Source organism: Cetorhinus maximus, chromosome 4 (genome assembly GCF_964194155.1).
Source record: "Cetorhinus maximus chromosome 4, sCetMax3.hap1.1, whole genome shotgun sequence".
NCBI lineage: Eukaryota > Metazoa > Chordata > Chondrichthyes > Lamniformes > Cetorhinidae > Cetorhinus > Cetorhinus maximus.
The window spans coordinates 159,177,954-159,250,042 of record NC_135882.1 but is presented as its reverse complement, the minus strand read 5'-3'; the positions used below and the strand labels follow the sequence as shown (position 1 = coordinate 159,250,042).

General features: G+C 45.1%; 1 protein-coding gene and 1 pseudogene across 1 annotated transcript; one reads left to right on the top strand and one right to left on the bottom strand.

Annotated features, from left to right (window-relative positions):
* Nucleotides 1-15,204: 15,204 nt before the first annotated feature.
* On the bottom strand, nucleotides 15,205-68,974 carry twsg1a (twisted gastrulation BMP signaling modulator 1a). Its single transcript, XM_078541048.1, has 5 exons — nucleotides 68,788-68,974; nucleotides 64,502-64,668; nucleotides 48,666-48,765; nucleotides 29,433-29,699; nucleotides 15,205-15,748 (listed from the first exon to the last, which is right to left on the bottom strand). Exons 2-5 carry the CDS (start codon nucleotides 64,622-64,624, stop codon nucleotides 15,567-15,569), a joined length of 672 nt encoding a protein of 223 aa, XP_078397174.1. The 5' UTR covers nucleotides 64,625-64,668; nucleotides 68,788-68,974; the 3' UTR covers nucleotides 15,205-15,566.
* On the top strand, nucleotides 31,040-31,158 carry LOC144680129 (5S ribosomal RNA; annotated as a pseudogene).
* Nucleotides 68,975-72,089: the final 3,115 nt, after the last annotated feature.

Below are 72,089 nucleotides of genomic sequence, written 5' to 3'. Positions count from 1 at the left end.
TCCCCTGGTTCTAGAATTCTCCATCAAGGGAAACAATTTTATCCTGTCCACTCTATCTATTCCCCTCATAATTTTGTACACCTCAATCAAGTCACCTCTCAGCCTTCTTTGTTCTAAGGAAAATAACCCCAATCCATCCAATCTCTCTTCATAGCTACTCTTTTCTAACCCTGGCAACATTCTTGTAAACCTCCTCTGCACTCTCTCCAGAGCTATTACGTCCTTCCTGTAATGTGATGACCAGAACTGCACACAATACTCCAGTTGTGGCCTCACTAGTGTTTTATACAATTCCAACATTATATCCTTACTTTTATATTCTATACCTCTGCCAATGAAGGAGACCATTCCATATGCCTTCTTTACAACCTTGTCTACTTGAACTGCTGCCTTCAGGGTCCTATGTACTTGTACGCCAAGAACTCTCACTTCATCCACCCCTCTTAGTATATTCCCATTTATTTTGTATTCCCTGCAATTGTTTGACCTTCCTAAATGTATGACCTCAAACTTCTCTATGTTAAAATCCATCTGCCACTTTACCGCCCACTCCACCAACCCATCTATATCGTTTTGGAGATTATGGCTATCCTCTACACTATCCACTACTCGGCCAATGTTTGTGTCATCTGCAAATTTCCCAATCGTGCCCCCACATTCACGTCCAAATCGTCAATATATAACACAAACAGCAAGGGTCCCAACGCCAAGCCCTGTGGAACACCACTTGAGACAACTTTCCATTCGCAAGGGCATCCATCGACCATTCTCCTTTGTTTCCTGTTACAAAGCCAACCTTTTATCCAGTTTGCCACATTACCCTGAACGGCATGGGCTTTTACTTTCCTGACCAATTTGCCATGTGGGACCTTGTCAAATGCCTTGCTAAAATCCATGTACAAAACATCCACTGCACTACCTTCATCAACCCTTCTTGTCACTTCCACAAAGAATTCAATCAAATTTGTGAGGCAAGACCTTCCTTTAACAAATCCATGCTGACCATCCCTGACTAGTCCATGCCTTTCCACGTGATAGTTAATCCTATCTCTCAGGATTGATTCTACTAATTTCCTTACCACCGATGTAAGACTAACTGGCCTATAATTGTTTGGCATTTCCTTTGATCCCTTTTTAAACAATGGAGCTACGTTTGTATTTCTCCAGTCCTCCGGTACCTCCCCTGTATTTAGTGAAGATTGGAAAATCATCCTCAGAGCATCTGCTATCTCCTCCCTGACTTCCTTCAGCAGCTTCAGAAACAATCCATCTGGGCCTGGTGACTTTATCAACTTTCAAGGATTTCAACCCTTCGAGTACTCCTCTCTCTTTATGACTATCCCATCCAATATCTCGCAGTGTTCCTCCTGGACTACTATATCTACATCCTCCCTTCCCTTTGTAAACATGGAGACAAAATATTCATTCAAAACCCTTCCCACAGCCTCTGCATCTATACACAAGTTTCCATCTTCATCTCTGATAGGTCCCACTTTTTCCTTAACTAACCTTTTAGCATTAATGTATTGGTAAAACATCTTTGGGTTATCTTTAACTTTACTTGCTAATCTTTTTTCATGCCCTCTCTTTGATTTCCTTATTTCCTTTTTCACTTTGTCCCTGCACTTCCTATATTTGTCTAGGCTATCTGCAGTTCTTAGTTCTTTGTGTCCATCATACGCTTTCTTTTTCTGTTTGATCTTCCCCTGTGTTCCTCTAGACAACCAGGGAGGTCTAGATTTGGCAGTATCACTCTTATTTTTGTAGGGGACATGTCTACTTTGTACAATTAGGATCTCGCTTTTTAGTGCTTCCCACTGGTTTTCCACTGTTATACCTTCCAGCAGTGCTGTCCAGTCCACCTCAGCCAAGTCCCTTCTCATTTCCGCAAAATTTGCTTTCCCCCAGTTCAAGACTTTTACTCCTGCCTTATCTCTGTCCTTTTTCATGATAATGCTAAATCTAACTGAATTGTGATCACTGTCCTCGATATGGTCGCCAACTGTCACTTCACCTACTTGCCCTTCTTCATTCCCCAAGACTATGTCTAGAATTGTTTCTCCTCTCACTGGGTTTGACACTAATTGGTTGAAAAAATTTTCCTGGACACACTGCATGAATTTTTCTCCCTCAGTGCCCCTTATATTGTTTGAATCCCAGTTGATATTAGGATAGTTGAAGTCTCCTACTATTATTGCCCTCTTGTTCTTATAAGCAGAAATTTGCCAACATATTTGTTCTTCTATCTCCCTTTCACTATTTGGGGGTCTGTAGTATACTCCCAGTAGTGTGACTGCCCCTTTTTTATTTCTAAACTCAATCCATAAAGCCTCGTTTGTTGACCTATTTAGTATATTATCCCTTCTCACAATTGGAATTGATTCTTTAACCATTAGTGCTACCCCCCTTCCTTTTTTATTTCCTACTCTAACGTGTCTGAAGACTCTATAACCAGGGATATTTAGCTGTCAGTTTTGTCCCTCCTTTAGCCAGGTCTCCGTTATAGCAATGACATCCTGCTGCCATGTGTCTACCTGTGCCCTTAATTCATCTACCTTGTTTGTAATACTCCCTTGCGTTGAAATGTAAACAGTTCAGCCCCATCAATTTCCCTTGCTGGACACTTTTTAATGGATGGAGAAGAGAGTTCATGATCTAAAGTTGTTGAACTCAATATTCAGTCTGGAAGGCTGTAAAGTGCCTGTTCAGAAGATGAGGTGCTGTTCCTCCAGTTTGCGTTGAGCTTCACTGGAACATTGCAGCAGGCCACGGACGGACATGTGGGCATGAGAGCAGGGTGGTGTGTTGAAATGGCAAGCGACAGGGAGGTCTGGGTCATGCTTGCGGACAGACTGAAGGTGTTCCGCAAAGCGGTCACCCGGTCTGCGTTTGGTCTCTCCAATGTAGAGGAGACCGCATTGGGAACAGCGAATGCAGTAGACTAAATTGATGGAAATGCAAGTGAAATGCTGCTTCACTTGAAAGGAGTGTTTAGGCCCTTGGACGGTGAGGAGGGGGAAAGTGAAGGGGCAGGTGTTGCACCTTCTGCGGTTGCATGGGAAGGTGCCGTGGGAGGGGGTTGAGGTGTAGGGTCACCCTGGTCCACTCCTCCATCACCCCCTGCACCTCAACCCCCTCCCACGGCACCTTCCCATGCAACCGCAGAAGGTGCAACACCTGTCCTTTTACTTCCCCCCTCCTCACCGTCCAAGGGCCCAAACACTCCTTTCAAGTGAAGCAGCATTTCACTTGCACTTCCCTCAATTTAGTCTACTGCATTCGCTGCTCCCAATGCGCTCTCCTCTACATTGGAGAGACCAAACGCAGACTGGGTGACCGTTTTGCGGAACACCTTCAGTCTGTCCGCAAGCATGACCCAGACCTCCCTGTCGCTTGCCATTTCAACACACCACCCTGCTCTCATGCCCACATGTCCGTCCTTGGCCTGCTGCAATGTTCCAGTGAAGCTCAATGCAAACTGGAGGAACAACACCACATCTTCCGACTAGGCACTTTACAGCCTTCCAGACTGAATATTGAGTTCAACAGCTTTAGATCATGAACTTTCTCCTCCATCCCCACCCCCTTTCCGATCCCCCTTTTTCCAATAATTTACATATATTTTTCTTTTCCCACCTATTTCCATTATTTTTAAATGTATTTCCATCCATTGTTTTATCTCTACCTTTTAGCCTATTTCGATCCCTTCCCCCCACCCCACCCCCACTAGGGTATCGGTACCTTGCTCGTCCTGCTTTCTACCCTTAGTGTCACCATTAGCACATTTCTTAGCTAATATCACCACCGTCAACTCCTCTTTGACCTTTTGTCTATGACATCTTTTGGCAATCTCCACCTATCACTGGCCCTCTATCCAGCTCTACCTGTCCCACCCCACCCTTAAACCAGCTTATATTTCACCTCTTTTCTATTTTTCCTTAGTTCTGATGAAGAGTCGTTTGAACTCGAAACGTTAACTGTATCCCTCTCTGCAGATGCTGTCAGACCTGCCAAGTTTTGCCAGGTATTTTTATTTTTGTTTTGGATTTCCAGCATCCACAGTTTTTTGCTTTTACTCCTTAAAACCTACTGCTTTGCCTAAACTTCTGGTCACATGTCCTAATGGCACATTATGTAGCTCAGTGACAATTTTTTTTCCATAATGCTCCTTTGGGCATACTACTATGGTAAATATGCTAAATGAATGCAAAAGCAGAATACTGCAGGTGCTGGAAATCTTAAATAAAAATACTCAGGTCAGGCAGGTAACTTTGGAAAGAAACAGTTAACGTTTCAGGTCAATGATGATCATTGATCAGAACTGAGGAAAGATAGAAATGTAATAGGAATGCATGTTGCTGTTGCTTTTTGGAGTATCTGTAAATTATTTTAAAAAGTCGTCTTATCCCATTACTTGCTTCAAGTCTTTCTAGTTTGTGCAGCAGGTTCTGATTAAGAGTTTAGGAAGGCATCAGGTCTCTGACATCTGCCTCTCACTATGTAATGATGTGCAAATTCTACTCAGGGTGACTCATCCTCTGGCACTGTGTCACTCCCATTCGCAGTCAGTAAACGGCTGATTACCATTCCTTACCTCCCTCTGAGATTAACAACAACTTGTACTTATATGGTAACTTTTAACGTAATGAAACAAGCTACTTCATAGAAGTAAAGTTCGGAATTGAGCCACATAAGGAGATTACAGGGCAGATGGCCAAAGCTTGGATGAACAGGTAGGTTTTGAGGAGCATCTTAAAAGAGGAAAGAGAGGCAGAGAGGTTTAGGAAGGGAATTCCAGGGTTTAGTGAGGTTAAGGCAGCTGAAGGCATGAGCTCCAATGCTGGAGTGATTAAAATGGGGGATGCTAAGGAGGACAAAATTATGGGAATGTAGATATCGCAGAGGGTTGGAGGAGATTACAGGCAAAGAGAGGAGTGAGGACACAGAGAGATTTGGAAACAAGGATGAGAATTTTAAAATCGAGGTGGTGCTTGACAGGGTATCAGGTTAGGTCAGCAAGCACAGGAGTAATAGAGGAATAGCATTTGGTGTGAGTTCAGACACAGGCAGTAGAATGTTGGATGACCTCAAATTAGAATGTGGGAGGCAGGCCAGCAGTGTTTTGGAATAGTGAAGTCTGGAGCAAACAAAGACCTGGAATCAGGTGAGCTCAGGTAGGGGTGAAGTTAGGCAATGTTACAGAGCTGGAAATAGGCGGTCTTGTGATGGGGAGGAAGATCATCTCAGGGTCAAATATGACATCAAATTTACCAACAGCCTGATTCAGCCTAAGACAGTTGAAAGGGAGGCGGGGATGGAGTTGACAGCTAGCACTTGAAGCTTAGAGCAGGGAGTGAAAATGATGGCTTCAGCCTTCCCAATATTTAGTTGAATGAAATTTCTGCTTATCCATTATTGGATGTTTGCTAATTTAGAGATAATTGAGGAGTCGAGAGAGGTGGTGGTGAGGTAGAGCTGGGTGTCATTGGTGTACATGTGAAAATTGATGCTATGCTTTCGGACGATGCTGCCAAGGGACTGCATGAAAATGAGAAATAGGAGGAGACCAGGGAGAGCAGTCCCTCCCAGCTGGAGTGGAGGGGAGAGGCGTTGGAGGAGGATGGTGTGGTCAGCCGTGTCAAAGGCTGCAAAAGATGGAAAAGGACGAGGAGGGAAAATTTTGCCCCAGTCACAGTCTCGTAACACGTTGGGCAGAACTTTACGAGTTGGTGAGCGGGGGTGGGGCCCGCTCGCCGACACATAAAATGACGCACAGTGACGTTGGGAGTTCCCCCAGACGTCACCATGCCCCATTTAAATTTTCAGGAAGGCGGGAGCGTAACAAGATCAGCTGTGCGCCCGCTGACCTGTCAATGGCCAATTGAGGCCATTAACAGGGTCAATTAAGTCATTAAAGGACCTGCCCGTCCAACCTTAAGGTTGGCGGGCAGGCCAGGAGTCCCGGCGGCAACTATAAAAAAACATGAAACCTCATCCACGGGCGGGATGAGGTTTCATGTCGGCTTTAAAAAATTTTAATAAAGGTTTTGTACAAATTATCGATATGTCCCAACTCATGTGACATGTCACATGAGGGAACATGTAAGGGAAATTTTATTTTCTATTTTTATCATTTTTACATTTACAGCCGATCTCCCCGGGGCTGCACTTAGCCTCAGGGAGATGAGTGCGCTCTTTCGTGCGCATGCACGAAAGAGCGCACTCTCGATTTTGGGAATACCCCCGCCCGCACATGGAGCGCATAGCGCTTCCGTGCAGACGTCACACTGAGTGGGTCTTAATTGGCCCACCCACGTAAAATGGCGGCGTGCCTCTGATCAGGGGTGCCAATCAGAAGCGCACCTGTACACGCCTGCCCTTCAAATTCCCCCCCAATGGGGGGTGGGGGGGTGGGGGGCGGAATTCAGCCCGTTATCTGTGACTGTGGTGAGAGCCATTTCAGCACTGTGTTGGGGCAGAAACCAGCGAAGATGAGCATGGATTTAGGAAGTGACAACATATTCAAGGATTTTAAATAGGAAAGGGAGATTGCAGGACTGAGACCAAGAAATCAGGCAAGTTGAGGGCATGATCCCACATCCTTATCACAACTACAATGCTTCCAGAACAACAATCTCCTACATTACTGTACCTCCCATTAACTCAAGTTAGATGCTTTACAAGAGCAAATTGCTGCAGATGCTGGAAATCTGAAATACATACAGAAAATGCTGGAAATGCTGAACTGGTCTGGCAGCATCTGTGGAGAGAGAAACAGTTAATATTTCAAGTGGGCAACATCAGAACTGGGAGTGCTTATAGATTTGTAGTTTTTAAGAAAGGCACATTGCACAATGTTTCCTTTAACTTCACAAATTCTCCAGATAAAAGATGTTGCTCTTTGAACTTGTATGGGTCCGAGCTATGCCTGCCTCTCATGGTGATACGATCCTTGGCCAGACCCCAGGATGTGGGGGGAGATCCATTTAGGGACCAATAACATTTTGTCTAAAGCAGTTAAAGGTTGAGATTCAAGACATCTAATTTTGGAATAAAGCCACAAGATTCCATGGGTTTTGATCAAACAAAACCAAAATTTACAATGCAAGTTTGGAAAGTTGAAACAATTTACAATATGTAACCTATACTCTAACGTTCAGGCTAAGCATGAGGTACATGAGAATTAACAGACAAACTGTGGTCAAACACACCACACTACAGAATAAATGACAGACACAACCAAGACAGAGTCCATAGATTTCTCAAGAAATAACTCAGAAGATAGTCCTACTGTGAGCCAACCAATTTCACTGAAATCTCATCTTTCTTATGAGGGTTTACAATCTCCACATTTGGAGATGTTGCCTTGGAATTCTCTAAAAATGTCTCTCCACTTGGACAGCTTTAAAAATGGCCCACCTCGCAGGGTTTCAATCTCACCTTCTGAGATTCTTTCTCCCTGGATTCCCAAATGACTCAACACTAGCTCACAAGCACACTTTCAGACCTATGGCCATGCCAAGCAGAACACCTTTGCCCCAGTGGCCCACAGTACGGAGTCAGACTGCTACCTGCAGCACTTTCTTTAATTTGGAGCCTATTTTGTTGCTCCCTTCTTTTAACTTACTTAACATGGCTTATTCCTGTCGTGGTGTCACTTCTTGGCTAGCAGATTACCTCAAACTGACTGAAGAAGAGTTGTTCATTAATGCTTGAACTGATCTGGGGAACCTATCAAAATACTCCCAGAGGGTCCCACCCTTGTTACTAGGCAGGAACCACTGTAACAGCATAGGAACATCCTGTACCTTAAAAGTACATAGAATTTATCATAGCACACACAGACATAATAATACCATGACTACCAGAGTAGGTTAAAGATTGAGTTTATTTTTTTGGAGGGTGGTTCACCATCTGACAATCTAAAGTCTCCTATTAACTGTCAAGCATAAATTAGCTGTGTGAAGGAATTTAAGAAGGGAGGAAGGCATAAAACTGGAAACTATAGGTCAGTTAGCTTGATGTCTGTCGCGGTGAGGTATTAGAGTTGATCATTAAGGAGGTTAGATCAGGGCACTTAGAAAAGCCCAAGGTAATCGGGAAGAGTCAGCGTGGTTTTGTGAAAGGGAAATTATAGACGTGCTGTACTTGGATTTCCAGGAGGCATTTGATAAGGTGCCACAACAAAGGTTATTGCGGAAAATAAAAGCTCACGGTGTAGGGGGTAACAATATTAGCGTAGACAGGGCATTGGTGAGACCACATCTCGAATAGTGTGTGCAGTTTTGGTCTCCTTATTTAAGGAAGGATGTCAATGCATTGGAGGCAGGTAAGAGGAGATTAATTACTAGATTGATACCTGGAATGAGTGGGTTGTCTTATGAGAAAGGGTTGGACATACTGGGCTTGTTTCCACTGGAGTTTAGAAGAATGAGGGGTGACTTGATTGAAGTATATCAGATCATGAATGGTCTTGACAAGGTGGACATGGGAGGGATGTTTCCTTTTGTGGGAGAGCCTGCAACTAGGGGGCACTGATTTAAAATTAGGGGTCACCCTGTTAGGACAGAGATGAGGAGAATTTTTTTCTCTCAGAGGGTTGTGCGACTTTAGAACTCCCTGCCTCAGAAGGTGGTAGAGGTGGAGTCATTAAATATTTTTAAGGCAGAGGTAGATAGATTCTTGTTAACGTTTCAAATCCATATGGCTCTGAAAAAGAGTCATACGGACTCGAAATGTTGACTCTTGTCTTTCTCTCCACAGATGCTGTCAGATCTGCTGAGTTTTTCCAGCATTTTTTGTTCTTGTTTCAGATTTCCAGCATCTGCAGTATTTTGCCTTTAGATAGATTCTTGATAGGCAAGGGGATTAAAGGTTTTCGGGGCGGTGGGGGTAGATGGGAATGTGGAATTTGAAGCACAAACAGATCAGCTATGATCTTATTCAATGGCGGGGCAGGCTTGAGTAGCCAATTACCTATTTCTGCTCCTATTTCATATGTTCAAATGTTCGTATGAAGACCTTTTACCACAATGATTGCATTGGTTCAAGAAGGAATCCCACACCATCACATTCTTAAGGGCAACTAGGATTAAATAATGTTAGTCTCGACAACGATGCCTATATCCTGAGAATCAATAATAAACCAAAAAGCATCTAAATCAAGACTTACCTCCTCCCTTAAAAAATGTCAATGGTTATAAAAAGACATCACATATTTACATCAAACCTAGCCAGAATGCAGGCAAACTTTGAGGTGATACACTGAAGAGAGTGCTCTTATGTAGAGCCATGATGGAAAATTAAGCACAGCCAAACTCTCAATGATACGCACTGCATTATACTAAAAATGTAAATTTCACTAACTTCCACACGTGGTGGTATTCTTTAGTCATGGTGGATAATCCCTCAACCACTGCTTTAACTACATCCATTCCCAGCAATGTTTCATTTTCAGCTTGTTTTAAAACAATCATGGGCCAGAATCTTCCGTTCAGCATGTGGTGGTGGGCCCTGCACGCCGATGTGTAAAATGACGCGTGGTGACATCGGGTGTGTGCCCCGATGTCACCACGCGTCATTCCGATCTCCAGTTTGGCGGGTGAGCACTGGAGTTGGCTGCGTGCCCTCCGAACTGTCAAAGGCCTATTAAGGCCATTAATTATCTAATTGAACTGACTCTCTGGGCTGACCATCCAACCTTAAGGTCGGCGGGCAGGCGAAGAGCCCAGGCGGCCTTTACCTTTCTCATGAAACCTCATCCACGGGCGGGATGAGGTTTCATGAAAGCTTTATAAATTAAATAAAAAATTTTATTAAAATTCATAAACAAGTCCCAGCTCATGTGACACTGCCACATGAGGGCACACGTCTGAGTATTTTTTTTTCTTTTTTGCAATGTTTTATTTTAAATTAATCTCCCTGAGGCAGCTCCGTGCCTCAGGGAGATTTCAGCGCTCTTTTGCGCACGTGCGCGAAAGAGCGTAGGCCCCAACCCTTCCTCCTCCCCCTTCCAGCAATCAGAGAGAACTTTTTCACCTGCAAGCGCAGGGATGCCTTATTGATGTTCTTCAGCTGTGACCTTCACAGCACACACACACCAGAACAGAACACCAGGCTTGTATACAGAACTAGGGTTGCAGTTGGCTTTTTTAAACCCCTTTCCTTGTGTATTCCTGGAAGGGAAAAAACAAACATGTCTTTCGCCTAGATCTGATTTTTCAATTCAGTTCATGTTCACAGTCTGGGAAATAACTCAACAGGAGATGGTTTTGGCTGAGACAGTAATCTTTTTCCGTTATCTCTGTAACCACAGGAAATTACAGTTCAGTTTGCATTGTATCTTTTCCTTTGAGGTGCCTCTGTCTGAAGTAGGCCGTGTCACACCTTTAGGTGCGACATTCCGTTCTCTTTGAACTAGTGGTCAAGCAATCGACATAGGAATTTTCCAGCAGGTGGTTACTTTACAGTCTCAGCCAGCTTTTGCTTGCATGTCATTTTTAAAAAACACATGTCTTACTTAAAAGTTCAATATGCCCAAAAGTAATTCGGGGATAGGATCCATGGTCACGACAATACAATAGTCCAGAGACTTAGGCCGGGGTTTTCTGGCCCTGCCAACTGCTGGATCTTCTAGTCCCGCCGAAAGTCAATGGACTTTTGGCTGGCCCGCCCCATCCCCCTGCCATGGCAGGGCTGGAAAATCCCAACCTTAATAATCAGTTTTCAGTTTCACTACCATCCCTCCACAACAAATCATCTTCACAACAAGTCATCTTCCCCTCCGTCCATTGAATTGGATATTCCACATTTTTTAATGATCTGGTGACACTCCGTGCGCTAACAGCATCCCATGATTTAATGACAAAACCACACAAAACATCAAGCGGGGAAGCACACGTTTTCACTCTTTGTGAAGGTTTTTTTCTCCATCAGCCAGCCACCTATTCCATTCGGCACGAACATGATCCTCGAATGTCTTGTGGAGGGACATGTCCTAAGGTTGAACTACTGACTTTAGACCCCCTGGTATAACTGCAATTTGGGTGTTATTTCTTCGTAGGCATCTCTTGATCTCGTCAGTTTTATGGGATCCGAGCATGTCCCACACTAATAAGCTGCGTTCTTTGCATAGGCCACTGGGATGTCTGTTCCACAGATTAAATATTCACAACTTCACTCCATCCTCACCCAGCCAACTGTTGTCATGGAAACTAACAAAAACTCCTGCAGTGAACTTGATTTTTGGCCTGGTTTTATGCTGGAAAATTACCATACACTTCAATTTATTTCCACCGGCCATGCAGACTAGTATCAAGATGAATCTTATCGTCATGACCTGTGGTTTTTCACCAGAACTGTTTCCGCACCTTTCCACCCTACAGCTTGGTTGCTGGGTATATCGAAATTCACAGGCAGGTCATCGTGTTTTTGCAGCTGACTGATGAAGAATCGCTGGAAACTGGTAATTTTGACATTGAAGTCTTTTGGTCATCTCTGAGCTGTCGATCCCCTGGGAAAAATTTTCTCCCCGTCGGTGGGAGGGGGAAGTGCAGGAGTGGGCGCGGGCGGACGCACCTCCGATCGGCACCGCCAATTGGGGGCGCGCCGCCATTTTACATGGGCGGGCCAATTAAGGCCCGCCCAGCGTGATGTCCACCCAGAAGCGCTGTGCGTTCCCTGTGCAGGCGGGGGGGGGGGGATTCCCTCAGCTGGGAGTGCGCATGCGCGCAAAAGAACGCACAGATCTCCCTAAGGCTAAGTGCTGCCTCAGGGAGATCGGCTTGGAATTAAAATTTGTAACACAAATGATATAAAAAAAAATTCCCCTGACATGTCCCCTCATGTCACATGAGTTGGGACATGTCCATAACTTTTATTGAAACCTTTAATAAAAATTTAAATACCCTCATGAAGCCTCATCCCACCCATGGATGCTTTTTCCGAAGCCCAACCTTAAGGTTGGATGGGCAGGTCCATTAATGACCTTAATTAGTTTCTCAATGGCCTCAATTGGCCATTGACAGGTCGGCGGACGCACAGCTGACTTGGCTGCATCTCCACCGACCTGAAAATGGAAATGACACGGGGTGACGACAGGAGCTCCACCCGACATCACCCCACGTAATTTTACGCGTTGGCAAGTGGGCCCCACCCCCACTTGCCGACCGGAGGATCCTGCCCCCTATTAATCACATTGTTAAGGTTTAATGGCAATCACATTGTTAAACGGTTGATGGGTATTTGTACACCTGTAAACAGGTGTAGCTGGGACACTGGTGTGTTAGAATAATGTTGGCTGTGTACTAAGCCAATAAAAAAGCTGCTGTGTCTTAGTGTTAACTTCACTAAATGGCGTGGATTCAGATAACATGAGTGATCTTGGCCTTCTGCTGCAACACAAAACAATTTCATTCCATAAAACAGCTGTTGCTATGAAATCTTTGCTGGTCTCACGGTTTGATTTGGCCCATCAAAGTGCGTATATACGCATTTTATTTCCGGTGATGATGTAACCATTTTGATGATTTTTGAGGACTCATTTCAATGCATGCTTCTCAAGACCAGGCCAGTGGCCGCTCCCTGTTCTCATGGCACATTTGCTGTTGGGCATCTTCTTCAGAATGGGTTCCTGCTTCCGGTCTCGCTCAAGTTTTTCACCAAACTCTCTCGCTGCAGCGCAGTTATTTGACGTGTTAGTGAATATTACACCTTTTAGCTTGAAACCAGCTTCGTACTTTTTTTTTCCCCAGGAGGACCCATTTCTGTTTGTCAATCACCAGGTGCGATCTGCTCTGTGTGGGCGTGTCTTAAACTCCCATGCAGTTTCTTGGCGACACGGCCTTCATCACCTCCTTGATCCCATGCACCAACTTTTAAGAGTATAAACCTAATTTCTGAGCTGAAAAATTGAGCCGACTTCTGTTGCAAGTATAGCCAGTGAACGTGCATCTATTAGCTGAAAAATTGGTGGCGGGGGGCATTATATATGCTGAGGAAACATGCCTTTTGGCGCCAAAAAAATTGAGTCCTCTTATATGCTGGGTCTATTTATACGCCGCAATCTACAGTAATTCCAGTGAACAGCAGTGATTATTCAACTACAGGAAGTATCACAGCTGATTATAATCCTTGGCGTTGCCCAACATTAACAGTGCACTTTTCAGTATTTGTCCATGGGTAGCAATGCTGAGTGAGAACGTTACTTGGTGTGTGATTTAATCCATGGATTGTAAATGGCAGTTGCTTTTTGGAACTCAAGTGACCAGACCCAGCCATGAACAAAAAAGTGTGGAAGATTAGTTCAATACTGTCATGTTGTTTTAACCTAGAACAAGAGCTGGGGTGATTATCACTTGATGACACAAGGATATCTTTCATACTGTGTAAAGGCCTGAGACAAGGAGGGCATAGACCATCAGTTGACAAATTGAGCTCACTACCCTCACTTCAGTCTCCTTGTGAGAGGGGACACTGCGGTAATTAAAATTAATCCTGCAGAACATAGTTAATGATAAGGCAAGTACAAGCATTTGCAAAACAAATGTACATAACCAAGTTATAGCTGTTTAACCATTCAAATCACCAAAGAACCAAAGAAGGTTCTCACCCACCATCGCTATCCAGAGACACGTACTGAAAAGTGCACTGTTAATGTTGGTTGGCCCAAGAATTATAATCTAATCTTGGAGTCTAACATCACGTGTTCATGCTGCATATTTTAAAGGCAAGTTCAAATAGTGTCACAGTGATGATAGTTCTGTTAAATAGATGGAAAATATCTTAATCCAGTAAATGCGGAATGCAATCAACTGCACTTGACACATTGACAACAGAGGTCACAGAAAAACCACAGAGGAATGAATTTATTAGAAAATGGGACTCATTACCTGAGTATTGCTGGTGAAAAAAATTCTGACATCGCAAATCTACCAAATTAAATTTTAAGGAACTTTTTTTTTTAAAATTGCAAGCAGAGGAGGATTGCAACAGTCGTAGAAAACTGGGGTCACCAGCAGGAAAGATGAATCCAAATCCCAGGCACAGCCTCCAACTGAGCAAACCAGGGTCACTGGGATGTTTTCAGAGCTTTGAACAAAAGAGCCACCTCAGGGAGGGTGGCGAGGAGCAGGAGGAACTGGTCAGACCAGTCTTCCCCATGAACAAAAACACAGATTTGCCAGCTAAACAGAGCAGAAATCATTGCATTAAGGTCACGGCAGGAGTTCCAACTCAAGCCTGTCTTACTTCAACTTGGAGGCAAAGAAATGTGTGGGAGGAATCCAGTCTCGAGTGCAGAGAGATTTAACAAAAAATACTTCAGCAGAATAAGTTATCTTTTCTAAACTTGCCAGTACATTCCTCTTTGACCAAAATTATAAGACAGCCTCGAATTTTGCTCCAAGTTTGTCTGTCCAGAAATGCTGTAGTCACACAGGAAAATCCACTCTCCTCTTTTGGGCCCATATAGTCATTTGCTTTTCACTTGCTGTCAAGCACTGCCTGACCAGCAAGGGGAAGGAAACAAATTCTTGGGTGAGGGCATCAAGGAATAATGAGGACAAGAGACAGGAGAAGGAGTAGACCATACAGCCTGTGGAGCCTGCTCCGCCATTCAATACGATCAAGGCTGATTTTGAACTTCAACTCCATTTTCCTACCCACTCCCCATATTCCTCGATTCCCCGAGAGACTAAAAATCTGCCTATCCCGGCCTTAAATGTATTCAACGATGGAGCATCTCTGGATTAGAGAATTCCAAAGATTCATAAAACTTTAATGAAGAAATTTCTCCTCATCTCAGTCCTAAATGATCAGCTCCTTATCCTGAGACTGTAAATGGATCATATTTATATTATAAATATATAATATATGAATAAATTATATATTATATTCTAACATATTATAGCCATGGTATAATTAAACATGGAGCAGGCTCGAGAGGATGAGTGGCCCACTCACGTTCCTAGCATTCCTATATCACTGTGAGGCATAAAAGCAAAATTCTGTGGATGCTGGAATTCTAGAACAAAAACACCTGGAAAAACTCAGCAGGTCTGACAGCATCTGTGGAGAGGGGTACAGTTAACGTTTTGAGTCCGAATGACTCTTCATCAGAAAAATTAGTTAAAATCTGTACCCCAAAGCTGTTATTAATTAAAATACAAAGGTTAGATAGAAAAATAGCACCACCTACTACAAATAGCTCGTCACAACATGAGATCAGTTTATTCACACAATATATTTGTATAAGCAGGCATAATGCATAAGGAACAATACATCAAATGAAAGACTAGAAAAGCTACAACTGACTTATTCTGAATATCTACATATGTCAGTACAATGTTTAAATTACAAAACATCAGTAAAGTACACTGCAAAAAAATCTGCAGTTTCCAATTCCACGATCAAACATCCAATTTATGTCTACATTCTTAAGCATGGAGTGCAGAGAGATTTAACAATAAAAACAGTGAAACAAAATAAAACCTCGCTTAACAAGAAGGTAACCATCTTCAGCTCTATGGGTTATACGCACTGTCTTCACATCTTTATGGTTCTTGCCTTCAAAAGGTGCAATTCATGCATTTGACCACTTTGTTGCCATAATCGATACAGTCCGGGCCTATACATTCGCAGCAGGCATTGTGAAACCATCTGTATTTTGAAGCACCCATAGACTCACACGAGTTCTTACACTGATGGATAGACATGCAGTCATCAAAGTAGACCACTGTGCAGTGAGGTTCTGTAATTAAAAAAAATAGTCTTAACACATCATCACTTTCCACAGCACCTTAAATGTAGCATAAACAGCCCAAGGCACTTCAGGCGAGCGTTAAACAAAGAACTGACACCAAGCCACAAAGTGGGGGGGGGTGGGGGGTGTAATAGGACAATGGCCAAAAGCCCAGTCAAAGATGCAAGTTTTAAGGAGTGTCTTAAAGGAGAGATTTAGGGAGGGAATTCTACAGGCCATGCAGAAGATGCTAGAATTGGAGGACAGCAGAGACCTTGCAGAGTTGTAAAGTTGAAGGAGTTTATAGAGATAGCCGGTAAAGACCATGAAGGGGGATGAACACAAGGATGGGGATTTTAAAATTGTGGCATTGCCTACTGAGAGCCAACATAGGTCCACTACTCTGACAGGTGATGGGTAAACGAGACATGGTACAAGTTAGAATACAGGCATCAGAGTTTTGGATGATTTCAAGCTTACAGAGGGTGAATCAGGACAGGAGAGATGTATAGTCAGGTCTAGAATTAACAAAGGTATTGATGGGGGTTTCAGCAGCAGAGGAGTTGAGGTAAGGCAGAGATGGTTGATGTTATAGAGGTGGCAGCAGGTGGAAAGGATATATGGTCAGAAAGTTCATCTCAGGGTCAAATATAACACCAAGGTTGTGAACAGCCCGCTTCAGCTTTGGACAGGTGCCAGGGAAAGGCATAATATTGGTTGTTAGGGAATCAGAGTTTCTGGCAGATACCAAAGATAATGGCTTCGGTCTTTCTGATATTTAATTGAAGGAAATTTCTGTTCATCCAATACTAAATGTTGAACAAGCAGCATAACAAACCAGAGGCAGTGAAAGGGCTGAGGGGGCTGAGGTAAAGCTGGGTGCTAGTGTACACAAGGAACCTGATGTTTTTTGGGTGATGTCACCAAGATGCAGTAGGTAGATAGGGTCCAAGGAGAGATCCCTGGGGGACTCTAGAGGTAACAGTGTAATGTGTAATATTATATACTGGCAAGTCTTTGAAGAATGATTCATTTTTGGTGAGAATAACTTATTTTATTGGCAAATAAAGAAAATGTTTCTAATAACCACGGGAATACAGAGAAAAGACAGGACAGTGGCACAAGATGAATTGTTCCTTCAGAAGGCCAGCACAGACACGATGGGCTGAACAGCCTCCTTCTGTGCTGTAACCATTCTGTATGATTCTAAAATAACATATTTCCTCTTTAACCAAAAATATACTTTACTCATATCAGCTGTAAAAGTACATTCCAAAACATTTCAAATTGGACATTTATGGGAAGTGCAATAAAATTCTCCACTGCACATGTTGCACTCTGAGGTGCCTCAATATAATTGCAATTATGTGATATTTACTATAAACATAAAATGTCAAGCACACAGCCCAAGGGGTTGTACAAAGTTACCAGCCCCTCAGGGTACAATGGCTGAAAGGCTGGACTGTGGCCTTTTCCCCCTTACGTATTTGCGGCATCTGCCCCAAGCTTTAGTGTGTCCTTCAGGACGTAACCCTGGACCTTGGAATCTATGATTCTAACACAACGTATGCACAGCATCAGGCATGTGGAAACTATGTACAAGCTGAAACTGAGTCATGAGCAAGAATTGGGTCCTTAGCAGCCAACATTCTCCAGATTAAAGTTAGGACGAACTAGGCATTTCACTTTAAAGATAGATAAATAAACAGATTACTGTGGGAAGTTTATGACTGGAAACAATGCATTTATACAAGTATTAAGAATAGGAGTTCTTCCAAAAATACAGGCCCTTAAATCAGGTCAGTGTTTCTGCTCCTAATCATCATCAAATATATCCTGCAGGAAAGAACAGGATTAAAGTTGACTGCCTGCACTCCCCCTGCAAACTGGGTATCAGATGTGGACCAAAACCATCACCAGCATTTAAGAATACTCAAAATAAGTCCCCAAATATCTAACAAAAAAAAAAATCACACCTGAAATTTCTGTTTGTCAGATAATGTTTCACATTTTTGGAAGTATTATGAAGCAAGGCAATATAAACTTAATGGTACAATTATAAAAGGGCAGAAGGATCTGGGGATTCACACACAAATCGCTGAAGGTGGCAAGACAAGTTGATAAAGCTGCTAAGCAGCAGAATAAGGGGTCCTTGGCTTTATATGTAGAAGCAGAGTACAAGAGCAAGAAATTATGTGCTGACCCTTTATATAATCACTGGATAGGAAAGGGAAAGGAAAAGGGGAAAATGTGCTTATAGGGAAAGATTGAGGGAGTGGGGATAATTGCAAAGCTCCTTCAAAGAGCCGGCACTGCCACAATGGGCCAAATCGCTTCCTTCTGCACTATATCGACTGCACACCTTTTCCACATTGGGGTGCATACAACTTGTCCCGAAAGTTTCAAAGTTTCGGGACAAGTTGTATGCACCCCAATGTGGAAAAAGGTGTGCAGTGGCACTCCCTAGACTTCTTTTTGGAGTGATAAATGTTGGCAAAACACAGGAAGGGCTCCCCTGCTCCTCTTTGAAAAATGCCATGGGATCGTTTATATCCACATAAGAAAACAAAGGTAATTAGCCTTAGTCCGTAAACCATAAGAAAGCAAAAGGGACCTAGATTTAACATCTCATCCAAAAAGACAGCATCTCCTATGTTGGCCGTTCTGCACTGAAGTGTCAGCTTAGGTGATGTTCTCCAATCTCTGGATTGGTCATGAGCCTACAATAGAGGCAAGAATCCATCCACTAAGGCAAAACTGTTGGAAGTTTCCTTTCTGGCCTTCCTGGCCCCATCCATGAAAACACAATTGTCTGGGCCTAGTCCCTACCGCTGACATGTGGTACTGGGGCAGGATATTCAGCTCTATCACAGGTGAGCTTGATCCTCTTCTCAGCCAATGCACACGTGAGCCTGTGGGACAGGGGGGAGGGGCGGGAAAAAGGGGCATGGGGGTCCCTGGATAATCTCCCACTTAACGTTTTGAGATCTCTAGTCAGGCCAAGGCCAGGGGCCACGTCTTCAGCACTGGACACAAAGTATTAACTAGTCTACGTGTAAACACAATAAAATTGGCATCTAATTCGAAATGCACCATTAACTTATTGTTCTCTTGTAAATTTTCTTACACTTATCTTTCTATCCAAAAAATTCTGTTCTCAAAGAAACCGAGACAAAACTTGCAATGTAACCTGATCTGCCCTTTTTGTTTAAACTATGGTGACTCTGGAGCTGGAACAGCTAAGAATTGCAGGCTCCAATCCAAGGCATTAACTGTGTTTTTTTTTTAAATGTAAAATCAATATTATGTACACAGCACTGAGCTGAATGATCAGTTAAATGATTTCTGCTGGTATTGATTAAATGCTGGCCAGGGGAATTCCTTCCTCTCCTTCAAAAATTACCATGTGAACCTTAAAGTGAAAACGTAACTGGAATCTCACCCACACGTCACATCCAAAGGACAGTACCTCTGATAACAGGGCTTTCCCTGCACGGGAATCAGTCTAGGGTAAGGTGGTTCAAGCTTTTCTTCACGTACCACAACCCGTGGTTACATTAAAGCTGAAGCCAATGTTCTCATTAATTTGCAAACAACTAAAGTTGTGTTACAGATAAATCTTGGCATTCTGATTTATCACTTATCTGCCAATGGGCTACCAGTTCTAAGAACTGCCCTTTCCAAATTTCCAGGCTGTTGAAATTCAACCAAGGTGAGCCACCAAATAAAAGTACAAGTGCAAAAGAGCTGAGTTGTTTGAGCTTTGGTGACCAAAACGTCATAGCTTATAGTCAAATCGCCCATCAACTGTATTTTAAGCAGCCTTGACTTAAAATAGAGTTATAAAGACACGTGGTTTAAAATAAATGGCAGCTGATATTCTAAATTGTTAGATTACACTGCCTATACGATACGAGTTATTGCACTTCAGCAGTGATTCAGTGTGTGAAGTGCTTTGAAACATTTGATGACAATATCTAAGGCTTACATCCTGGAAAATACTTCTCTCTTCCTCCAGCAACTCCCTAAATGCCTTTAGTTTATTCTGAATCAAAAGCAAACTTACTTTAGCCCTTTTGAGTATTATCATATTTAGTGCAATATGAGTATAAGTAACACCAGTTAATTGTACCAATGCATTATCCCACCTTCCTGCAATACAGAGATTTAAATTTTTCATTAAAAATATCTTACTGAAAAATCATTACCCCCCCCCGCCCCCACCATCAATAACAACTAACAAAGCAGTTCCTGAGTCATACAATGTAATTAAGCAGCAGGGAATTATAAAACAGGCTGTTATAGAAAACAGTAATGCAAAAACGATGGTTTCAATTACTGATGCCAAAATGAGATATAATCTTAAACAATCTATCCACTGAATCTTTTCTATTTACTGAAGTTGCATCTCAGCTCATAGGAAAAGGACATTCAATCGCTGGCTCCCTGTGAAAATGTGAATTCATAATCCTGCTGTCGTGGTGGGGGGCATTTTAGCAAATCAAACATGGGAACAGCAGCCTTTGCTATGACCAAAACTACAGACACGCTAAATGTGGGAGTACATGAGAACACACCACATTCAGATGGTGCTTATATAAGGTTGGATATTTTCTGCAGTTGGTGCAGCTATATTGGTGAATTAGAATGTACTGAGTTCTCCAAAAGCTTTTCTTTTATTCATTTTCCATCTCCATTCTCCTCAAGGTTTATCAAGCTTACACTGGTAATGAAGTAGCAGAGGCAATACGTTCTGACAGAATTGTCAACTGAGAACCGACTTGGAAGTTAGAATGAATACGAGACTTAGCTAAGCTGTCATCTCATTTCCTATTTCCTTTCCCCCTCTCCCTCAAGGTCCTTCCAAACAGAGATCTTAATTGCCTGTGAGGGAATTTATGCAGCGTTAGTATGGGCCAACTATTTCACTATATAGTCCAACAGGACACGGACCGTTCTGGAATTCCATTGCAGGCTTTGGGCTTCTGTTAGATCATCAACTTTTGGATTCTGAAAGGCGAGTTGTTGCCTCTAACATTTATCGACTGTGGAAAACCTTGCAAAAAAAGTAAAATTCAAATCGTGCAAAAGGAAATTTGACACAAACCCACACAGAGATCACAGACTCAACCATGACTTTTCATTATAGCTACTATCTCATTGCTAATTAGTGAAGAGCAACTGGTGTCAAGGAACCAAAGGTCCAAAAAATTAGAATCATACAAAAAATGAAAATGGATCTTGCGTATTTTGAAGTGGCCAATATTCTTAAATGGTAATCTGATACTTAATTCTATGATGATGTCCGTGTCATTATTATGCCTGGGCAACATCAAGGCATTGATTAATAAAAGAATTCTTAACTGAGCGCCGAAAAGACTAAAGCTGTAATTTTTTAGCCCACACCATAAAGCTCCATTCAAATGGGTGTTTGGTAGGTCAGAACTTGAGTATTGCTGAAAGAAAGAGACATGTCAAAGTTTTTTGTCCTGCGCTCATCAGGACACCTTGCAAGAATACCAGTATAAGGGGAAAAACAACAATTTATACTGTATGAGAAGAGAGTGCCAACCAACACTCTCTTCGCACTCACTCACTTTTCCACAACTACTTCATCCTATGCAGGGATGTGAGGAGCTGGAGCCTATCCCGACAGGCAGTGGGCACTAGGCGGGGTACACCCAGGATGGGAGGCCAGTCCATCGCAGCACGCACGCACGCACGCGCGCGCACGCACGCACGCACGCACACACACAGACGCACGCACACACACGCACACACACACACACACACACACACACACACACACACACACACACAGGACAATTCATAGTCTATCCACCGAAACAGCACGTCTTTGGACAGTGGGAAGAAACTGAAGCACCTGGCAGAAACCCAAGCAGACATGAGGAGAACATGCAAACTCCACACAGGCAGCTGCCCCAGGTCAGGATCAAACCTGGGTCCCTGGAGCTGTGAGGCAGCAGCGTTAACCACTGCGCCATCCCACTCTCTTCTTATACAATATAAATTGTTGTTTTTCCCCTTATATTGCCATTCTTGAGAAATGTCCTGATGAGTGCAAGACGAAAAGCTTTGACATGTCTCTCTTTTCAGCAATACTAAAGTTCCATTCCTTTACCGCTAACCCTCTTATCCCATCCAGTCACCCATACATACAAGCAAAACCAGGTGTTTTGTTCACCCTTGAAGTCAACTTCAAAATCCCACATTGTGTACAGTACGCCGTATCATCCCAAATCCATTGCATTAATTATGCATTCCCGGGAAACACGCTGTTTCCATGGTGGCGGGCTCTCATTTGCCTACCACACCATCACCACAATCGTTTGCAATATTGCCCACTTTTACCTCAGCAAGACGCTCATGTATGGTTTTATCACCTCTAGACAATTTCTTCAATACCCTCCAGGCAGCCTTCTATCTTCCACCCATTAAATTGAGAATGGAAACCCAGCTCTCAGTATCCTAATCACACTCAACAACAGCATCTTGCTTTTATATAGTACCTTAAGCTTAAGACAGTGCCCCAAGGAGCTAATTTTCATTAGATGAAAATTCATAGTCATCCAAAAAGAAGAGATATTAGGATAAGTGAAACTTGATCAAAGAACTAGGTTTTAAAGGCAAAGAGGTGTGGGGTGAAAAAAAGTTAAGGAAATTCCAGAGTTCAGGGCCAAGGTGGTAACGGAAAAGCCAGTGCAACTAGGGATGGGGCAATAAATGCTGGCCCAGCCAGCGAAGCCCACATCCCGAGAATGATTAAAAAAAGTGATGTGCAACTGGACAGAGCTGGAGAAATGCAGAAGTTTTCAAGAGGAGGAGGGGTGAGGCAATGGACGGATTTGAACACAAGGATGAGAACTTTAGTCGAGGGACTGGTGGACTGGGAGCCATTGTAGGTCAGTGAGCATGGGGGTGAATGGAAATTGGTGCGGGTTGGAGTAAGGGCAGCAGAATTTTAAGTTCAAGTCGATGTTAGTGATTATCCTGGGGTGTTATACAGATTTGCCATCACTTTATTTTTGTTTTAAATGATCCTAAATTCCAGAATTCCATTCTGCACTATTTACTTGTTGATGACCGATCAGCCTCCGTGGGTCATTTATAGAACCTGGAGGGAGCAAATCTTTACCGGCTACCACCCCTCAACCCCGCCCAGCCCCAGATAAATTTGCAAAATATGGGTATGATGGTCATAGTTTGGCAAGAAACAAGGAGACTATCCATGCCACATGCTAATACGTTGCACAGTTTTACTTGGTTTAAGGCTGGAAATACTCTTAAGCACAGCTTAGGATCCTAAGCATACTGCACCTAAGGTTTATGCAAGTGGTGTTAGTCCCTGTGGGAAGAGAAGATCCACACTACAGAATAGAAACTTGATTTATTGCATCTCTCAGCAGCTTGGTTTAGAGATTAATCATGGCCAAGTGTTTCTACATAAGACAACTACCTGACTAACCAAAACTAAGGCAGTCTCCCATTGACCCATCCATTTTGGAGATTTAGCCCTGGAGGCAAATACCACGTCTACCTCTCTGCTTTATATTTTGGTTCTATTCTGCTTCTTATATTGTCCGGAACTACCAGATTCTATACTCTCAAGTCTTATTTTTCCTCCTATTCAGAAGGCAATTCGTCTCATAAGGAGTTATCCATTGCTTGAAATGTAGGTACAACACATTGCATCCTGACTTGGAAACATATTTCCGTTCCTCCACTGCTGCTGGGCCAAAATCCTGGAACTCTCTCTTTAACAGCACAGTGGGTGTACCTTCACCAGATGGACTGTAGCAGCTCAAGAAGGTGGCTCACTACCACCTTCTCAAGGGCAACAAATGCTGACTTTGCCATTGACACTCACACCCCAAGAGCAAATTTTTAAAAATATCATTGTCCACTGAGATGCTGGATTCTTTCATCCACACGTATAAAAATTGGACTAAACCTGGTTGTTTGGAAATAATTACCATAGGCAGGGAATGGTTTGGGCGTTACCTTGAATCATTTTTATATTCGTACCTGGTACTTTTGAGAAGAATTCAGCAGGCTATCCACCTGCTGCAGAGTTACACATCATTGAGCTGTTAAGAATATATATTGGGTGGATCTGCACTAAGCATGGTAGCGGGCGGGTAAAACGTCGTTTGACCAGCCGGCTGCAATGGTGGCTTTTCAGGCTGTATCGTCCCAAACCCACAGCATTAATTATGCATTCCCGGGAAACATGCCCTTTCCATGGCGGGCGGGGTCTCATTTGCCCACCACTCCATCACCTCGCTGCTCCATCACACTGGGCGCCATATTTAATGTGCAACTGTGCACACACCTCTCAGTGCTTTTAGCCCACGACTGCTGCACGGAAGACATGGCCCCGAAAGGCAAAAAGACTGCAGCCCCCAGGTTCAATGATGTGTCCCCCGGGCGTCTTTTGGATGCCGTGGAGGCCTGTTGTAATGTCCTCTAACCCTGCTCTAGCTGCAGGATGGGCAGCAACATCACTAGTCCGGCTTGGGAGGCAGTGGCAGTGATGGTCAGTGCCAATGCCCTGCAAGAGAGGACAGCCACCCGATGCCACAAGAGGATGAATGATTAGCTCCATTCCGCCAGGGTAAGTCACTCTTCTCATCACTCTCAACTCACACACTCACAAACTAATCTCACATCCACAGGACCCTTACTCACTGCCAGTTCAAGGGATATCACCATTCACACTTTCACACACCGTCATTGTCCTCATCCCATCCATGGGGCCACTCACCACCCACACATGCCAGGCATACTTATCATCTGGCCTAGTTGGCATCCTGCTTACATTCTCTCCATCTTTATTCATGCAGGACAAGCTGGGACACAACAACACGGAGAGGTCACAGAGCAGTGGAAGAATGCCTGAAATCAAGGTCCTCACAGATTTTGAAAACAGATCCATCCAGCTGGCCGGCGAGGATCTGGACTGTTCCAGTTCTGACGGTGAGGTCGGTGATGCTCTACCAAGTGAGGATCCAGCAGTGCAACATCCAACAGACAACCATGCCGTGAGTGATGTGTCCTATTCCATAGACCACTGATATGCACTAATTACTTCTCCTTGCTTTCGCAGGCACATCTGGGAAACAGCCGATGGAGTCCATGACCCAGGGCCTCCAATCAAGCCCCGAAGAAACCTCTGAAGGGAAATCTGAAGGCACCCTGCTTGAAGTCCTGTCACAGTGCTCACCCACACCCTCCACCAGCACAGAGACACACAACTCATTGTCAGATGACGAACCTCTGGACTCGGTCATGTCACAGTTGCTGGAGCTGCAAAGGCAAGCCCAGGAACATCAGGAAGGGATGTCCGCTGCACTCCTCAGATTGCAAGGCAATGATGGAGGGGTCCATTCGCCTTCAGTCTGAGGTGATAGCACTGACATGCCAATGCACCGAGGCCAACACTGGTAGGATGGCAGCCGCCATGGAGACCTTGGCCCAGGATGTCACTCTTGCACTGCTGTGAGGGCTAAACTCCCATCGCTGATGCCACAGTTGGCCTCCAACAATGTGTATGCGAGAGGGGTGCGGGGCAGCCCAATCTCACCCCAGCTACCCCTTCTCATTAAGAAGTTAGTCAGGGGCCCTTGGGCACCCATAGGGAGAGGATCAGCAGGTGCACTCCTCCGGGCCATCCATCCAGGTGACTCCAGGAGTGTCCGGCCCATCTGAATACCCTTTTCCTGTGACCTCAGCAGCTCCAGCTCGACGGATTGAGGCGGGTGCCACTGCCATGCAGCAAGACCCTGAAAGCAGGCCAGGGCCCTCCAGGTCTCAGCCCTCCAGAGGACGCCTGCCAAGGTCATCACAAACAGGGCATAGCATCAGCAGGCACCACCTCCGTTGTGGGTTTGTGGATGTCCGGGGAGCACCAAGACGTAGCAGCAGGGTTAGGAAGGTTAAGATGATGTAACTCTTTTCGAGTCAAAACAATTAACTAAATTAACAATAACAAAGGATAAATCAAGCACAGCCCCTAATTCAGGTCAGCTGTAAAACCAAGGACAAAGTTTAAAGGAAACTTACAAACATTAAACCAAAATGTGATTAAAGGGGTCAACAAAACACCCCAGTCCCCGCGGTGCCCACCGGGCACGGAAGGCCTTAAGATGATGTAGTTGCACAGCCTGGGCATGGGCGATAATCACTTGTACAGAATGTTCACTATTGTCAATAAACTCCCAAAAATGTCTCCCTGCCTATGGCTCCTTGTTCTGATGAGCAGTGTTTGTGTCACTCAGATGTGAAACCTTTCTGCACAAGATAAAGGCAGGTGTCTCAGTCCAGGGCCTTTTCCCTGTGCTTTGTGCAGCCTTCATTCCAAAGTGATGGTCCGGCTGCACACTCCCTGGACACATTACTGATGTCTGCACCTCGATGGTGCTTGTCATTGCTGCCAGAATGTTGTGGGCAGGCATCACAGAATTCTGTCATTCTCTCTGTGCTCTCAGCACTTTTAAGTGCCCCCATCACACCAGCATTTGCAACCAGAGATGCTGTGCTCCTGAAGGGATCAGGTGCTGAAGGTGAACAAAGGATCATATGTTCTTAAAGTTTCACAGCTGCGTCTCCAGGATATGACCCTGATCACAGGGTGCAAGCGAGCTGCCCTCAGCCAGACAGGAGTCAGACATTCTCAGGGGCTGTGTGAAGATCAATGGAGTGTTCTCACTGCATGTCGTTATCATCATCCTCCTGCAATCGAGTGACTATTAGGGCCTCCACTGCGTCTCCATGACAGGAGCATTATCACAGAGCGTATGTGCACTGCCATAAGCCAGGCTGGAGTCAAATGTTCATAGATGCAATGTGAGGATCTTGGTGTCTCCTCACTGCATGTCATCGTCATCCTCTACAAATCTAGCAGCTACGGGGACCTCCGAATGCGCCTGCCCTGTCTGGCCAGTGTGAGGGCCTCATCGCTCTCATCGTCAGCTTCGAGGATCTCCTCACCCTCATCACTGTCGACGTCCTCCTCATTGGAGGAGACCTCCAGCTCCTGCATCTCCTCCTCAGGCAGCTCGTCTCCCGGTTACAACCTGGTGCTGCAGCAGCAGGCAACGACGATGTGTGACACCCTCTGTGGATTATATTGCAGGGCTCCACCAGACCAGTCCAGGCACCGGAACCTCATTTTCAGCATCCTGATGGTCTGCTCCACCAAGGTGTGAGTTGCAGCATGAGCCTCGTTATACCTTCACTCTTCTGCAATCTGAGGCCGCTGCACGGATGTCACCAGCCACATCCTCTGTGGGTAGCCCTTGTCCCCGAGGAGCCTTCCCTGCAGCCTCTGTGGACCCTGGAAGACATCAGGGATTTGTGACTGACTGAGAATGTAAGAGTCGTGGACACTCCCTGGGAACCGTGCGCAGACCTGCAGGATGCATTTCTTGTGGTTGTACACCAGCTGCACATTCAGTAAATGAAATCCCTTGCAGTTGATACAGTTGACCCCTTGTTGTGACAGAGATTCTGAGTGCCACGCGAGTCGATGGCATCCTGTACCTGTGGGAAACCCGAGATCTGGGCAAATCCAATCGCTCTTGCATCCTGGCTCTCCTGGTCCCGGGCGAAAAGCAAAAATTTAGTTTCCTTCACAAAAATGGCATCTGTGACCTCATGGATGCATTTGTGGGCGGAGGCTTGTGATATCCCACAGAGGTCACCTGTGGAGCCCTGAACAGGGCCACTGGCTTAGAAATTGAGCGCCACTGTCACTTTCACAGCCACTGGCAGTGATGCCCTCCATGTCCCCGTGGTGCCAAATCCCACAGTAGCTGGCAGATGTGATCGACCAGTTCCCTAGACATGTGCAGTCTTCAGCGACACTGGCTCTTGGTCATCTGTAGGAATGAAAGGCGGCGTCTATAGATCCTGGGTCTAGCTAGGCGCCGACCAGTGACGGCTCGCTGAGGTTCTTCAGAGGCTTATACGGGAGCCCCAGCCGCCCCTTCTGCCAGAGGGTGCTGTTCCTCCCTCTGCACAGCCAGGTGCCTCAGTCACTCTCTTCTCCATCGTCTTTGCTCTCTGTACGCACGAGGCATACAGCTAGTTCACCAGGCTCCATGATCCTGATGTACTCCTCCTGTATGCTGAAAGAGAGAGACACGTGGGCTAGCATGGGTGTACTAAGAACCTCTTTTGGTTAAGTCTGAAGGCTCCTTCACGCATCCCGCACAGTGCTGGCCACCATTTGGATGGCCAGAGAAAAGTGCGCTGTATGGCCGCCCAAAACCCCACCTTCCTCCGCCCCACTCCACCCTGACCTATTGGCAGCAGCTTTGCCCATTGGACTGCATGTTGTGCTCTCAGCTCAGGCACAGTCATTCTCTTAACCCGCACTGCAAGGCTGCACTGTTAGCTTGAACCATGGGGGAGACTGGTTCAGACCAGGGTTATTACATTACAAGGGGCTGTGAGCGCCTCCACCAGTGACTGCTTCATGGCCAGCTTTAGCAAGGTGAATGTACAACGTACCCAGTCGTCCAACTGTTCTACAGTCCACTGAAATGGTCATTTGATTGCAGCCTGAGCCCGAGGGGTGAAAATCTCTAGAGCACTTGGTGGCTTTGATGCCTCTGTATTGCTTGAGTGGGCAGAGAAGCTATAGGCCCGACTCCAATCACATCAATATGGCGGGGCCTGAACTGTCTCAGATGCAGAGGAATGGTCACTTTATACAAGGTTTCCTAGTGTGTAATGCTTCCCTTGCCCACCCACCTCCCCCCACCCTGCATGTGCTTGTGCGCTACCTTCAACCGCAGGGCAGCCGTTGCCCTCCACCACCAAAGTTGCCTCAACTGCAGGGCAGCCCTTGCCTCTCCCACCCCTAAATGTTGCCTCAACCACAGGGCAGCCTTTGCTCCCCGCTGAACGTGCCTCAATCTTGAAGTCCAACGGGCATCCCTTGCGAGCGCTCTGCAACGTTACTGTCCACTCACCTCTGAGTTCCCCTCAAAGTGCAGCCTGCCAAGTACACGCTTGGTACATGCTGTTGTGAAACACTTCGGCATGTAAACACACCAACGTAGACAGACGATCCAGTGGTTGGGGGGGGGGGGGGGGGGGGGGGGGTGTAGTGGGTGAATCCAGCGGGCTAGCCTTCTAATGATATGCTGATGTATTATAATGAGGTTCCTGATGTCCAATGGCGGGAAACGTGGCCCACCATCTATGGGCTGAGCGGACGATCGCAAAATGGTCTCACAATGTTGTGAAACTGATTCCTGGCCTTCTCGCCATATTGTCTGCTCACACTGAACACACCCAATGCCAGCGGGCACAGGCGATTCCTCCATTGTGTTTTACCACCACAGGTCAATGAAGTTACTGAAATCAGCACCAGAAAATAAATAAAAGTTTGCCAAAACACTTATGGAATACTCAAGCACTTCAAATTTCCCCCACTGAAAACAGATTTGTAACCAAGTTTGATTATAAAGCTCAAACTGCTTCCTCCAGGTAGAAGTTGGAAGGACAAAATCTATAATTGCATCAAAACTCAAGTGGACTAGAGAGAAATTTTCATTTACCTTCCATTATGCGTTTCTGAAATTCTAGAGCGGTATATTGGCTTAGCGCCTAAAAATTCTAATTTTTAAATTTAGCTCAATATGAAATCGAATCAAGTCTTTACCTTTCTCACTCTCAAGTTGTACATGCGGACTGTCTTCAGGCAGTGACACATTTTGGAGTGGAGACATATCAAAGCTTTCCAAAAACGAGACGAGGTTTTCATGATAGGTGAGCTCTTCAGAGACAGGGAAAGATACAATATTCCAGTGCAGGTGAGTTTCACCTTCTGTTAGAGCACGGAACAGTGATGGGATGGGTTCATGAAGTTCCTCTACTGTACTCTTTGAGGTTGGTGGCGTATCGCTGTAGTTTCTGGGATTGCACATTCCTAGGATTTAAAAAAGGACATTAAAATCACAATGCTTTTCTATCACATGAACATACAAATTAGGAGCAGGAGTAGGCCAGTCGGCCCCTCGAGCCTGCTCTGCCATTCAATAAGATCATGGCTGATCTGACTGTAATTTCAACGCCACAATCCCACCTATCAGATTTCACTTGTCTTGAACATACTAACTCATGATGTAGAATAGTTTCCCTGGTAATCAACAAGGTAACCATTCTCATTTGTGGGTCTACTCAGCAAATTTTACAATAATGTCTTTTCAGAATCAAGTTTGGCCGTAATATTCCATAAAGAAGTCTTGCTACAGTTGTACAGGTTTTTGGTGAGACTGCATCTGGAGCAGTGTGTGCAGTTTTGGTCTCCACATTTAAGAAAGCATATACTTGCATTGGAGGTGATACAGTGAAAGTTCACTAAATTGGTACCTGGGATGAGGGGGTCGTCTTATGATGAGTGGCTGAGTCAATTGAGCTTACATTCTCTGAAGTTTGGAAGAATGAGAGACGACCTCATTGAAACCTACAAAGTTCTGAAGGGGCTTGATAGGGTGGACGCTGAGAGATTGTTTCCATTGGTCAGGGAACCTAAAACATGGGGGCACAGTTTCAAGATAAGGGGCCAATCATTTAGGATCAAGATGCAGAGAAATTAATTCACTCAAAGGGTAGTGAATCTTTGGAATTCTCCACCCCAGGGGGTTGTGGATGCTCCATTGTTGAATACATTTAAGGTTGAGATCAACGAGTTTTTGATCTCTCAGGGAATTAAGGGATATGGGGAGCTGGCAGGAAAACGGAGTTGAAGCCCAAGATCAGCCATGATCATATTGAATGGCAGAGCAGGTTCGGTGGACGATGGATGTGGTCTACTCCTGCTCCTGTTTCTTATGTTCTTATTCCAATTATGGCCTTATTCATAGAATCATGAAATAGTTACAGCACAGAGAGAGGCCATTTGGCCCTTTCTATCCATGCAGGCCCCAAGAGCAACTCAGCTAGTTCCACTCCACCATCCTTTCCCCACTGTCCCAAAAACCATATAGAGTTTAATTAAACTTACTTTGACAATTAAAAGCCAGTGCTTTGCAACTTTGTATTTGATTTAGTTTTGAATTCTGCAGCCTAGGAAGAGGACTAGGTCATGTTAAAAGTATGTTAATTGCATTATCAAGGTTAAGGATATACAGGTGAAGGGTATTGATTGGTTAAGTTCCTTGAGCACATATAAAGACTTGTTACAGTGCCCCTTTAAGGGGCTGTCAATGTAATTACTTTGTTTGTTTTATTTTATTGGTTTCAAAAAGTGCATATAAAGAGAGACTTGCCTATGGTCATACTAGTTTGAAATCGCCTGATCTCATCTGAGCTCAGAAGCTAAGCAGACTCAGGCCTGGTTAGTACTTGGATTGGAGGCTGCCTAGGAATGCCAGGTGCAGTAGGCTTGATGGGATGACTTGTGGTGCAGTGGCAGCATCCCTACCTCCTGTGCATGGTTCAAGTCCCATTTCAATACTTGATGGCCAAGGAAGAAGCACGAAAAAAAGTTGTCAAACATTTTGATTATTAGCCTGTAAATCCTTCCAATATGCAGGGTGGCAGATGGTAAAGAGCGGGAGAGTTTCCTGCTCAGCCATACTGCAGGAGGCAATGGCAAACCACTGCAGAACTTTGCCAATCCAATTGAAATCCATGGTCGCCAAAGCCCGCTTACTGCATGGTACCTGAAGGAAGAGGAAACCTGGATGTATCAGGGCAATTTCAAAACAAAAATTGTCAGGTGGCTGCCAGAGTTTACAAAACTTTTTGTGAAGAGCAATTTATCAGAGATCTCGTGGCTCGGTACGTAGCACCCCAGCGTCTGAACCCAAAGCTTTGGGTTCAAATCCCACTTCCAGTCAATGGAAGGAGCGTGCGTGACATGGCCAAACAGATTGATAATCAACCTGCTAATCCTTCCAAAAGGCCCATGGCAGGAGGTAAGAGAGGGGGAAATTCCTGGTCAACCATGCTTGATGCTGAATAATACCTCTCAAGCTATAACCTCTTCTCTCTCTGAGAGCGAGAGAGAGAGAGATGGATGTCTACAGCCCCTTGCAGACCATGGCTAATAAAGGAGGAAGTGTCCATTTAAAGAAGGGGAGGATGCTCACTCAGATGGCTAGTGTGTCATTCTGAATTATGCTAACAGTGTGGGTTCAATTCCTGTTCCAGCTGAGGCAGACTTGGGACCTTCTGCCTGACCCTTGCCCTGAGACTGCAAGGCAATGGCAAACCATCATCTGGAGAAAAAAGAACTGCCAAAGAAACGGCTCAGGGTGAAGCAGCAAGGATCTACCTTCAGGTACAGTACACATGAATAAATGCTTAGTCCTGCCAGCTGGAGGTGGTGGGGGCCCCCAGCGGAGGGCTCTCTATGCAGCTGTCCTCCCCTTTACCATCGGGGATTTGCTGTGGAGGGTGTTGTATGCAGCAGCCCCATGCAACAAACGATTGAGGCAGTTCACGGACTCCCAGGCCGCCGGCATTTTATGCAGTCTCGAGCAGTCCCATTCCAAGTGAGGGGTTTCAGCCCCCTTTTGATTATTTGAAGGGGTAACTCCTCAAGGTTGCACTTCAGTCCCCTACTCCTGATCTTTGGCCACCCGGTGAAGAGTGAGGGGTGGTGGGCAGATCGGAGGACATCCTCGTGGCTCTGCTCCCGAGCCTGGCCAAGGTGGCCATTAACAGGTCCAGACAAAGGCTAGGGAGGGTATTGTTAGACTGAATTGTCTGCCCCTACCCCACGGCTATGTTCACGACCAAGTGTCCCTGGACATGGAGCACGCAATGTCCGCTGTTACGCTCCGGGCCTTCTGTGACCAGTGGGCGCCACAGAGGCTAGAGTGTATCATCAGCCCAGGAACATTATTTTAATTTAATTTGATAAGTTGGTAATTGCGTTTTGTAGGGGCTGGAGTGCATCATCAGCCCCAGGAATGATATTTTAATCCAATTTGAATAGCTTTTGATTGCTACGATGTCCATTTAAGGGATTGTCAACTTGTTTTGTTAATTTATTTATTGTTTGCTGAAAAGCGTGTAAAGAGAGGTTTAACATGGAGGTCTTGTGGAGCAGTGGGCAGCGTCTCTGCCTCTGAGCCTGAAGCTCCGGGTTTGAGTCCTAATCCACGGTCCCAGCAGGTACGTTCATAACATGGCCAAACCAGTCCATTATCAGCCCGGAAATCCTTCCAATATGTCTGACGGCAGGCTGTAAGAGTCGGAGAGTTGGTTGAGGGGGACGTTCGACCCAACTGTCTACCTCGCTTTCGTGGATATTTTTGTGCCCGGGTGTCCTTGGAGAGGGAGCACGCGGCGTTCACCTGCTTGAGGCTTTCGATGACTGATGGGTGCCTTGGAGGCTGGAGTGCATTGTCACTCCCCACAATGACATTTTAAGCTTCCTTTGATATTTTTGTTTTAGTTAGTACCCCTTTAAAGGGTGGTTAATTAGTTAATTCTGTTTATTGGCAAATTGGTGCTCAGAAAGAGTATAAAGAGAGGCTTCCCTTTATCAGCAATCTCGTGCATTTGTAGGCTACATCGGTCCATGGACTCCTAGGCCACCTGTAATTTCCGCGGCCTTGAGACATCTGTGTTCCACGTTTATGCGTGAGGTTGCAGCTCCTTTTTCATTACTTGAGGGGGCTGCTCCTCAGTTTCTTTTTGCACTTCAGCCCCACGCCCCTGATCTTTGGCCAACCAGTGGGGAGCGGGGAGGTTGGGCAGATTGGAGAACCTCTTCGTTGGTCTGCTTTTAGGCCTGGCCAAGGTGGCCATAAAGCGGCCCAGGCAGCTGAGTGGGTCATTCGGCCCAACTACCTGCCTCTCTTCTGCGGTGATGTCCACACTCAGGTGTCCCTGGAGAAGAAGCACGTGGTGTCCCCCGGTACTCTTGAGGCCTTCCGCGACTGTTGGGCACCACAGGGGCTGGGCTGTATGATCAGCACTGGGAATGACATTTTAATTTGTTAAGATTCCTTTAAAGTTTTTCTTTTAGTTACAATAACCTGAAAGTACCCCCTTTTAAAAGGGGTTGATCATTTGCTTATTGCTACTCAATAGGGTATAAAGAGAGATGTCTGGGACTGGGTGTTGGTTAGGGAGGAGGAAGGCATTTATAATGCTGCATTCCGTAAATAAATCTAGTATAAAATAAAAAGATTGGCATCTGGCTTCCCACTTCGCCGTCTGACTGTCCCCCGAGCGTGCCCGTCATTCAATGAGATCCCTCTGACATGCCATCATATCCCTTATTACCTTTGGCTCACAAAAACCTATTGACCTCAGATTAGGAATTATTAACCGAGTTAACACCTATTGCTTTATGTGAGAGAATAGCCTAGCTCAGATTTTAAGGTTATGCCCCCTCACATAGATGGGGAGATGGTGGCATAGTGGTAATGTCCCTGGACTAGTAATCCTGAGGCCCAGGACAATGTTCTGGAAACATAGGTTCAAATCCCATCATGGCAACTGGTGGGATTTAAATTCAATTAATAAAGCTGGAATATAAAACTAGTCTCAGTAATGGTGACCATGATATCATCAATTGTCGTAAAGACCCATCTGGTACACTAATGCCCTTTAGGGAAGGAAATCTGCCTACATGTGACTTCAGAACCACAGCAATGTTGTTGACTCTTAACTGTCCTCTGAAACATTCAGTTCAAGGGCATGAGATGGGCAACAAATGCAGGGTTTGCCAGCATTGTCCATATTCCATAAAAAATAAAGGAAAAAAAATGTACTCCTACTCCTGTGTGATCCCCATGCCCATGCCTCTCACCCCATCCCCTAAACTATCTCCACACGCTCACTCCTCTCCAGACGATCTGGTACGTTGGCTGGTTTTGAACGAGGACCATAAATACAGAGAATACTGAATGGTAAGGTTAAAATCTGTTTAACCATCCAGCTTCAAATGGACATTTTTAAATCAATAAAACAGAAAGCCTTCTTTATCCATTGTGTACATTCCCTGCACCAACATGCCATTACCTGAGGTGCATCCACACTGATTTCCACCTGCATTCTAATCCATTCAGATCATTCTAATTCCAATGAATGTTATTCTCCTCTACATCAGTCAGTAATTGTTGGGGAAGGCAATGGCATTGTCACTGGACTAGTATTCCAGAGACCCAGGGTAATGCTCTTGGGACCTGGGTTCGAATCCCAACATGGCAGATGGTGAAATTTAAATTCAATAAAAATCTGGAATTAAAAGTGTGATGATGACTATGAAACCATTGCCGATTGTCACTAATGCCCTTTAGGGGAGGAAATCTGCCATCCTTACCTGGTCTGGTCTACATGTGACTCCAAACCCACTGTTGACTCTTAAATGCCCTTAAATGGGCAATTAGGGTGGGCAATTAATGCTGGCCTAGCCAGCGATGCCCACACCACATGAACGAATAAAAAAAAATATAGCTTATGAGAGAAAGGAAAAGTTAACTTGAAGGGAAAATACAAAAAATATAAACTCAGAATTTCCAACTGTCACAATCAGGGCTGGTAAATGAAATGGGACAAGTATATTGTGAACCTGTACATCAAGGAAGAGGCAGTGCTCAGCTTGACTGGATATTCCCTAAGACAAAGCAAAAAGAAATGGAAGTCGTCATGTCCGTGGGGGACAGAGAAAACAATGATTTAAGATTCAATGAACAACAAATATAAACAAAATGGAAGAATTTGCTAAACAACACAGTAAAGGATGATGGTGGCAGAGTGGTAATGTCACTGGGCTAGTAACCCCGAGGCTTTAAAGCTATTGTGCTCTGCATTTAGAGAATCAATAAACTCAAGGCCAGCAAATGTGACTCAGTGGATTAACAAAATAAAAGCAGCATAAGGAGGAAAAACGACCTCTACAAATCTTGTAGGATGGAAAGGACTGGGATGAATACTAAGAAATTCAAAAATATATTAAAATTACGATCAGTGAGGCAAGAATGATCTAGAAACAATAAAATAGCAGGAGTTAAAAAAAGCTCCAAACAAATAAATCACCAGGGACAAATGGTATCAATCCCAGAGATCTCGAGAGAATAAAGAGACCTATGAGGCATGGACCACTATATATTGGAAACAGATCAATGAGGCGCTCATATTCAAAATAAAATGGTGAACTACACACAGGAACCTACAGATCTATTAGTTTCACTTCTATTCTGCAGAAAATGACAGCATTAATCAGGACTAAGCTTGATATCCATGTAACAATAACCTAACAAACAGTAGCCAACATAGATTCTGAAGGAGAACATTATATCTTTTGTTAAATTCATTAATGGGGTGTGAGCGTTGCTGGTTGGGCCAGCATTTATTTCCCATCCTTTTAATTGCCCTCGAGAAGGTGGTGGCGAGCTGCTTTCTGGAACCTCCGCACCCATGTGGTGTAGGTACACACACAGTGCTGTTAGGAAGGGAGTTCCAGGATTTTGACCCAGCAACAGTGAAGGAACGGTGATATATTTTCAAGTTGGGATGGTGAGTGGCTTGGAGGGGAACTTCCAGGTGGTGGTTCCCATGTGTCTGCTACCCTTGTCCTTCTAGATGGTAGTGGTTGTGGGTTTGGAAGGTGCTGTCTCAGGAGGCTTGGTGAATTCCTGCAGTGCATCTTGTAGATGGGACACTGTGCCACTGTGAACCAAGTCTTTAAACATTAGGGGCAGAATTTTACGGCTCCGTTTCGGTGGGGATGGGGCAGTAAAATGCGGCAAGCCGTTATAAACCCCATTGACGACAGCGGGAACATAAAATCCCGAAAAATTCTGCCCTAGGTGTTGAAAGCATGTAATAGCATAGATACGGAGAAATGATTTCCTCTGGTGGAACAATTAGGAACGAGGGGACATAATCTTAAAAATAAATCTAGGCATTCAGGAGTGATTCCAAGAACAACTTTTTCACACAAAAAGTAGTAAAAATATGGAAATATCTTGCTCAAAAGTTTGTGGATGCTAGGACAACTGGAACTTTCAAGGCCTAGATAGATTTTGGTTAGGTAAGTGCGTGTCGAGGGATCTGGAGCAAAGGTGGGTAAACGGATTTGAGGTGCAGATCAGCCATGATCCAATTGAATGAAGGAGCAGGCTCAAGGCAGTGATTGAGCTACTCCTGTTCAGATGCAATTTCTTTGGGGAAGTGATAACCCAAATAAATTTCTTGAAAGCCTAATGACGTGTTGTCCCTTGCCTTCCGAAAGGCATTCGAGAGAGAAAGAGTAGGACAAAAGAAATGGGGAGGTGGGGGATGGATGGGGCTAGAGAGAGAAAAAAGGAATGAAAAGAAAGGACATTTTTTAAAGTAGACTTGTAGTAATGTCTTCAAGATTCAACTGTGGGTTTACGAAGTTTCCTAAAGCAGCTTTTCCCATTATTTTGCTGATAGGTTTGAGTGAATTGATTTTGACAACTTCTGTGCTCTTTATAAAGTCATTTTGTAGAAATCGGTAGGAAGCCAAATTGCGCCAAAGGAATTTGGATGCAGGAATTTGAAAGTTGCTGACTTATGCACTTGCTGACCATCATTCTGCTCAAGAGAAGGTTTAGCAAGTTTAGATGTTTCCAATTGTAGCAGTGGTTGGACATAATAATCCAAGATGATACACGTTCTGAATAGTGCAGAATTTTAAAAAAATTTGCATAAGATCAGCAACTTTATTTTTTTATTCGTTGACGGGATGTGGGCATCGCTTGCTGGGCCAGCATTTATTGCCCATCCCTAATTGCCCTTGAGTACTGAGTGGCTTGTTAGGCCATTTCAGAGGGCATTTAAGAATCACCACATTGCTGTAGGTCTGGAGACACATGTAGGCCAGACCAGGTAAGGACAGTAGGTTTCCTTCCCGAAAGGACAGTAGTGAACCAGATGGGTTTTTAACGACAATCGACAATGGTTTCATGGTCATCATTAGACCTTTAATTCCAGAGTGGTGGTATTTGACCCGGGGTCCCCAGAGCATTACCCTGGGTATCTAGAACACTAGCCCAGTGACAATGCCACTACGCCATCACCTCAACAAGATTGTGGCAACCGGTGGGTATCTGTGCAACTATATCCCAGCAAGTTCCATGACAAATCCAACCTGCTCACCCTTTCTTCTCTATCTATTCCCACCTCCCACCCCTCTACACACCCCTCCCCAATATGTCCTACTTTCTCCCCTTGTTTCTAGAGTCAATGACTTATGCTGGTTTATAGTTACAGATTTTAAGGAGCAGCAATATAGGGCATGGTTTCTCAAAATTCTTTCCCAAGCCAAGGACAAATCTGCAAATTGCTTTACTCCATTGCTGCCCAAGTTGGGATTAGCTAGGTATACAACGACAGCAACAACATCTTTTAGTTTATATAGTGTCTTTAAAATAATAAAATGTCCCAAGGCATTGAAGATTTTGTTGCAAAAAGGCCCTATGGCATGGAGATACATAAGTAGATATTAGGCAGATGGCTGAATATTTGGTCCAAGAAGTAGGTTTTAAAGAGCCTCTTAAAGGAAGCAAGAGATGTAAAGAGATGGAGAGTTTTAGGAAGGGAATTGCAGAGCTTGGGGCCTATGTAGCTAAAGACTGGCCACCAATGATGGAGTAATTGAAATGGAGGCTTCTCAAAAAGGCACAATTAGATGTGCACAGATATCTCAGAGGGTTGCAAGGCTAGAGGAAATTATAGAGATAGACAGAGATGAAGCCATGGAAGGATTTCAAAATAAGGATGAGAACTTTAAAAAAAAAAATCGAGACATTGCCTGACGGCGAGCCAATGAACATTGGCTAACAGAGGGGTGAGGGGTGAACAGGGCTTCGTGTGTGAAAGGGCATGAGCAGCAGAGTTTTGGATGGCCTCACACTTATGGAGGGTGAAAGGTGGGAGGTTAACCAGGAGTATGTCAAAATAATCAAGTTTAGAGGTAACAAAGGCATGGATATGGGTTCCAGCAGATGGGTTGAGGCAGGGGTGGAGTAGGGCATTGTTACAGAGATGGAAATATGTGTCTTAACCATGGCGCCAGTATGTGGTCAGAAGCTCATCTCAGAGTCAAATATGACACTGAGATTGCAAACAATCAGCCTCAGAGGGTCATCAGGGAGAGGAATGGAGTCAGTAGCTGGGGAACAGAATTTTATAGTGGGGATCAAAGTCAATGGCTTCAGCCTTCCCAATATTTAATTCAGTATTGGATGTCGGAAAAGCAGTCTCATAATGTAGCAACAGGAGAGGAGTGGAGAGAGCTGGTGGTGAGGTAGAGCTAGGTGACAGGGTTAAAACTTCAGTCCTTCTTTGCTTGTATGGCCCAATATCATGCTAGACTGTTCACTTAACCACCAAGGGTCTCCTCCTTCTCCCACACCATTCCGTTTGGGTCAGTTGGTTCCACATTGAAATGTATTTCATGCATTCAATTTTTTTTCACTTAATAATCCACACATATTTATAGATGTCACAGTGAGTGATTTGTGTAATCATCTACAATTTTCAAAATTAATGAGTTTTCCCTTTATCTACAAAAATTTTGAAGCTGAATCAATCTGAATATTTTAAAATTTGCAATGTAGTTTGAAAAAATAATCGAACACATTCGGCTTTGGTTCAGAAATGCTATTGCATTAATGCTGTACAGCATTAAAGATGGATTTTGTATATTTTGATTAATTAGAGTCATAGAGGTCTACAGCACAGAAAAAGGCCCTTCGATCCATCCAGTCTGCGCCAGTCAAACTATTCTAATCCCATTTTCCAGCACTGGCCCATAACCTTGTATGCCATGGCATCGCAAGTGCACATCCAAATACTTCTTAAATGTTATGAGGGTTTCTGCCTCTACCACCCTTTCAGGCAGTGAGTTCCAGATTCCCACCACCCTCTGGGTGAAAAAATTCTTCCTTACATCCCCTCTAAACCTTCTGCCCCTTACCTTAAATCTATGCCCCTGGTTATTGATCCCTCCACCAAGGGGAAAAGTTCCTTCCTATCTACCCTATCTATGCCCCTCATAATTTTATTCACCTCAATCATGTCCCCCCTCAATCTCCTCTGCTCCAGGGAAAATAACCCCAGTCTATCTAATCTCTCCTCATAACTAAAACTCTCCAGCCCAGGCAACATCCTGGTAAATCTCCTCTGCATTCTCTCTAGTGCAATCACATCCTTCCTATAATGCGGTTTCCAGAACTGCAGGCAATACTCCAGCTGTGGCCTAATCAGCGTTTTATACAGTTCCAGCATAACCTCCCTGCTCTTATATTCTATGCCTCGGCTAATAAAGGCAAGTATCCCATATGTCTTTTTAACCACCTTATCTACCTGTCCCGCTACCTTAAGGGACCGGTGGACATGCACACCAAGATCCCTCTGATCCTTGGTACTTCCCAGGGTCTTACCATTCATCGTGTATTCCCGTGCCTTGTTTGTCCTGCCCAAGTGCATCATCTCACACATATCCGGATTAAATTCCATTCACCACTGATCAGCCCATCTGACCAGCCCATCTATATCTTCCTGTAATCTAAGGCTATCCTCCTCACTATTTACCACCCCACCAATTTTTTCGTGTCATCTGCGAACTTACTGATCAACCCTCCTACATTCAAGTCTAAATCATTTATATATACCACAAACAGCAAAGGGCCCAACACCGATTCCTGTGGAACCCCTCTGAACACAGGCATCCAGTCACAAAAGCACCCCTCGGCCATCACCCTCTGCTTCCTGCCACTCAGCCAATTCTGGATTCAATTTGCCAAATTGCCTTGGATCCCATGGGCTCTTACCTTCATTATCAGTCTCCCATGCGGGACCTTATCAAAAGCCTTGCTGAAGTCCAAGTAGACTACGTCAAATGTATTGCCCTCATCTAAACACCTGGTTACCGCTTCAAAAAATTCAATCAAATTGGTCAGACATGGCTTCCTCTTAACAACACCATGTTGACTGTGCTTGATTAATCCCTAAACAAAAACAGAATTACCTGGAAAAACTCAGCAGGGCTGGCAGCATCGGCGGAGAAGAAAAGAGTTGACGTTTCGAGTCCTCATGACCCTTCAGCAGAACCTTGATTAATCCCTGCCTCTCCAAGTGTAGATTAATTCTGTCCCTCAGAATCGCTTCCAATAGTTTCCCCACCACTGAGGTTAGACTGGCTTACCTGTAGGTCCCTGGTTTATCCCTTCCTTCCTTCTTGAATAACACATTGACTGTCCTCCAGTCCTCTGGCACCTCTCCTGCGGCCAGAGAGGCATTGAAAATTATTGCCAGCGCCCCTGCTTTCTCCTCCCTCGCCTCACTCAACAGCCTGGGATACATTTCATCCGGGCCTGGAGATTTACCTACTTTGAAGCCTGCCAGACCACTTAAAACCTCCTCCCTTTCTATGCTAATTTCTTTAATTATATCACAGTCCTTCTGCCTGATTTCCATACCCACGTCGTCCCTCACTTGTGAACACTGACACAAAGTACTCATGTAGAACCCTACTTACGTCTTCCGGCTCCACACACAAATTACCACTATGGTCCTTAACGGGCCCTACTCTTTCCCTAGTTATTCTCTTACTCTTAATGTACTTGTAAAATAACTTCGGATTTTCCTTTATTTTACCTGCCAATGGGTTTTCATGCCCCTTTTTGCTCTCCTAATTTCCTTTTTAAGTTCTCCCCCTACACATTCTATACTCCTCTCAGGCTTCCGCTGTTTTGAGCCCTCGCTATCAGCCATAAGCCTCCCTTTTTCTCTATATCCAATCCTGTATATCCCTCGACATCCAGGGTTCCCTGGGTTTGTTGGTCCCATCCTTTGTCTTTACTGGAATATGTTGGCCCTGTACTCTCCCTATTTCTTTCTTGAATGAGTCCCACTGCTCTGGCGCAGATTTACCTAAAAGTAGCTGCTCCCAGTCCACTCTGGCCAAATCATATCTGATCTTATTAAAATCAGCCTTCCCCCAATTTAGAACTCTGATTTCTGGCCCATTCTTGTCCTTTTCCATAACAACCTTAAATCTAATGGAGTTATGATCACTATCTGCAAAATGCTCCCCCACTGATACTTCTACCACTTGCCTGGCTTCATTTCCTAAAACCATGTCCAGACCTATCTTGTAGGACCTTCTACGTACTGGCTTAAGAAGCTCTCCTGGATGCATTTTAAGAATTCCGCTCCCTCTAAACCTATCACACTATGACTAACCCAGTTAATGTTGGGGATGTTGAAATCCCCCACTATTACTACCCTATTATTTTTACACTTCTCTGAAATTTCCCTATATATCTGCTCTTCTATTTCTCTCTGACTATTTGGGGGCCTATAGTACAGTCCCAGCAATGTGATTGGTCCTTTTTTGTTTTTCAGTTCTACCCAAATGGCTTCATTTGAGGAGCCTTCTAAGATGTCATCCTCCTTACTGCTGTAATTGATTCCTTGATCAATATTGCGATACTCCCTCCTCTTTTACCTCCTTCCCTGTCTCGCCTGAAGACCTTATATCCTGGAATATTGAGCTGCCAATCCTGCCTCTCTCTCAACCGTGTCTCTGTGACAGCAATGACATCATACTCCCATGTGTTAATTTGTGCCCTCAACTCATCTGCCTTATTCATCAGACTCCTTGCATTAAAATAAATACCATCCATCCTTGCCAAACTCCCTTGTGCCTTAAATGGCCTATAATTTTTATGCATTCCAGACTCACTTGCTCTCTCTTCTAATTTTGACTATACATCTCCCCCTGCTGAACCTCCTCTCAGGATCCCATCCCCCTGCCAAGTTAGTTTAAACCCTCCCCAACAGCACTAGCAAACCTCCCCGCAAGGATGTTGGTCCCATTCCAGTTCAGGTGCAACCTGTCTACCTTGTACAGGTCCCACTGCCCCCAGAAACCACTGGAACGGAATCCTGACTGGCCCGATAATCCTGAAGGCTTAAACCAAATCGTAAGTGTCAGCAGAACCAAGGTTTAAATTATAGCTTTCAACTCCTTCCTTCACATCTGTTGTTTTACATAAACAATGCTGTTTTTGTATGAACATTAGTAAGGGCTAAAATGCACCATTGCAAAATCACAGCCCAAGTGGACCGTGTGCAGCAAGGAGCAACTTTAGGGATTCACGGGAAGATATGAAAGAATAGTTGCAGAGTTGTTTATGTTCTGAAGTTTTACTTACATGCTGTTGCAAATTTTGGGTCAACATTCGATATGCATTTCAGCTCAGCATCACCAGCCAGTGTCCTATAAACAGTCTCTATCTCCCTTAAGGTCAGGGTTTGAGCTTTAATGCCCAACAGCTGGTCATATAATAGCCTGTCCCAGGGAATGCAACAATTAAGCCTCTTGTTATCTTGCATGTGTCTCCATATGCATTCCATTTGTTTCGAGAGGCACAAAACTGGCAACTACAGGCTGGTCAGCCCAATGTCAATTATAGGGACAATATTCTAATATCCCAAGACAACATTAATTGACATTTGGACAAGTATGGGCTAATAAATGAGAGTCAGCACAGATCATATAAAGGCAAATTGTATTTGACTAAATTGATTGAATGCTTTAATGAAGTTATAGAGAGGGTTAATGAGGTTAGTGCAGTTCAGGCTGTGCATTTGGACTTGTTTTTAAACTTATAACCAGTAGAATTAAAGGGGTAGTGGCTGCATGGATATGAAATTAGCTAAGGGACAGAAACCATGCAGTAGTGCAGGGTTCTTTTTCCAGAATGAAAGGAGGTTTACAGAGATGTTCCACAGTGGTCAGTACTAGAATCACTGCTCTTTTTGATATATATTAATGATCTGTTTGCAGATTATACAAAACTTGGAGACACAGCAAACATTGAGGATGATAGAAAGATTTCAGACAGGCATAGATCAATGCGACGGGAGGACACATGAAAGATGAAATTTAACACAGAGAAATGTGCAGTGATTCATTTTGGTAAGAAGAATGAGGAGAGGCAATATGAACTAAACGATTCAATATTAAAGGGTATGCAGGAACCGAGAGACCTGGGGGTGTAGGTTCACGAATCTTTGAAGGTGGCAGGACATGTTGGGGAAGGCTGTTAAAATGCATATGGGATCCTTAGAGAAACAGAGAATAAAAGCAAGGGAGTTACGCTAAACCAATAAAAAAAAAACCTTTGCCTGAGCCCAACTGGAATATTGTGTCCAATTTAGAAACCTACATTTTAGGGAGGATGTCAAGGCCTTGGAAAGGATGCAGAAGAGATTCATTGGAATGGTACCAGGAATGAGGGATTTCAGCTATGTGGAGAGACTGGCGAAGCTGGGATTGTTCTCCTTAAAGCTGAGACGGTTAAGGGGAGATTTGATAGAAAATCAAATCAGGAAGAGTGTTGAATGAATAAAGAAGGAGAAACTGTTTCCAGAGGCAGAAAGTTTGGCAACCTGAGGACACTGATTTAAGGTAATTGGCAAAGGAGCCAGATGTGATACAAAAGACATTTTAAAAAAATGAATAATTGCGATCTGGAATGCACTTCCTGAAAGGGTATTGGGACTAGATTCAATAGTAACTTTCAAAAGAGAATTGGTCAAATTCTTAAAGGGGGAGAATGGACAGGGAAAGAGCAGGGGAGTGGGATGAATTAGATAACTCTACCAAAGAGCCTGCACAAACACAATGGGCCAAAAGGCCTCCTTTTGTGCTGTATCATTCTATGATTCTCCTTAATTTCCAGAAGGCAGACTGATTATAATTGACGCGGCTCTCTAGAGTGTTAAACAATAAAACAGGAACTGTCTGACCCCATATTGCACATGCGGCACCACAGATCCTTGAATTGGCTGTGAGGATAATACCAGTAGTTATGGACAACATGCCATTGTGATTTTTCTTCTTTCCTAGAGAAGGAACCAGCATTATTGCAGCTTAGTGCATTCTAAAAGGCCCGGATCAGATTAGTAACTTGTCATAAACCATTAACTAGACCTCCTCATTTAAGATTCTTCTAGCTCATCCCCAGGGACAGTGTAGTCCGAGCTACCTCACTGATATATTAGATATTGTGGAAATAGTTATGCTGCAATGAATGTGTTATAGGATAAGCTTGCTTGATCGCTATGCCAGCATGTAATCATGCTCCTGACCACTATCCAGTGCCTATGTACACAACAGGTTGGCTGTGATATTCCAAGTGGTTTAATAGCCCACTGACACTCACTGCTAAAGCTCCTATCTAAGGTTAGTATCAGATCCTGCCAACACTAACTAAACCATATTTCAGCAAGGAGTTAATGCCTTTATAAGCAACTAAGACCAGCAAGGCAAGAAGAGAGATTAAATCTGTCATTTCTCCAAAGGCTCACTTAGCAAGTGTGCATCACCCAATATATAACTGAGCTACACAGATCAGAAAACCCCAATTTAATCCTTGGTTTGTGCTGAGCTGATTGAAATTAACCAGGTGGTAACATGATGCTACAGGGAAAGCAGCGTGCCATAGATCCTAATGGATCAGGTCAAAGCTCTGCAACCCTGCTGTCTGGATGGGAGCAGCGAAAGAAAATTCGGCAACTAATATGAGGAAGAGGTTCTATTTAACATCTCCATTCTCAATAATGGCTGATCTCAGCACGTGAGTGCAAAAGACAAGATTAGAACATTCACAAGCAACTTCACCTGGATTTGCCAAGTGCTCAATCCTTCTCAGCCTCCGCTTGAGGTTCCCCTATAGCACAAATGCCAGTTGCCAAGTTTCCTGCATGTTAGGTCAAATGAATTGACTGAGTTCATGGGGCACAGAAAATGCTACAGTTCTCTAGAACTAGCCATGCCCTTAGCTAGTCCATTCCAATACAACTGCAATGTTGGCATCTCCCCGAAAATGTGGAAATTAGCTGAGCATGTCTTGCCCTTAAAAAGCAGGACAAATACAATCTGATAAATTACCACCCCTTTAGCCTACTTGCAATCATTAGAAAAATGATGGATGGAGTTGTCAACAGTGGTATAAAGTGCTGCTTGCTTCCGATGCTTGGTTTGAATTCCATCAGAACCATTTTGCTCTAGACTTCCCTACAGTTTTAGGCCATGGTCACATTCACAGCCACTGAGCTGAATTCCAAATGAGATGAGAGTGACCGTCCTTGATATCAAGGCTACATTTGGTCGAATGTGGCACCAAAGAGCCCTGGTAAAATGGGAGTCAAGGGGGAAATCAAGGGAAAACTCTCCAATAGTTCCAGTCACAAAGGTTAAGCTGATTGCGGTCGTGGAGGGCCATTCATTTTAGCCTCAGGACATCGCAGCAGGAGTTCCTCAGGGCAGTGTCCTAGGCCCAACCATCTACAGCTGCTTCATCAATGACTTCCCCCAAGGTCAGAAGTGGGGATGTTTGCTGGGATTGCAAAATGTTCAGTATCATTTGCAACTCCTCAAGACATTGATGCAAGCCACACCCACACGCAGCAAGACCGGACAACATTCAGGCTTGGGTTGATAAGTGGCAACTGACATTTGTGCCACAAAAGTGCCAGGCAATTATCTTCTCCAACAAGAGAGAGTCTAACTACCAAACCTGGACATTCAAAGGCAATACTTAGGTCATTGTTCACCAGAAAATGAATACCACCAGCCACAGAAAAGCTGTGGCCACTAAATCAGGTCAGAGGCAGGGTTCTCTGTGATGAGCAACTCACCTCCTGACTCCCCAAAGCCTCTCCACAACTTGAAAGGCACAAGTCAGGAGTGTAATGGAATGCTCTGCACTTTCCTGGGTGGGTGCTGCTCCAACTACAATGAACCAGCTAAACACCAGCCATGACAATGCAGTTCACATGATCAGCATCCCATCACTTGTTTAACCAGCCACTGCCTTCATCATTAGTGTACTGTGCTTGCAATGCATACTAGCGACAGGATACACTGCAGTAACTCGCCAAGGCTTCTATGACAGCACCTCTCAAACCCAGAGCCTCCACCACCTAGAAGGGCAAGGGCAGCAGGTGCATGGGGGCACCACCCCAGATTCTCTCCAAGTCCTACAGCATCCAGGCTTAGACATACATCACAGTTCTTTCACTGCCACTGGGTTAAAATCCTAGAACTCCCTACCCAACATTGTGGGAGTATCTTCACTGCACAGATTGCAGCAGTTCAAGGGGGCATTTCACTACCATTTTCAAGGGCAAGAAGGGATGGATACCTTGCATGTGATGTCCATATCCAAGAATTAATTAAAATAAACTGATCTCAGATTGCTGGGCTAGGGAGGAGATGGGAGCCCAAGGCTCTAACTGGTGAGTATTAAGTGGTGACTTTTGCTGGAAAATGCAAGCCTGAATACCAGGCAGAAGCAGGAGGAGTCTCACATGTGACACATCATGGTTGAACAGTTTGCCTAGACTCATACATGAAGAATGGTTAGATAAATCATTGGTGCTGGAGGAGAGAGTACATTTTCAAGAGAGGCAGGGAGTACTTTTAAAAATTACTTTGTAAGGCCAGACATGGTTTGCGTTCCGATTACGATCATGTGGCTTTGTAAACAATTCACTGGCCTCGTTTTAGAATTGAGGTTAACATTTAAGATTCTTCCCATAATGATGCAGGTCCATTAGCAGACGCAGCTACTCCTGAAAAAGTGCCAATGGAGCTCCGAAAAGGCATGTCAAATTAGGGATTAACTAGTCAGCTGGTTACTGGGGTAAGTGCATGATAAGACAAAAACAAATTTATTGAACTAATCAATGCCAACAGGAAATGCTGAGTAAACTGTGGCTTCACAGAGCTTAAATACTTTGGCTGATTACCTCCAAAACAGTAATATGGTCAACAGATTGAAATTCCTTGTAAAAAACAGGAAGGAAAATCTTGTGTCTGGATGGCCCAACATATCAGAAGGATTTAGAACCTTCAAAGACAATTTAATGACTTAAAGAAAAAAAAAGTGAAAATTGAAGATAGTCTCTGCACTGTCCCCATATCTTTTAATTCCCTTAGTAACCAAAAATCTATCGAACTCTGTCTTGAATATACATGTTAATCATATCAAATACTGCAGAATATGATAATCCAAGTAGCTGACATTTGTATACAACTCAAAAGTATTTTGCTTGACCTCTAATCGTGCATTGTTTCCACAAGTAACAGTGATCCTCCCCCAAATACAGAACAAAATGTACAGTGCCTCAGAAGTGTGGATCTGGATATCAACTCAAATTAAAGAGCGGTTTCACATTCATTTAAACATCTATATTTTCAGTAAAATAGTTGTTAAGCTCAGCATTGCTCCTTGGGATGGATGGTGGAATGTGGGTCACTGGGACATGATTGAGGTGTATAAAATTATGAGGGGCATAGATAGGGTAGACAGGAAGGAACTTTTCCCCTTGGTGGAGGGATCAGTAACCAGGGGGCATAGATTTAAGGTAAGGGGCAGGAGGTTTAGAGGGGATGTGAGGAAGAATTCTTTCACCCAGAGGGTGGTGGGAATCTGGAACTCACTGCCTGAAAGAGTGGTAGAGGCAGAAACCCTCATAACATTTAAGAAGTATTTGGATGTGCACTTGCGATACCATGACACACAAGGATATGGGCCTAGTACTGGAAAATGGTATTAGGATAGTTAGGTACTTGTTTGACTGGTGCAGACTGGATGGGCCGAAGGGCCTTTTCCTGTGCTGTAGATCCCTATGACTCTATGTACATCATTCTGGATAAATGGTAACATATTTACTAAGGAAATTTAAGCACACTTGAAATTCAGTGTAAGGAGTGCCAAAATAAATCAAAACAAGCTGCAATTATTCTTAAATCAACATGACCCCGATAAGAGTGCATTGTATGTTTCTTATTCTTGTACAATTTCAGTTCAGCAAGCAGAGCTTCAAATATGAATCTAACAGATTCACAATTACCCACGGGAGGTAAGAGACAACTTACCCACACAGTCGCAGCATTCGTCCCACAGAGTACCCAAGCAAAGCATGCATTCCTTGCAACACGAACAGTTTCCATCTATAGGGCGGCACTGGCACAGTTCCTGCAAAACCAAACATGCACTATTACAACAAGCTGAGTATCACAGAAATGATCAAATTAATTGTCTAAAAGTTTTGGGGGGGGAATCTTCATTCAAACATTCTGCTTCAGAGTAGGAAAAAAGGGAACACGTTGAGGTCATTACAGATTCACTTCTGTCGGCTGAGGGGGTTTTGGCAGATCGACTTGCATCTAGAAATTTACAAATGTTTGGCTATCTGCAAGTGATTAACCAAAATTGGCCTCCGTGCCGATTCAGGCCGCTTCGCTACATGGAGTACCCGAGCAGTAGTCTTAAATGGAACAAGTTAGGTCCACAGCTAAACAAGATAATTGTGCCACCGAACTCTGACTACCTAAATACCTTTCACCTTTTAATTCATTTAAAAGGTGTCTGGATATGCACCTCAAGTGCCGTAACCTGCAGGGCTGCAGACCAAATGCTGGAAAGTAGGCTTGGGTAGGCTGGGTAAGCTCGTTTCTCAGCCTGCTCAGACACAATGGGCCGAGTGGCCTCTTTCTGTGCTATAAACCTTCTATGATTCTATGGAGGTTTTCATCTATAAAGTTAGCTAAATTTGAAACTGCTCTTGACCTTTACAATTTTGAAATATGACAGGAATCAGCTACATCAATATCCAAAGAGGAGACAGTGTCCTTGTGGTAATGTCATTGGACTAGTAATTGGGAGGCCCAGGGTAACGCTCTGGGGACATGGGCTCAAATCCACTATTCAATTAATAATTCTGAAAATAAAACAAAAATCTAGTCTCAGTAATGCTGAGCATGAAACACAGAGATCATTGGCGGAGAAGAAAAGAGTTGACGTTTCGAGTCCTCATGACCCTTCAGCAGAACTGAGTAAAGTTAGGAGAGCGGTGAAATATAAGCTGGTTTAAGGTGGCGGGGGGGGTGGGGGGGAGAGAAGAGAAGTTGTGGGGGGGGGGTGTGGTTGTAGGGACAAGCAATCAGTGATAGGAGCAGATAATCAAAAGATGTCACAGACAAAGGAACAAAAACGTGTTAAAGGTGGTGATATTATCTAAGAGAATGTGCTAATTAAGAATGGATGGCAGGACACTCAAGGTACAGCTCAAATGGGGGTGGGGTGGAAAGACTGACAGGGTATTACAGTTATAGATTTAAAAATAATGGAAATAGGTGGGAAAAGAAAAATCTATATAAATTATTGGAAAAATCAAAAGGGAGGGGGAAGAAACGGAAAGGGGGTGGGGATGGGGGGAGGGAGTTCAAGATTTAAAGTTGTTGAATTCAATATTCAGTCCGGAAGGCTGTAAAGTGCCTAGTTGGAAGATGAGGTGCTGTTCCTCCAGTTTGCGTTGGGCTTCACTGGAACAATGCGGCAAGCCAAGGACAGACATGTGGGCAAGAGAGCAGGGTGGAGTGTTAAAATGGCAAGCGACAGGGAGGTTTGGATCTTTCTTGCGGACAGACCGCAGGTGTTCTGCAAAGCGGTCGCCCAGTTTGCGTTTGGTCTCTCCAATGTAGAGGAGACCGCATTGGGAGCAACGAATGCAGTAGACTAAGTTAGGGGAAATGCAAGTGAAATGCTGCTTCACTTGAAAGGAGTGTTTGGGCCCTTGGACGGTGAGGAGAGAGGAAGTGAAGGGGCAGGTGTTGCATCTTCTGCGTGGGCATGGGGAGGTGCCATAGGTGGGGGTTGAGGAGTAGGGGGTGATGGAGGAGTGGACCAGGGTGTCCCGGAGGGAACGATCCCTACGGAATGCCACCGGGGGGGTGAAGGGAAGATGTGTTTGGTGGTGGCATCATGCTGGAGTTGGCGGAGGATGATCCTTTGAATGCGGAGGCTGGTGGGGTGATAAGTGAGGATAAGGGGGACCCTATCATGTTTCTGGGAGGGAGGAGAAGGCGTGAGGGCTGATGCGCGAGAGATGGGCCGGACATGGTTGAGGGCCCTGTCAACGAAACCTCGGTTAAGGAAGAAGGAGGACATGTCAGAGGAACTGTTTTTGAAGGTAGCGTCATCAGAACAGATGCGACGGAGGCGAAGGAACTGAGAGAATGGGATGGAGTCCTTACAGGAAGCGGGGTGTGAGGAGCTGTAGTCGAGGTAGCTGTGGGAGTCGGTAGGCTTGTAATGGATATTGGTGGATAGTCTATCACCAGAAATTGAGACAGAGAGGTCAAGGAAGGGAAGGGAAGTGTCAGAGATGGACCATGTGAAAATGATGGAGGGGTGGAGATTGGAAGCAAAATTAATAAATTTTTCCAGGTCCTGACGAGAGCATGAAGCAGCACCGAAGTAATCATCGATGTACCGGAGAAAGAGTTGTGGGAGGGGGCCGGAGTAGGACTGGAACAAGGAATGTTTCACATACCCCATAAAGAGACAGGCATAGCTGGGGCCCATGCAGGTACCCATAGCCACACCTTTTATTTGGAGGAAGTGAGAGGAGTTAATTAGCACATTCTCTTAGATAATATCACCACCTTTTACACGTCTTTGTTCCTTTGTCTGTGACATCTTTTGATTATCTGCTCCTCTCACTGCTTGCTTGTCCCTACAACTCCCCCCCTCCAAACTTCTCTCTCTCTCGCCCCCCCCTCAACCTTAAACCAGCTTATATTTCACCCCTCTCCTAACTTTACTCAGTTCTGCTGAAGGGTCATGAGGACTCGAAACGTCAACTCTTTTCTTCTCCGCCGATGCTGCCAGACCTGCTGAGTTTTTCCAGGTAATTCTGTTTTTGTTTTGAGCATGAAACAATTGTCCTAAAAAACCATCTGGTTCACTAATGTTCTTTAGGGAAGGAAATCCGCCGTCCTAATCTGGCCCAGATGTGACTCCAGATCCACAGCAATGTGGTTGGCTCTAATATGGCCTAGCAAGCCACTAAATTCAAGGCCAATGAGGGATGGCAACAAATGCTGGTCATCATTGCCTCAAACACTAGTAATGCAGACTGGGGGAGGCAAAATAAGGGGTTAATAGATGGCTCCACACTCATGCCAATCACGTAGATTGCTGTTCCGGCTGAGGTAGACTTGGGAGCTACTTCTTCATCCTGTCCCTGAGAGTGGAAGGCAAGGACAAACCACCAGAGTCAAAAACTGCTGAGCAAGCAACCTAGGGTGAAGCATCAGCAGACAACGAGCCAAGAGCCTGCCTCTGTGAAGAGCACACATACCACATTAACGAGAATCAATATGAACAGTAACGAGAATCAATGTGACACCTGCAGTAAACATGTAAAATCTGAATGCAAGTTGTGATGAATGTATCATATCCTCCCCTAAAAACAATAAATAATCCCTAAAGGGGCCCATGTGCACAGCCAACAGCAATTCCTCCTTACCCAAGCAGCCTTTCTCCAAGAGTGAAGAATGATTCTGTTGACAGATTATTTCACTGGAGGATTATGAACCAACAACTTTTTCCTCAACCCGCATGCACGCACATGGGTTCAGGAGCCAACTCTGGATAACAACAAACATACCAAAAGGATTACCATGTCCAAAATAAATTTCAAATAATTAGCAAAAGAACTAGGTGGAAAATCAGGAGAATTTTTTTTCACACTGTAGATTATTAAAATCTCAGCCATCAGAAAGAATAGCGTGAAGCAGATTCCATAACATTCAAAAGGGCACTTTCAGGCAGAACATTCAGATTGGGGAGATGACGGCATAGTGGTATTGTCACTGGATTAGTAATCCAGAGACCTTGGGTAATGCTCTGGTGACCTGGGTACAAATCCCGGTGGTGATAGAATTAAAATTTTAATGACGACCATTGTCGATTGTTGTAAAAACCCATCTGGTTCATGAATGCCCTTTAGGGAAGGAAATCTGTCGTCCTTACCTGGTCTGGCTTACATGTGACTCCAGACCCACAGCAATGTGGTTGGCTCTTAAATGCCCTCTGAACAAGGGCAATTAGGGATGGGCAATAAATGCTGGCCTAGCCAGCAACGCCCACGTCCTATGATCCCAAAAAATTATAATGCACTCCGTAAAATTCTTTTCCTCAAGTCACCTCTGTATACACCTTTGCCTCTTCGCCTGTTTACATGGTTCATTGTCTTATTAAAGCAACAAGTCAACATAACATGGAATATACCTTTACCTAACATGTAGGAGGCCACTTACAGAATAAATGAACATCAGGGACTCAGTCCAAGGTTGTAATCTAATCAATGTACTCAGGAGACATTAGAAGCCAAGGGCATAGATCGAGTGGTTTATAAACATAGTTTGAATCTTCCTGCAGTTGTATTGAGAAAATTGCATATCCAACATATACATTTTAAAAATTACGATGAATTTCAGCTTTTTGCAAATATTTTCAAATTACTTTAATAGTCTATACTATCATGAAAACAATTGAAGAATGCAGCAAGTCTAACCTTCCCAAGTGAAATATTTGTGGTTCCTTGTCTTCTAATGGGTAACATTTTCTCAGCATTTTTTTGTTTGATGATAAGCATTGGTGGAATAGATTAATAAATAAGCCACTGCAGAGCAACACAGCTTCAAAGAATTAAATACGCCAGGAAATTAAATAGTACCCCTTCAAACACTTAGTAGCAACAGATGGAATCCAGTTGTGTCATTTAAGAATGTTATTTTAACCATATCACCCCGAGATTAGGCATTTTAAAAAATGTTGACATGTCTGATTATTATGTAGCGCCTCCAGCTGGATGCCAATGTCAGGCAAAAAGAATTATAATGAATGGTCTCCACAGATAAAGAGGTTCATAAGTGAAACTGGTTACTTGGGTGAGGTAGATACAAATATACGAATTAGGAGCAGGAGTAGGCCACTCGGCCCCTCGAGCCTGCTCTGCCATTCAATAAGGTCATGGCTGATCCGATTGTAACCTCCACTCCACATTCCTGCTTACCCCCGATAACCTTTCACCCCCTTGTTTATCAGGAATCTATCTAGCTCTGCCTTAAAAATATTCAAAGACTCTACTTCCCCCAACTTTTGAGGAAGAGAGTTCCAAAGACTCATTACACTCAGAGAAAAACAATTCTTCTCATCTCTGCCTTAAATAAGTGACCCCTTCTTTTTAAACCGTGACCGCATAGTTCTAGATTCTCCCACAAGAGGAAACATCCTCTCCTCATCCACCCTGTCAAGACCCCTCAGGATCTTCAAGGTTTCAATCAAGTCGCCTCTTACTCTTCCAAACTCCAGTGGATACAAGCCTAACCTGCCCAGCCTTTCCTCATAAGACAACCCGCCCATTCACTGGAACATGGCCATCACCTGTAGAATAGTCAATGGGCATGAGTCAAGGGCTGCAGGAGAGGAAGACAATTGGGGCGGAGGAGGAAAAAAAATCCAGATCAGAGTAACTGAAAACAGAACTTTTACAACACACTTGGCATTCGGCACACAGCACTGTTTTTAATTAACCTTTCACTCCCAGGGATTTCAGGATATTCCAAAGTTTCTCACAGCAATGAACTGTGTCAGATTTATGGGGAAGGGTGTTAAGAGATAAAAAGAGAAAAAAACGCTGCATTTCCTGGAGAAAGTGTTGCTGCAGCCCTTAAAAAGATGTGCACTGGTACGTACTGATGCGACAAGCTTGTGCTTTTAATCACCGTGCACCCCCGATAAGAAGCGGTTGCGAGTTCAATCTGGTTTGAGGATTGCAACAGGGTAAATCAACAAAGAAGCTGCTCTGCACAACAATGCCTACAGGGGACGTGAGGAGTAGTTCCGTGCCAGGACATTTATTACTGAAGCCGACAGCCCTGTACAAATGGGTTTAACATAATGTAGTAGAAAACAGCTGAGCATAGCACCAGATAAAAAAAAATTCATTTCATTTTTTTGTGGTAGCTTTTGCTACTCAAGAGCTTTTGCAGTGGGAAACACATCTGCTGTCATGCAACTGATGCGAGTTAACATGAGTGCTTAATTCAATTTTCGTACAATCGCACAGCTTTAGGATGCGTGGGGCCATTTCTCTATTTTGATGGCAAGGAAAACCGGTGGTGCAATGGCCAGCCATCCCAGATCTCACCTGGCTTTGCTTTTCACTGACTTCAATGAGAAAGAAAAACCGGGTGGGGTTCCTAATGGGTGCAATCTGCCATCACCAGTTTTCCGCCTCATCGATGTTCAAGTAACTGTTGCCTCTTTGCTGCTGTCTCACTCATAAATAAACAAAACCTTGCACACTATATTTAAGAATTTAGACAAAACTGAACTAAAATGCTACTGTAAGAAGCTTTAATGCCTTTCTCACACTCTCTCATCATGTCACTGCATTCCGCTGCATTGGCTGAATGTGTTTGTTAAACCTGCTTATGACTTAAATCATATGTTTCAAATTGTATTTCGTTTGCACTTTTCTACATTTATAGTCAAGTCCTAAAGTTCAAGATCTGTTCATTGTAATTCTACTGCAGGTTTTAATGCTTGCCTGCAAAAAGAACATCAGTGTCTGGCTCATTTCAATCTTTGCCTTGAGCACAGCCTACAATTTTCCCCAGTTTGCCTTTGCCCTGAGACCCAAACCTTTTCAGCCAAGAGTGCAGACAAATATTTGACTACCAAACCACTTTCCACATGTAGCCCAGTAAGCGTCCTTTATTTTCTCTTCCCACCAATCTTTAAGGAGATACTCCAGCTTGGTACATCTCTACTTGACATTGATCAGAACAGAAAGTTAGCAGAACATGGCTGAAGCATGTTACAGTTTATAAGATTATTACATTTTGGCGATGTAGCTTAAAATTTAGCATAAATGAACGGGGGTCAAGTGACCTGTTCTGCAGTCTGCCTGGGTGGTTCAATTGTTAGAGATCAAAGAAAAGCTTACATTGTTTTACTGAGAAAAAAGGTGCAAAGTATTTTGCTTGGAGACATAGGAACCTAGAACTTATGAGGAGTAGACTATTCAGCCCTTCCAGCCTGCTCAGCCATTTGGTAAGGTCATGGCTGATGGTCTCAACTCCACTTTCCTGTCTGCCCCCGATAACCCTTGACTCCCTTATCAAAAATCTGTCTAACCCTGCCTTAAATAAATTCAATGACCCAGCCTCCACTTCTTCCTAGGGAACAGAATTCCACTAACTAACAATCCTTTGAGCGAGAAGATTTCTCCTCATCTCGGTCTTAAAAGGGAGACATTTTATTCTTAATTGTGTCCCCTAGTTCGAGTCTCCCAAACAGGAGAAAACATCCTCCTAGTATCCACCCTATCAAGTCCTAAGATCTTATATCTTATATCTTCAGTAAGATCACCTCTCATCCTTCTAAACTCCAATGGGTATAGGCCCAACCTGTTCAACCTTTCTTCATAAGATAAACCCCTTCATCCCAGGGATGAGGCAAGAGAACATCCTCTGAAAGCAATTGTATCCTTTTTCAAAAAAGGAGACCAAAACTATACACAGTATTCCAGATGCAGTCATACCAAAGTCCTGTACAGCTGCAGTAAAACTTCCCAACTTTTATATTCCATTCCCCTTGCAATGAACACCAACCCATCACCTCTGCTCTCTGGGTTCTCCCTCCTAACCTATGTCCCTTCTTCCCGCAATGATAAAAACATTGCAGCATTTCCAGGAGTGTGGCCCTACAGAAGATGTAGAGAAAACCTTGGCCAGAATAGTAGCTCAGAACAATTTTAAGATCAATAGCTTTAAAAGCAAACCTCAGGCAACCTTCTGCATCAACCTAACATCTGAACTAAAGCTCAAGGCATCAAGAAAAAAAACTCACCATTAAAGGAACACACCTGGAAGAACAACAACTCTCTTCTACACCTCCTTTACCAGCCAGGGATATGTGCACAGCCTAATCTCTCCTTTAGCAGAATAAAAGCCTATTTGTGGTCTGCTTCCTTTGAAAAGAGTAGGTGTGGTGCATGGCCCAAAAATGTCCTCTTCTGGATCAATTCTTTGCAGTAGAATGTGTTAGTCGAAAAAAAAAATTATTCCTGATGGGACATGTTTGAAATCTAAAAGTCCTTAAAGCTTTGAAGTCACCTACGAAATTGGCCAAGAGGCACATTTCTCATGTTTCAAGCTTTGATGGAGAGGGAGAGACATCATCTGCAGAACGCTGATGGACTGAGTTCTGTTTAATTCCTGTCCTGACAAATAAGTGCAACAGCCACTTACAAGAGCAACATATTTGGTTACAAAAAGTGACTCAGTTTATCCAGAAAGGCATTCGCATTGAACCTTCTAACTTGTGTGCAATATCAAAGTCATAAATGACATCCAAAGTGACGATGACAAAGGTAAACTTTCACTGCTCGTCTTTCTCAGCCTGTCTGCAGGCCTTTGATACGGTTTACCACACCATCCTCCTCCAAGGGACCTCCACTGTCATCCAGCTGGGGCTGCTCTCATCTAGTTCCATTCTTAATCTGTCCAATTGTAGTCAAAGAATCACCTGCTTCTCTTTCGCCTAAGGATCTTTCTAGTATCATCTAAGGATCTTTCCTTGGCACTCTCCTATTTCTTATCTACATGCTGTTCCTTAGCGACACCATCTGAAACACAGCGTCAATTATCACATGTACGCTGACAACGCCCAGCTCTACCTCACCATTGCTTCTCTTGAATCCTCCACTGTCTCTAAATTATCAGAATGCTTGCCCATTACCCAGTAATGGATGAGCAGAAATCCCCTCAAATTAAATATTTGGAAGGTCAAAGCTATGATCTTTGGTCCCTGCTACAAATTCTGTTTCCTAGCCACCGACTGCATCCTTCTCCCTGGCAACTGTCGGAGGCTGAAGCTGACTGTTCGCCATCTTGGTGTCATATTTCACCCTGAGACGAGCGTCCAACCACACATCCACGTTTTAATTTAATTTTATTCCGGTAACCTCATCTGAATGCGCCCTTGCCTCAGCTCATCTTCTCCTGAAGCCCCCATCCATGAATTTTTTTTAATCCCTCAGCTTGACTGTTTGCATGCACTCCTGGCTGGCCTCCCGGCTTCTACTCCCCATCAAAACCTCTGCTGTGTCCTTACTCACACCAAGTCTCGGTCACCCATCACCTCTGCACTCACTGACCTACATTGGCTCCCGGTTAAGCAACAACTCAAACTTTAAAATTCTCATCCTTGTTTTCAAATCCCTCCATGGCCTTACCCCTCCCAATTTACGTAATTTCCTCCAGCCCTACAACCCTCAGGTATCCGCACTCCTCTAATTCTGACCTCTTGAGCACCTCCAATTTTAATTGCTCCACTATTGGGTGAGTGTGCCTTCAGCTGCCTAGGCCCTAAACTCTGGAATTCCCTCCCTTAAACCTCTCTGCCTCTCTATCTCGTTTTCCTCTTTTTGAGACGCTCCTTAAAACCTACCTCTTTGGCCAAGCTTTTGGACAACTGCCCTAATATCTCCTTTTGACTAGGTATCAAATATTGCTTTATAAAGCTACTGTTAAGTGCCTTGGGTCATTTTATTCTGTTAAAGGCACATTATAAATCTAAGTCATTTTTGTAATATTGATGCATCAATCACACAAACTCGCTTAAAAAGGTTCTGTTGAGAAATGATCGTTAGTAATGATGATTGTAGATGATAGTGATCTTTCCCTCCACCTCCTTCAAACTGACTTTCTATCGTTAGTAATTGGTAATTTAAATTGAAACACAAAAAAAAACACTTTCACTTCTCTAGCCCTATCCTTGTAATAAGCTTCCAAACTTAGAACTGAGCAGCCGTGGTGGGATCATGTCCATCTACCTTCCCCCAAAGCAGGCTCTTCACTTTTCCCAGCTGTGCATTAAGGGAACACATGATGGGGCCACAACATCTGCCTCCATACCTTGAGGGCAGTAGCTGGCACATATACACCAAGAGTGCAACCGTTAACAAATGCACTATCCTATCCTTAATTTACTGCATTGCAGAGTAAGTGATCTGGCCCACAGGGAAACAAGGGGATAATGAATTTGAGTTTATGAATCTGCCATCAGATTAATGCCTCGGACTTTAACAAAATGAAACAAGAGCCGAGATTCCCATGCATTCCAGATTATATAGAATACAAATCAGCTAAATAATTAATGTTGCCTCTGTTTTGCTGAAACAAAATTCTACCTTTGCCTTTGCTGGTATGGACGAGTGAGCTTGGTCAGATAGATACAAGTCTAGGCATTTACTTTCAGCCACCCAGATTATCATTGTTGGCATCTATGTGAGATGATGGATATGCAGCAAATCCATTGGCAATGGGATAGTTCCTTATGATGCACTTCAGCTGATGGCCTAAGAGACAAATACATGAGAGGCAGGTCCTTCCACAAGTTCTACACGAGGTGGTTTTCAGGTGTCGTTGAGGGTTGTTGCTTTTGGTGTTGGCACCTGCTGCTGCCGTAGACACGGACTGTGGCGCATGCCAACCCACAGGTAATGTTGCCATTTCCCTCGGTTGTTGGCTAGTGTCTCCCACTAAAAATCGATGTTTAGAACCTTCATGTCACACTTCCAAGCATCCTTGAAGCAGAGGTACAAAGCCTGTAGCGGAATAATTAAATCGCTAACAGGCATTTCCCACTGTTCTGAATGGAATGAATACTACATTTAAGAACAGAGTAATACTCAAATGAAGTCTATAAATTGGAACAGTAAAAATCTGAATCGGGTCATTCCAATGAGTAATGCAGCGTGGTTATGACAACACTCACCCAGTCCATAATCAGTTTATGGGTACTCTGAACAATCTTGGGGTTTTTGGGGGGGGGGGGGGGGGTGTGAGGAGTTGAAGATTTTCTCCATATAGAGCTGCGATTAACCATTTTCAAAGCACAAAACAAAAAGTGTGCACATGGATGGCACCTTGTGTGAATATTTCAAACTATTTCCTTGGTAGACATTGTTGTTCCCCATTCTCCAGACTGAAAAATAACCAGTTACCATGACCGCAGTTTTTTGTCCTTAGGCCAATTTAACTGACCAGCCTGTAGTTATTAGGATTGTCTTTATACCTTTACTTGAATAAGGGTGTCATAGTTGCCACTCTCAATTCTCTGGCACCTCCCATGCATCTAGAAAATAAGAATACTCTTCTGCTACCCTCAACCCCACGTCCTTCAGCGACCTAGGATGCAAGCCACCTGGGCCAGGTGACTTATCTACCCTAAGCATAGCCAGCCTTTCCAGTATCCCTTCCCTCTCAATTTTCATCCCATCCCCCCCCACCCACAGCTTTTACTATCTCCGCTTTTACTGATATTTTGTCAGATTCCTCCTCTTTAGTAAACACCGAGCATTTGTTAAATATTCCAGCTTTATCCTGTGCCTCTAAGCATATATCACCTCCTAATGTTCCTAATAATCCATCTCTCACTATCTGCTTACTATTTACATGCCGGTTGAAGATTTTTGGGTAAACAAGTGTTTAAGACTGCTGGATGAAGGCAGAAGAAGAATGAGAAGTCTCAGTCAGGAAGGCGAAGAGTCTTTATGGCTGCTCAGTGTTCAAGAATAATCGATACAGTAAGTGATGAAACGCTGCACATCAAATTGCAGAGGTAACCTCTCTCTCACTCTTAGGCTCCGTGTAGTCCAAAGAGGACTCAGTGAGGGAGGCCTCCTCCCAGGCCAGAATCCAGCTGCGGAGATGGAAATCTGGCTTCAGTCTTGATCTGGCAGGCTGTGCAACATTACATGAGCTGCCAGCATTTCATTCAGACTTGCATGTTTATGCCAGAAAACAAGAACTGGTGCAGCTGCACTTCAGTTTTATCTGGTCAATCCACATGTTTGCACAAAACACCAACGATGGCACATCACAAAACGGGAAAGATATGAAAAACAGAGATAGTCGAACCAGGAACTCCATGTCTCATGTGCAGACTTTTTAAACATTGAGCAATCTCCTGCTGAACCAGTCATGTGATTGATACTCAAAGCATTAGTCATGGAACATAGAGACAGACAGCTCTTTAACTGCTTTGTTTAGATAGTATACAAAACAACAGCTGGTTTGGTATATGTGACAGCTGCTACGCAGTCTGATTAGTATTTAAACTACAGATAAGAACACAAAATTGTGGAAATACTCAGATGGCCAGGCAACATCTGTGGAGGGAGAAACAGAGTTAGCGGGCTCAATTTTCCCACTGACATTGGGACCCCGACATTGAAGCCGTACGAGGGTCGTGACCCCACATCACGCCCATCAGCCTCCGCATTCATGTCTAATTAAGGATTGCAGGCAGGATCATCATGCAAGAGGCCCAATGCAAGGGCCCACAGCACTGGACGGCCAGCAGTCCCTCTGGTAAAGGTGGGTGTTGCTGAGGGAGATAGGTGAGTGCAAGGGCGCCAGTGGAGGCCCTCTCAGACGTCTTGCTGAACCTGTTTAAAAAAGACCCAGAAGTGGTAGGGCCAGTGTGCAGGGACACCGTCTGATGCCGAGAAAGTTCTGTAGGCATGGGATAATGGCCCTTGAATGCGCCTTCACTGGAGCGGCTGACAGCCTGCCCCTGGGAGACTCACCCAGGGGAGGGCGAGTGTTGGGAGAGCTGTCCCAACAGAGTATCCCACCAATTTCCGGGACCCCCCCCTTCCCACCATCTTTACAGCACCAGGAAAATTCAGTCCAACATTTCAGGTCGATGACCTTGCCTCGGATGATAAAACATTAATTCTAGTTCTCTCCCTTCAGTCTTGTCTGACCTGCTGAGTATTTGCAGCATTTTCTGCTTTCACCTCATATTTCCAACATTTGCGGTAATTTTTTTAAAAAACAAAATACAAATGCGGACTCATCAGAAATATTTCCCTTTGTTGCCGTGCAAGTTACAATCACAGGAACCAACTATGACACATACTAGTGCTTGATCAAATATGATGTAAAGCTACCGTAAACTAGCTCCAGGCATGGAGGTATGAGAGTGTGTGTGTGTCTATGAATATTAACTCCAGGGACCATTTGAAAATAGTCATTCACACATTTACAGGTATTCCATGTTTTTTAAACTTATATGCTATTATGCAGCAACAGTGCTAGTTGTTCTTAACCCCAAAAATCCCCCACAGACTCACTAGGGTTCAGAGATCTCTGTTGCAACAATCTGTGCCACACACAATACACTAGAGTGCTTATAATTTCACAGGGCAGTTTTAGTTCATTCTGAAGCCAGATGGTGAAGTAGAAAACCAGGTCCCAATCTTTTACTTAGCACTAGATTTATTTACAGAATGCAGCATCACAAATGCCTTCCTCCTCCCTAACCAACACTCAGCATCCCAGGAATCTCCCTTTATACTTTGATCATCGCTCTGGTGATGGTGTCCCAGTTCATTCGGGGAGTCCGAGTTGTTGTGGCAACATGCACTTTTCACAGGCAGGAAAGTAGAGACCACAATCAGATCAGCCATGACCTTATCAAATGGAGGAGCAGGCACGAGTGGCTGAATGGCCCACTCATGCGCCTAATTCATATGTTTACATGAATGTTGTGGTCTGGAGTTATGAATAGTGATGGTAGAGGCTCCAATTTCTTTCCCTCACATGGCTGACCAGGAATAACTCCTGCTCTTACTGCCTACCCACTGGTGTACATTGGAAGGATTTGCCAGGTTGATATTCAATCTGTTTGGCTGCGTTATGAATGCACCTTCCTTGGCCATCAAATCCTGGGTGGGACTTGAACCCTGAGCTTCTGGCTTGGAGGCAAGGACACTGCCCACTACACCACAAGATCTCTTTATATTGTTCACCTCAAATACTCCTTGTGGTAGCGAGTTTCCTCCTGAATCAGGCTTAGGAGCTTCCCACGTCTAGTGATGCAAGAGGCAGGCAACACTTGTGCTTCTGTTCATTTCCATAGCTAGTGTTTCTGGAAACAGGTCACCAGAGGCCACAGTTTGAGGGACACTACTCTGCATCAAGCACGGCTGACCAGGAATCTCTCTCACTCTTACCGCCTTCCATTGGTGTGTGTTGGAAGGATTTGCAGGCTGCCAATCTTTTTTTTTGGCCGTGTTACGATCACACCTTCTTTGGCCATTAGGTCCTGAAGTGGGACCCGAACCTGGAGCTTCAGGCTCAGAAGCAGAGACAATACTCACTGAGCCACAAGACCTCCATGTTAAATCTCTCCTTGTACTCTTTTAAGGAAACAATAAGTTAACAAATTAACTAGTTGACGTGCACAGCACTTAAAGGGGCACCGTAACAAACATCAAAAACAAAGGAAACTTATCAAATTAGATCATTTCCGGGGCTGATGATGCACTTCAGCCCCTGCGGAAGAGAGGCTGACATGAATGACCCCTCAACCACCCGCTACTTGGACCTGTTAATGGTCACCTTGGCCAGGGTCCAGTCTAACAAGGAGACCTTCTACCGTGCCTGCCACCCCTTCCGCACCAGGTGGCCAAAGGTCAGGAGCGTGGGGCTGAAGTGCAACCAAAAGTTGTGGGGCAGCCCCCTAAGGTGGTAAAATAGGGGCTGCAACTTCACATATTCAACGTAAACATGGAACACGGGCTTGTCAAGGCCCCAGAAATTACAGGCGGCCTGGGAGTCGCTGCTAGGCTTCAAAGGTCGTCTTATATGCCGACATCTATGGTAACACCCCTGCTGTTCTTCCAAATAGGGCCAAGGGCTTTGGGATCTTTTACCTCCACCTAAGAGGACAGACTGGGCTGTGGTTTAACGTTTCAGTTGGAAGACAGGACCTTCCAACAGTGCAGCACTCCCTCATTGCTGCACAGGAATGTCAGCCTTGATATTTGGGTTCAAGTCTCTGGAGTGGGATTTGAACCCGAAGCCTTGTGATCCAGAGGCAAGTGTGCTGCCAACTGAGCCACAGCTGACACCCAGCTCAATGTATAAATGTGGCACTTCATGTCATAACGGGATCAAGGTTTTATCGAGGGTCTCTTGCTAAAACAATAATCTTATCATGGGTGGTTTGGGGATCTTACAGGTTGCCTCAACATAGAAGCAGAGAAAGATATTTGGTACAGAAGGAGGCCATTTGGCCCATCATGTCTATGCCAGCTGACAAACAGCAATCAAGCCTCATCCCACTTTCCAACTTCTGGTCTGAAGGGGTATCCTGGAGTATTTGGGGTGCGGAGACGGGGATGAGGAGGGAGAAAACAGCTAGGTTACTCTTTCCTTTTTGCTATCAGCCAGCTCCCTAGAAAGCCTGTATTTTGACTATTAGGTGATGGCATTGTTTGAACACCATCTAACTGAGAACTAACGACAGAGAATGCCTCCTTGAACCAAGTACCGTAGCCTTTACCTTGCTAAGAAAACACTGCTCTAGTACATCTTAAGATGTTCAAAAGTGCTTCACAGCCATTGAAGTACTTCTTGAAGTGTAGTCACTGTTGTAACGTAGGAAATGTGACAGCCAATATGTGCACAGCATGCTCCAACAAACAGAATGTGATAACGACCAGTTCATCTGTTTTAACGATGTTATGTCAGGGGTAAATTTTGGCTGGGATACTGGGGAAGTTCTCTACTGCTCTTCACTGAACTGTGCCATGGGATCCTTTACATCCACTCCTTACTTACTTCGTTTAACATCTTATCCAAAAGGCAGCACATCTGACAATGCAACCCTCCTTCAGTACTGCACTGGACTGTCAGCTGTTGATTGTGCAAGCAGAGGGTCTAAAGTACAACTCAATTGGGATATAAGCTGACGAGGAGTAGACAGTAACAAACTTGTGATCATTTCATCATCCTGCCTGGCTTCACTTTCACACTAATTTATTAGTTCACCTTACCTGGATGAGGCACTTGCTAACATCACTAGCACACAAAGCCTTATTGCACGCGCTGGCACTGGTGATCCAACAAGCAAAGAACACTGCAGCAATGGCGTGTACTGCAACATATCTGGACTTCATCTTTCTCAGACGAGGTGCAAAATGCCTGGGACTGCCAAGCTGCACTGGAAGGGGTGGAAGGAAAGTTCAGTTTTTAAAAAAGTGCAATGAATTAGTTTTTTTTAAAAACCATTACAAATAAATTTTACTCTATTAAACATACAAAAATGAAATAAATACCCCATTGTCTTAGGTTTCACATTCTATATTCAATGTGGCCCCACGTCATGCACACCTAAGTTACTTTAATTTATTGATATTTGAATATATGAATTTTATTGAAATAAGCACAGTTTGTATGAAACCTTGTTCCGTTTCAACAAATCAGCCAATTGAAACTTTTTCAAATGAACAGTATGTGATCCTATTGCCCATCCTCTGCCCCAGAGATGCTATTTGAAATGTGAACAAGGACTTGCAGACTCCAGCTGTACATTCCAACCCACCAGCAACCTGACCCTATTCCCCAGGCATGTTTTTGTTATTCTTTCACGGGATGCTGGAGTCGCTGGCTCGGCCAGCATTTGCTGCCCATCCCTAATTGCCCTTGAGAAAGTGGTGGTAATCTACCTTCTGGAGCCTCTGCAGTCCATGTGGTGCTCACAGTGCTGTTAGGGAGTTCCAGGATTTTGATCCTGTGACAGTGAACAAATGGTAATATAGTTCCAAATCAGGATGGTGGGTGACTTGGAGGGGAACTTGCAGGTGGTGGCGTTCCCATGCATCTGCTGCCCTTGTCCTTCTAGATTGTACAGGTTGCGGGTTTGGAAAGTGCAGACTAAGGAGCCTGGGTGAGTTGCTGCAGTGTATCTTGTAGATGGTACATACTGCTGCCACTGTGCTCTGATGGTAGAGGGAGTGAATGTTTAAAGGTGGTGCATGTGGTGCCGATCAAGTGGGCTGCTTTGTTCTGGATGGTGTCAAGCTTCTTGGGTGTTGTTGGAGCTGCACTCATCCAGGAAAGCAAAGGGTATTCCATCACACTCCTGACTTGCGCTTTGGTGGTCATGCTTTGGGGAGTTAGGAGGTGTGTTACTTGCCTCAGAATTCCCAGCTTCTGACCCGCTCTTGTAACCACAGTATTGATACAGCTGGTCCAGTTCATTTTCTGGTCAATGGATGTTGATACTGGGGGATTCAGTGATGGTAATACCATTGAATGTCCAGGGGAAATGGTGAGATTCTCTTTTGTTGGAAACGTTCATTGTCTGGAACTTGTGTGGTACAAATGTCACTTACCACATATCAGCCCAAGCCTGAATCTTGTCCAAGTCTTGCTACATATTGGCACAGACTGCTTCAACATCTGAGGAGTCGTGAATGGTGCTGAACATTGTACAATCATCAGCGAACTTCTGACCATATGATGGAAGGAAGGTCATTGATGAAGCAGCTGAAGATGGTTCCAACAATCACAACCATCTTCCTTGGTGCTAGGTATGAATCCAATTATTGGAGAGTTTCCCCCCCGCAATTCCTATTGACTTCAAATTTGCCAGGGCTACTTGTTGCCACATGCAGTCAAATGCAGTCAAAGGGCAGCCACTCTCACCTCACCTTTTGAGTTCAGCTCTTCTGTCCAAGTTTGGACCAAGGATGTGAAGAGATCAGGAGCCAAGTAGCCCTGGCAGAAACCCAAGATGTGGTTATTGCTGTCTAAGTGCTACATGATAGCATTGTCAATGCTGCCTTCCAGCACTTTGCTGATGATCGAGAGGAGGCTGATGGGGTTGTAATGGGGCAGCTTGGATTTGTCCTACTTTTTGTGGACAGGACATACCTGGGCAATTTTCCACATAGCCGGGTAGATGCCAGTGTTGTAGCTGTATTGGAACAGTTTGGCTAAGGGCACAGATGATTCTGGAGCACAAGTCTTCAGTACTATTGCTGGAATATTGTCAGGGCCCATAACCTTTGCAGTATCCAGTGACTTCACCATTTCTTTATATCATGTGGAGTGAATCGAATTGGCAAATGCGACGCTGGGGACCTCAGGAAAAGGCCAAAATGGATCATCCACACGGCACTTCTGGCTGAAGGTGGTTGCAAATGCTTTAGCCTTGTCTTTCGCACTGATGTGCTGGGCTCCCCCATCATTGAGGATGGGGATATTTGTGGAGCCTCTTCCTCCACTTAGTCGTTTAATTGTCCACCGCCATTCACGACCAGATGTAGCAGGATTGCAGAGCTTTGATCCGATCCTTGGATATGGGATCGCTTAATTCTGTCCATCACATACTGCACGCAACTAGTCCTGTGTCATAGCTTCACCAGGTGGACACCTCATTTTTAGGTACGCCTGCTGTTGTTCCTGGCATGCCCTCCTGCACCCTTCACCGAACCGGGGTTGATCCACCAGCTTGACGGTAATGGTAGAGTGGGGGGACTTGCCGGGCCATAAGGGTCACACATTGTAACTGAATACAATTCCGCTGTTGATGGCCCACAGCGCCTCACGGATGCCCAGTTTTTCGTACACGATATACTCGGGAGGGGGGGGGAGGCGGTGCCAGGGACAGAATGGGGTCACCGGGGGGACAGGCACTGACTGGGGCAGGATTTGAGGGGGTGGTGGGGGGAGGTGCAATGGTTGGTGGGGTGAGACATAAAGCAAGTTAAAGTGGGGTTGGGGGGTAGGGGTGGTTGTGGGGTGGGTGGGGGGGTGGCTGTGGGGTGGGTGGGGGGTTGGAGGGGGGTAGGGGTGGTTGTGGGGTGGGTGGGGGGTTGGAGGGGGGTAGGGGTGGTTGTGGGGTTGGAGGGGGGTAGGGGTGGTTGTGGGGTGGGTGGGGGGTTGGAGGGGGGTAGGGGTGGTTGTGGGGTTGGAGGGGGGTAGGGGTGGTTGTGGGGTTGGAGGGGGGTAGGGGTGGTTGTGGGGTTGGAGGGGGGTAGGGGTGGTTGTGGGGTTGGAGGGGGGTAGGGGTGGTTGTGGGGTTGGAGGGGGGTAGGGGTGGTTGTGGGGTTGGAGGGGGGTAGGGGTGGTTGTGGGGTTGGAGGGGGGTAGGGGTGGTTGTGGGGTTGGAGGGGGGTAGGGGTGGTTGTGGGGTTGGAGGGGGGTAGGGGTGGTTGTGGGGTTGGAGGGGGGTAGGGGTGGTTGTGGGGTTGGAGGGGGGTAGGGGTGGGTGGGGGGTTGGAGGGGGGTAGGGGTGGGTGGGGGGTTGGAGGGGGGTAGGGGTGGGTGGGGGGGTTGGAGGGGGGTAGGGGTGGTTGTGGGGTTGGAGGGGGGTAGGGGTGGTTGAGGTGTTGGAGGGGGGTAGGGGTGGTTGAGGTGTTGGAGGGGGGTAGGGGTGGTTGTGGGGTTGGAGGGGGGTGGTTGTGGGGTTGGAGGGGGGTAGGGGTGGTTGTGGGGTTGGAGGGGGGTAGGGGTGGGTGGGGGGTTGGAGGGGGGTAGGGGTGGGTGGGGGGTTGGAGGGGGGTAGGGGTGGGTGGGGGGTTGGAGGGGGGTAGGGGTGGGTGGGGGGTTGGAGGGGGGTAGGGGTGGGTGGGGGGTTGGAGGGGGGTAGGGGTGGGTGGGGGGTTGGAGGGGGGTAGGGGTGGGTGGGGGGTTGGAGGGGGGTAGGGGTGGGTGGGGGGTTGGAGGGGGGTAGGGGTGGTTGAGGTGGGGGGGAATGGGGGCAGGGCTGTTCCCTTTTAAATAATGGAAGGTGATTTACATTGAGACAAACGCTGGCGGAATCAGAGGCTCGTGTCGCCGGGGGGGGGGAACCAATAGAAAAATCAAGTTTAAAAACGAAGTCGGTCAGACACTTTAGGCAAATGCACCCAGCCCTCACTGTTTTAAAAAATAGTGTCACAAAATTAGAAACAGGAGAGGGCAAAAAAAAAACAACAAAAAAACCGGGTTTAAAATAAAACTTTCAATCTGTGAGGAAAGTTGCTGCTCGATCCGGGTGAAGCGTTTCACAAAGTTCCAGAGCCCCCCCCCCCCCTCCTCAAAAAAAAAACATTCAGAAAAATAAAAACTTTCTAAAACTCCGAGTGAAGCCGCCAAACCTGATCCCGCCCCGATGTTAACCGCCCCCCACCCTCCCTCCTCCCCATCCTCCGCCGGACCCCCCCAAACACGGGGAGGGGGGGAAAGAATCTCCCCCCCAAAAAAAAAATAAACCGAGCGCCGCACAGAGCGAACAAACTCGCCCCTTAAACTCATCACAATCTCTCCCTCCCTCCTCCCCCCAGAAACTTACCCCTGGCTGCGGGTCGGGCTGCTCCCAATTCCTATCCTTCCAGCGAGCGAACCGGGAACTGACCCCCCTTCTCCCAGCGGCTGCACATCCACTCAGTGAGGGAGGAAAATGCCCACAGGTCTCACTGAAAACCCGCCTCCCCTCCCACAGCAACACCACCTGGGAGCACACTGCACCCACCTCAACTATCGCAGCAGTTCCTCAAGCGCAACCCATTCACTTTTTTTGATTGGCACTTCTGTTTTTCTACCACTCCCCCCACCCCCCCTTCAAAGATGGTAAAGGATTTTTTTTTTCTCCTCCCTCCCTTCTTTGGGTGTGGAAATCACAGTCATACAAGCACGAGGTTCTCCCAGTGGAATGTTTGGATGATGTGCCTGCCATGGCTGAATAGCTGGAGCTAGCGAGAGTCGAATGTCAGGTTAGCAAGCATTGGTTAGAAGTACGAGGGAGAAGTGGACTACCTGGATGTTATGCATGAGTCCTGAGTGTCAGTGGATGTTGATCGGTGAATTTTTTTGGGTGTGGTGCACTGAGTGGTTATAAAATACATCAATTGTCAAGGGTTGGGGGGTAACAAAATTCGGGAAGGTGGCATGACTGAAGCCAGAGGGTACGCACTGCTTTGCCACCCACTTCCTGCACAGCCCGCACACTGCACCAGCTGTAGGAGGGCACCCACACACCCTGCCAGAACCAACATCTGCTGTTGCAAAGTGTCTGGAAGTACTCTGGAGGGTCATTGGAGGCACTGCTGTGAGTTCCTGGATTTGATGGCACAAAGGCTACGGGCCCTGACAATATTCCGGCAATAGTACTGAAGACTTGTGCTCCAGAACTTGCCGTGCCCCTAGCCAACACTGGCATCTACCTGGCAATGTGGAAAATTGCCCAGGTATGTCCTGTACACAGAAAGCAGAACAAATCCAACCCAGCCAATTACTGTCCCATCAGTCTACTCTTCATCATCAGTAAAGTAATGGAAGGGGTCATCAACAGTGCTATCAAGCGGCACTTGCTTGGCAGTAACCTGCTCACTGACATCCAGTTTGGGTTCCACCAGAGCCACTCAGCTCCTGACCTCATTACCGCCTTGGTTCAAACATACACAAGAGCTGAACTCCCGGGGTGAGGTGAGAGTGACTGCCCTTGACATCGAAGCAGCATTTGACCGAGTGTGGCATCAAGGAGCCCTAGCAAAACTGGAGTCAATGGGAATCGGGGGAAAACTCTTCACTGGTTGGAGTCATACCTCGCACAAAGGAGGATAGTTGTCATTGTTGGAGGTCAGTCATCTCAGCTCCAGGACATCACTGTAGGAGTTCCTCAGGGTAGTGTCCTAGGCTCTACCATCTTCAGCTGCTTCATCAATTACCTTCCTTCCATCATAAGGTCAAAAGTTGGGATGTTCGCTGATGATTGCACGATGTTCAGCACCATTCGTGACTCGTCAAATACTGAAGCAGTCCATGTCCAAATGCAACAATACCTGGACAATGTCCAGGCTTGGATTGACAAGTGGCAAGTAACATTCACGCCACACAAGTGCCAGGCATTGACCATCTGCAGCAAGAGAGAAAATAACCATCGCCCCTTGATGTTCAATGGCATTACCATCACTGAGTCCCCCATTATCAACATCCTGGGGGTTACCATTGACCAGAAACTGAACTGAACTAGCCATATAAATACTGTGGCTACAAGAGCAGGTCAGAGGCTAGGAATCCTGAGGTGAGTAACTCACCTCCTGACTCACCAAAGCCTGTCCACCATCTACAAGGCACAAGTCAGGAGTGCGATGGAATATTCCCCATTTGTCTGGATGAGTGCAGCCCCCACAATATTCAAGAAGCTTGACACCATCCAGGACAAAGCAGTCCGCTTCATTGGCACCATCTTCACAAACATTCACTCCCTCCACTACCGACGCACAGTAGCAGCAGTGTGTACCATCTACAAGATGCACTGCAGGAATTCACCAAGGCTCCTTGGACAGCACCTTCCAAAATCACGTCCACTACCATCTGGAAGGACAAGGGCAGCAGATAGATGGGAACATCATCACCTGGATGTTCCCTTCCAAGTCACTCACCATCCTGACTTGGAAATATATCGCCGTTCCTTCACTGTCGCTGGGTCAAAATCCTGGAACTCCCTTCCTAACAGCCCTGTGGGTGTACCTACACCACATGGACTACAGTGGTTCAAGAAGGCAGCTCACCACCACCTTCTCAAGGGCAACTAGGGATGGGCAATAAATGCTGGCCCAGCCAGCGAAGCCCACATCCCTTGAAAGAATTTAAAAAAAAATCTTTTCACAAGGAGGGCAGAGGATTTGGTGACCTGTCCACACAAAGGTTGCAACAGGTATGGGAATGGCAGTGGCAGTGCCACTGCGTCTGTACGGCAGTTAAATGGAACAGAGGCTGCCGAGAGGGTAAGATCTGTATGATGCCCACTGCCAACTTGGAGTCAGAATCCTCCATGTTTCCTGACAGTGACACTGTCTGGCAGGCCGGCCAATGCACGAAGCATCTTGGTGTGCATGCCTATCATGCTTTCCTGTCTGTTGCCCCATTGAGGTCCTCACCTGAGTCCCCATCTTTTCTCCTTGGCCTGGTTGCAGCCCGCTCATGCCCAGTGAGTCACCATGTGATGATTCCGACTTTAATGTATCAGAGCTGGTGGCCGTGAGTGGCAGACCAAGTGATTTTTTTCATCAGTGCTGTGTCTCTCTCTCTCTCTCTTCCTCCTGGGGCTGCTATGACTGGATAGGTGGCCGTTCTTAGGTGGCTGAAAGCTGAAAATCAGAAGGGGAAGGTTGGGATGAGGAAAAGGGTCTGGGGTGGAAATCAAGACATCCGTGGTGATACCATCAGCAGATTGCTTATCATGTCAGGATGAGGATGAATTCAGAGTTGAGAAGGGCCATAACACGAAACATACCATCATCTTTAATGTTCTCAGTGACACCAGATGCCATAGGCTCTGTCCCAGCCAGCCTCATGATCCAGAGAATCATGACCTCCATAAGGCTCAGGAGATGCAGGCATCCCTGTCCCCTGCCAGCTCTGCTCTGATTCTTTCTATTGTCTGCCACCTTGTCTTTTTTTTTCAAATTCTTTTACAGGATGGTGGGTATCGCTGGCTAAGTCAGCATTTGTTGCCCATCCCTAATTGCCTTTGAGAATGTGGTGGTGAGTCACCTTCTTGAACTGCTGCAGACCAGGGTACAACCGCAGTGCTTTTAGGGAGGGAGTTCCATGATTTTGACCCAGTGGCAGTGAAGAAACGGTGATATA

Excerpts from the sequence above, each read along its gene's own strand:
- twsg1a (XM_078541048.1), bottom strand. The coding sequence starts at position 64,624 with ATGAAGTCCAGATATGTTGCAGTACACGCCATTGCTGCAGTGTTCTTT. Across the intron at positions 48,766-64,501 it reads TTAGCAAGTGCCTCATCCAG|GAACTGTGCCAGTGCCGCCC; the intron begins GTAAGGTGAACT and ends TTGGTTTTGCAG. Across the intron at positions 15,749-29,432 it reads ACAACTTGAGAGTGAGAAAG|AACCTCACTGCACAGTGGTC; the intron begins GTAAAGACTTGA and ends TTTTAATTACAG.